The sequence below is a fragment of the Indicator indicator genome, chromosome 11, assembly GCF_027791375.1.
Source record: "Indicator indicator isolate 239-I01 chromosome 11, UM_Iind_1.1, whole genome shotgun sequence".
NCBI lineage: Eukaryota > Metazoa > Chordata > Aves > Piciformes > Indicatoridae > Indicator > Indicator indicator.
In genome coordinates, this window is record NC_072020.1 from 29,520,546 (window position 1) to 29,592,634 (window position 72,089).

A 72,089-nucleotide genomic window follows, 5' to 3' on the forward strand; every position below is an offset into this window, starting at 1 on the left:
TGTGTATATTGAGAGGAATTTAGCTGCAGGAAAGCTCTAAATAAAATGCATAACCTCACAGCAGGTTGCAAAGCACTCGGTATTTGGTATCCTAATACACTCTGACTGCTTTTGCAAACAGATGCTCCAAATACCATTCTTAATTAAATATCAAGGATTGGATTCAAACCTTAGTCCATGCCAGCAGCAGAGAGGATGCCAAGCCCCGAGCCAACAAAAGGGTGGTTGTGAATGCTTAAAACACTCACAGGCTCCCCTCTCTTTTGGGCAGACTTCACAGAATCACAGAATCAGCCAGGTTGGAAAAGACCTTCAGGATCATGAAGTCCAACCTATCACCCAACACCATCTAATCAACTAAACCATGGCACTGAGTGCCTCATCCAGTCTTTTTTAAACACTTTCAGGGATGGTGACTCCACCACTTCCCTGGCCAGACATCAGGATATAACACAAAGAGTCTGGTTGTTTCTCATGTGTCAGGGTGGTCGTGACAGCATGGCTTGTATACAGTTTGGGCATGCTGCTTTCCAGTCAGGATGGAGTGAGCTGCTTAGTCATCTTGTCAACAACTACCACCATGAACCCACTGAAACTTTTAATGAAGCTATAGGAGTTAAACTTGTTGAAGGAAGAATTATGAAGTGGAGCTTTCACTTAAACATCTCCCTTTTCCTCATCACATTACGGGATTTTTTTTTCTCTTTAATAATGGATGTGCAATAGTTTTTAAACAGTAATGGAGATGGTAAATGATTTATTTTGTGGATGGGGAGTGACTCTTAATAGTCAGATTTTTATTGTTTGGTCTTGACAAGCAGAGGAGCTAAGTCACTTGAAAAAGAGGCAAAGAATAGGAAAGTGCAGGTAGCAAAACTCCCTTCTATTTGAACTGGTGACTTCTAAAGCACAGCAATACTGTAAAGTGTGATCTCTTTTGAGAAGACCTCTCTTGAGGAACACCATGGCTGCACAGCCTTCCTGTTCAGGTACCAGAAATTTCAAAGATTTCCAAAGATTCAGCATTTCAGATTTTCAAAGATTTAGCACCTACCTGCAGTGTCAGGGCTGAAGAAAAGCAAGAACATAGCACGGTCAGACCAGCCATTGCATGATATACAGAATCATAGAATCGTCAGGGTTGGAAGGGATCTCAAGGATCATCCAGTTCCAACCCCCCTGCCATGGGCAGGGACACCTCACACTACATCAGGTTGCTCAGAGACACATCCAGCCTGGCTGCAAAAACCTCCAGGGGTGAGGCTTCTACCACCTCCCTGGGCAACCTGTTCCAGTGTCTCACCACCCTCATGGTGAAGAATTTCTTCCTAACATCCAATCTGTATCTCCCTATTTCTATTTTTGTTCCATTTCCCTTAGTCCTATCACTACCTGACACCCTAAAAAGTCCCTCCCCAGCTTTCTTGTAGGCCTCCCCCCACAAGATATTGGATATACTAATACAGCTGTGAAGGAAAAGTTGGGGTTTTTTGTTTGTCTGTTTTTCTGTGGGTTTTGTTTGTTGGGGATTGTTTTGTTTTGTTTTTATATAAGGTTGGGTTTTTTTCATATAACTTCTCATGAGTTCACAGCTCTGCTGGGGGAAAAAAAATTGGTCTTGGACAGCAAGGCTGCAGTCTTTAAGCCAGAGGCACATACAAAACGAGGAGAATGGAAAAGGAGCAGGAAAAAAAATGGAGGAAGAGGCAGAAACGTGATTTTGCCAGCTTGGTTACTTCTTAGTTTCCATCTCAAGCTCACTGGTCAAGTTATTTCTTTGACTAAACTGGATACCCTGGGTTCAAAGTCATGGGTAGCCTGAGGCTGAGGAGGTAATAGAGCTAGAAAGCTTTCCAGGCTGCCTCTTATCCCAGTCATTGGTCAGACTGTTAACCTCCAAAAGTTCTATTACTTCATTTCCAATATAAGAAGTATAGTCAACTGATTAATATCCAACTTTTCATTGTTTTGTTTTATTTTATTGTTTTCCCATTTAAAAACCATAGTGATAACACTGTCTTCTGTGTAGTATGAAGTAGGAGTTTATTTATTTTATACTTTGCTGTCTGTTATGCACAACTTTGTAAAGCAAACTCATTCAATGTTTTAGCTGCTTTATTTACTGTGCAGTATAGGGACTGTCTGTGACTTTTTTGGGGTTCTTTTTTTTGGTACAAACATGCCTCATTCGTACTTGGTCCACAGTCAACATTAGAATAACTTGTTAATGCTTAACACTGACACACAGAGTCAAACTAAACAGGACTGGCACTGTAGGACTTCATGATATTCCAAAGAAAAAGCACTTGTATGCTAACCCAAATGTTACTTTAGTAGCTCCTTAGTTGTAGGCACTGGGGGAAATCTTCAGTGGCTGTACCATACCAATTGTGGTGGGTTGAAATTGCCCCCAGAGGTAATACTGCCAGACTGGCTCAGTTGGAAAGCAAATGAAGCTCTATTTACAAGCAAAAGTAACATCTGGAAATATGAAATGCAATGAATATGTACAAAACATACAATATTTACATGTATTTACAATCTATAAACAACACAAGAAACCCCTGGACAAAGCCAGGGGCTTACCAATAGCTTCCTCCTCTCCACCCTCCCCGGACAAGGGAAAAAGAAAGAGGAGAAAAGCAGGGAGTAGCTTGTTAATACTTAGCCACAATGAGAACACAGACAAGGTCAGCAAGCCAGCAGAAGCCACCAGCTAGTATCTGCTAGAGCGAAGAAGCCCAAAAGAGAGTTAGTTTGCACAACTTTCTGTTAGTTATCAGCCCAATGGGATTATTTAGACCTTATCATTATTTTTCTTTTACATCCAATGGTAATTTATTTACATTCTACCACTTTCTGCTCAATCTGTGGAAAATTTTTCCTAGGCATCAGCCTAAAACTGCCACACCGATCTACTGTTTTCTTTCATGCCCAAGTGTAGTGAGATCTCAAGTGAGGGCTTATGACCTTCACAGAAAAAGATGCCCCTTTCTGGGCATCTTAAAACTCAGCACCTAGAGGTGCACACTGTTATTCGTGTCCTCTGGAACAGGAGTAGTCACAAAAGGTTTGCAGGCAGTTCCTGCTTGGAGAAGGCATCTCTGCCTTTTCCTCACCAGGTCAGTTGTATACAAATTCCTAAAGAAGTCTCAGCTCTAATTTCTCCCAGATCTCCACTGGCATTTTAAGCATTGTCACAGACTTTTTACCAAGGTCATCTGTTCTCCTCTATGCCATTTCTCTGCAATGTCAGAAAACTTGAGGGCTTCTACTGGAAGGCAAAGCAGAGTGCAATTATCCTCTTACAATACCCTCACAATATCATTCTCTGGGTGCAGTTTATTGCTTGGAGTTTCACCCTGGGTGTGTATTCAGCAGTCTCCAAGGCTAACACACTTCCATGCTGGAGTGAGTGCAGAGGAGGGCAATGAAGCTGGGGAAGGGCCTGGAGAATAAATCTTATGAAGGGCGACTGAAGGAGCTGGGGATGGACAGTTTGGAAAAGAGGAGACCTCATTGCTGTCTACAACTACCTGAAAGGATGTTGTAGAGAGGTTGGTGCTCGTCTCTTCTCCCAGGTAATTAGTGATAGAACAAGAGGGAATGGCTTCAAGCTGTGACTGGCTAAGTTTAGACTGAATAGCAAGAAAAAGTTTTTCATGGCAAGAGTGGTCAGGCATTGGAATGTGCTGCCCAGGGAGGTGATTGAGTCCCCAACCCTGGATGTGTTTAAAGGTGGTTTGGATGTGGTGCTTGGGGTTATGGTTTAGGGGTGAGCCTTGCAGAGTAGGGTTCTGGGTTGGACTTGGTGAGCCTGAAGGTCTCTTCTGAACTGAAAGTTTCTGTGATTCTGGGATTCTGTGATATGAATAACTCATGGACAGTTAAACCATAACCATGATTAAGGAATGGGGGTGATCCATGGCTGGAAGGATTTTGGCAGACAAGATGTAAGGCTGAGGCAGTGCTTGTCAGGGTGTGTGGCTGCTGCATATAGGCTTGGACTGCAAGTTTGAAAGGACCTCTGTGGTCTAGCAGACAGTGTTATGTATTTCCTCACCAGGTCATAAACACTGGGGAGAGCAATGTGAAGAGGAGAAAAAAAGCATGAGCATGACACAGATTTATGAAAACTCCAACATGTGATAATGCAAAATACAAGGTGTGGCTGGATGCAGGTGTTTTTGCATTAAGATGACTTTCACGTGATTATAAGCAACCAACCAGAGATAAATCTGTCATTGTGCTGTCAGTCTGTCCTATTTTTCCCTATTTTGGTTTTGTGTGTGTGTGTGTGTGTGTGTGTGCCTGTAAAAATGTTGAGGAAAAGGAACATGTAAAAGAAAATAATCTTTCAAAACTGAATGCATTCACTCTCTGCTGGAGAGCAGCCCTGTGAAGAGGGACCTGGGAGTCCTGGTGGATAACAAATTATCCATGGGTCAGCATTCCTGTGTGACCTGCACTAGATTCCCTGCTCTGGCAGGGGGGTTGGACTCGATCATGTCTGCAGGTCTCTTCCAACCCCTATCATCCTGTGATCCTGTGATTAAACCCAGTGACTCAAATTGAGTCTTCCTGCACATGAGAATTGTGTATTGAGAACAGGTATCCACTCTGCTCAGTATAATTCACTTTAGATTCAAATGCAATTTTTGCAAATATGTCTTAGGGGTTTTTTTGGATACCTAATATACTTTGTAAGTACTGCCCTATGAGGAGAGACTGAGAGCCCTGGGGCTTTTTTGTGTGGAGAAGAGAGGACTGAGAGGGGATTTAAGAAATGTTTCTAAAGATCTCAGGGCTGGAGGTCAAGAGGGAGGGGACAGGCTCTGCTCAGTTGCACCCTGGGATAGGACAAGGGGCAATGGATAGAAACTCCAGCACAGGAGGTTCCACCTCAACATGAGGAGGAACTTCTGTGAGGGTCACAGAGCCCTGGAAGAGGCTCCCCAGAGAGGCTGTGGAGTCTCCTTCTCTGGAGACTTTCAAGCCCCATCTGGATGTGTTCCTGTGCAACCTGTGCTGGATTCTCTGGTCCTGCTCTGGCAGGGGGGTTGCACTTGATGATCTCTGGAGGTCCCTTCCAACCCCTAACATCCTGTGAGCCTTGAGGTCCCTTCCAACCCTGACAATTCTATGATTCTATGACAGCATTGACACTGTGGTGATACAGCACTGTGACTGCAGTGTTACATGGTACTGTTTGCAGTTCTTGGGGAGAAGTCAAATATGATTCATTTAGTATGCCCTGTTCTCCACATGTGCACGCTGCCATTCAGTTGATTTTCACAGTGCAACATGCAGAAGACCAAACCCCAGTGAAGCAGCTTCTGGAATTTATTGCTGTGGCAACAGCTGCGGTATATCGTGGCAATTAGCAGTTTGTGGGAACAAAATCTTTCTCCTTCAGAGCACCATGGCCATGACAATGTATCAACTATACGAGGACATTACACACTTTTATGGGCACAATTAAAAGGATTGAATGAGTTTGCTGGATATATTCTCTGTCTGGGATAATGCTTAACTGCAATAATTGTAGACTGAGTGAAACAGGCACGTTATCTCGCGTGACCTGATTAGTCAGAAATAGTGTTTCCACTCTTTGGAATGAGATTGTTATCACCTGCAATAAAACAAGCAAGACTCTGCTTGATGAGAACTGTGTTCTGCTAGCATCATCAAGTCTTTAAACTGGAATATAAAACATTTGAGAGGCTAACTCTAAGAAACTGAAGTGGAGGCGCAGCAAAAAAGCTTCAGAACTTGATTATGACAGCAAGGAAAGTTTGAGATAATGAACTCAATTTGGGAGAGCTTGTCAAAGCAGCAAGAAGTGTCAATTTTATTAGTACCCTAAAATGGGTCAATTTTGGCCTGATTACTTTGTCTTCTGTCTAGACCAATTTCTGTAAGGTGTACTGCAACTTCTATCAGGAATTTGCTAGACTCAAATGTCCTTTATCATATGACTGTTTACCACACCAAGGTGCCCCCCTGCTCAGCCTCTGATCTCAGATGATGCTTTACTTCTACGTGTCTATACAGGGCAGCTGCCAGAAGCTGGAGCTTTCCTCCTGCTTGGGTTGAGGTAGGCTCCTGTGCTGGTTTAACACAGCCTTTTCCCTACAACACAGAAGTGAGGGAAAAGTAACATGCAAAATCCCCTCCAGGTTGAGATAAAGAGCTAAGAGTTTACAGAATAAAAGAGATGATAATAATACTACAATGCACAATTATTTTAGCCTCTTTGCAGAAAAAGCATAGCATAAAGCAGCAGCAAGTAGAAGCAAGCAAGCTAAAAACACAAGCCAGGGAGCTACTCTCCTATCCCTCCCTGTCCTGCTGCCACCTTAGTGGAAAAGAGCCAACACCCAAACCCCAGAACCCCAAAGCAGCAACCAGAACAGAAAACCTCTCATGTTACAATCTGGACTTCAAGCCCCATAATACTTTGCCCCAGCCAGCACTTTTCATTTTGAAGCTGGCATGAGGCAAGGTGGTTTTGAATAAGAGCAGCAAACATTCAGCTTAACCCATGACAGCTCCCTCTCCCAGCACTCCCTTTATCTGGAGGGAATGTTTTTTCCATCCTGCCTGTCCTGCCAACTCCAAACAGCTTTGGAATTGTTTCCTCCAGCTAGAGCAATCCAAACACAGGTGTGTAAGGAGAGGTGTTTAAGAAGAGATTGGATGAGGCACTTATTGCTGTGGTCTAGTTGATTAGATAGGGCTGGGTGATCAGTTGGACTTGATGATCCTGGAGGTCTCTTCCAACCTGGTTGATTCTGTATTCCTGAGAAAAATTCAGACAGAAACTTTAGAAACCTGTTTCTTGAACAAGCAAGGCTGTGGAGCTGAGCAGGTTCTGAGTGCAAAAGAGCACTTTGTTCACCCCTAATCAACTGAAGCCTGATAATGCTGAGACAATCCCTTTGCCCAGAGGATCAGACAAGACAGTTTATAAGAGCCTGACAGCTTTGCTGGGTTCATTAGCTCCTGGGGAGTCAGGAGTCTGCACTGATGGAAAGTGCCCCACAGCTGTTTCCAAAGCCACTGAAGTGCCACCACCTCAGACACTTTACCAGAGGGCTAGGCAGCATCATAGGCTGCAACTTTCCCTTTATATTCCAGTGAGCACCTAGGAGGGAAAAGCAAATCTGCTTCCTGCTGCAGAATGACTCATGCAGGTCGTTTGACTTCCTCCTGCTCCTTCAGTGACAGAACATTTGGCATTTGGCTGTGTCTTCCAACATACTTTTTGTATACAAAACACCTGATAGACAAATGTGGTTTGGCTTTACTCTCACACAGGTGTGTGTGAGAGCAGACACAGCCCAGGTGACTCATGGGCTGCTGGTAGAGGTAACTAAAAGAAGCAAGCTCAATGAGGATGTGTTCAGGTCCCAAGTTCATGTCTAGGTTTGTCTGAGGCACAGCAGTTCAGGAGGAAAGCTGGAAATCAGCATTCCCAAAGCCTGGAGCAGAGCGTTGGCATGTGCCTGAGCTGGAGCAGAGCTCCTGGCAGAGGGGACAGCAGCAGTGGTTGCTGGCCAGGGAGTCTGGGTGTCCCTCTCTCCCTGAGGTGAGAGCTTGGTGCACATCAGGCCCAAGAGCCCCACGGAACTGGGAAGGGAGTGAGCAAAAGGTCTGGGGCCAACCCACAAGTGGGAGAAAGGACTGCTGGTGCTGCTTTCTGGCTCTGCTCTCAGCTGGGGTTGCCTGAATGAAAGGAATTTTAAAGCATCTGGATCTGTTTGGTTGTCTGCATGAGGATGTAAGCACTTGGTGCTTTACCTGGTGGTAATAGAGACCATCCCTATCCCCCCCCGAGAGACAACTTTTTCTGAACAGACCTGCTTTAGCACTTCAGCTCAAGGCTGTTGTTTTATTTTTTTATTTCAGCAGCACCACAACTAGGCACCATCTTCCTAGCAACACTGCATCCCCAAAGAGGTGATGATCTTAGCATGTCTTGGAGGCTGAAAGGGGATGTGGGGTAGCAAAGGTGCAGCACATCAAGGATGTTGCTCACAGGCATCTATCAGATTAATGGCTGAGCAGAGACTGGAAGCCAGGTCTCCTGGCTCTGTGGCATGCACTCACGTTGCCAGTCACCTCAATCTTCACACCTGCACTTTTGGTGACTAACAGGGAATTTGTCCTGTCACCTAGGGCATGTAGGAAGGGCAGACCTTTGTGGCTGGGCAGGCTGTACTGATTTTTTTTACACACATCAAATCAGCCCTTCTCGCTGCCAGAACAGTATTGCAAGCGTTCATATAAGAGTTAGTCCAGAACAACTGCCAAAGAGAAGGAGCTACTTAAAGCCAGGTCTGAGTCCATAACCCTCCCTGCTAAACAAGCCCTGATTTATAACCACTCCAAATCCTGGGCTTGAGTGAATACAACTTAAGAGATGCCAGCCATATCTCCAGGAGAATTTGGGTTAACTCTGCAGTGGGAATTTCCTTCTACAAGTCCAGTGGGAGAAGAGGAAATGTGTGATGCAGGTAACTATCACTAGCAACAGCACTGGGTGCTGGAGTGAGTGCAGAGGAGGGCAACAAAGCTGGGGAAGGGCCTGGAAAATGTCTTATGAAGAGCAACTCAGGGAGCTGGGGCTGTTTAGTTTGGAAAAGAGGAGGCTGAGGGAAGACCTCATCACTCTGTACAACTACCTGAAAGGATGTTGTGGAGAGGCTGGTGCTGGCCACTTCTCACAGATAATTAGTGATAGAAAAAGAGGCCTAAAATTTTTTCACAGCAAGAGTGGTCAGGGATTGGAATGTGTTGCCCAGGGAGGTGGTGGAGTCACCAGCCCTGGATGTGTTTAAAGGTCGTTTAGTTGTGGTGCTTGGGGATATGGTTTAGGGGTGAACCTTGTAGAGTAGGGTTCTGGGTTGGACTTGGTGATCCTGAAGTTCTTTTCCAACCTGAATGTTTCTGTGACTCTGTGATCTCTTCTACCTCAAAAAGGGGGAAGGGCCAGACACCCAGAAAATACTCCTTATATTGTGATTTTAAAGGAAGTGATAAAAATACTGCAGTGACGGGTGGCATTAGGAGATACCCAAGGTTGCACTAGGAAATTAACTACTTTAAAATGAGGAATCACCATGTGAACTGGCAATCACATCTCATTCAGCATGCTGTTATTTATCTATCACCAGAAGCACACATGGTGTTTAGCAGACAATGGAAAAAAATATTCCTGCAGCATGAGTTCGTTAATCATAATTAGGCATAATCAGACTGGAAGCTACTTTATCAGTTATTTTTGTTGCATTGTGCTGGGTTATATTTGTTGGGAAATGCCCATTTATTAAAAGGGAAAGATTTTGCAGAAGAAGAGTTATGTAACTTTGGTGAAAGAAAATGTTCATGCAAGGAAATGCTTTAGATGTTTAGATAGCTAAATGAGAACTTTTGTGTGTGAAGTTAACCTTTTGCTCCTGCTGTATACTAACAATGCACTGTCAATTTTAACAGAGAGTCAGTGATCTTCAGAGTGATCAGGAGTAAGCTTTGTGATAATTTCTTTTACTGTAAAGATCTTTGGTTTTCACCCCACTTTGGTGTACAACACATTCTAAAAGCTGCCTATTGTTGGACACTTTTTGATAATCACAGGATCACAGGATGTTAGGGGTTGGAAGGGACCTCCAGAGATCATCAAGTGCAACCCCTCTGCCAGAGCAGGACCAGAGAATCTAGCACAGTTCCCACAGGAATGCATCCAGATGGGGCTTGAGAGTCTCCAGAGAAGGAGACTCCACAACCTCTCTGGGCAGCCTGTTCCAGTGCTCTGTGACCCTCAGAGTGAGGAAGTTCCTCCTGATGTTGAGGTGGAACCTCCTGTGCTGGAGTTTCTATCCATTGCCCCGTGTCCTATCCCAGGGTGCAACTGAGCAGAGCCTGTCCCCTCCCTCTTGACCTCCAGCCCTGAGATCTTTAGAAACATTTCTTAAATCCTCTCTCAGTCTTCTCTTCTCCACACTAAAAAGCCCTCCCCAGGTCTCTCAGCCTCCCCTCATGTGATGCAGTGAGATGTGAAACCATGTAAAGAACAGGAGTAAGGATAGCACTGGGCAGCAGAGGCTGGCTGAAAAAAAAATCATGCAGGCTTAGAACCACAGACAGGCTGTAGGCCATGGAGGCTGAGAGCAATCCAGGCAGAACAGAAATGTAAGTTTCTCCTGGAAAAAAAACCCCAAAGCAGCCTGAAGGCTAGGTGAAGTGACAAGGCTTAGGGGCAGCAGGGGAACACAGTACAACACTGAGTGTATTGCTAGGGAAATGGCTCAGCCATGAGATGATGTGCTATAAGGAAATGTCAGCATGAATATTTCATATGTTGACCCTTTTTGTAGTTTCAACATTGGAAAAGACAGTGACTGTAATTGATGTTAGATTCGGGGTAGAGAATGCAATTCCTGTCCCAGGAGACTGACATATATTAACCCCCCAAAATGCAGCTCTTGGCTATGTTCTGCAAGGTGACACACTGCATATATTCACTGAAGAAGCATCATCATTATCTGCCTGAACCTGTTTCGCATGGAATATCACTCCTGCACCTTTTTTCTTTCTAGCTAATGTTGCAGTTTTGTATGTAAGGGCGCTTCTGGAACAGAAAAGTGTAATAAGCAATAAGACTCAGGATGGAACCAGATGAGTTCACTCTACAAATTAGCTAAGGCATACTGCTCGGTGAAGGGAAGTAAACATTAACAAGGACTGTAGTGAATTTTCCACCACTGGAAAGCTTAGCATTATAACTGGTTGTTTTTCTAGCACCAAACACTGCTAATGAATTTTGCACAGGAATTAAGAGAGGGACATTCTTTGGTCTGTGTTACATGCAGGGCTAGACTAGTCTCTTCCGGTCTGAGTTGCTGATTACCCTAAAGCAAACTCTTCTGCCCTCAATAAGAAGAGATTTGTAATCTGAAAGCTAACTGCATATGCCTCAGGTTCTTTCAACCCCCTTTTATCTTTTTACTCTGAAAGCTATTTCCCTGGTTACAGTGTGTATGAAAGAGCATCCTAGGATGCTCCTAGGATGTGCACTGGAGCCCTTTAAATTATGTACCCTCTGGTTGTTGATGCAGCATCTAATGGACTCAGCTAGCATAGGAGTGAAAGCAATGCATGCTATGAAAAGGTTTATGCACAGACCCTTGTATAGGCAAGAATAACTTCTTTTCTATGTTTGGAGACCACACTCCTTGCTATCCTTACTCATGAAATCTCTCAAGCAGAGCTCCTGTCTGCCTGCACCCCAGACTCCATGGAGGTGGCAGGATCTTGCATTGTGGAGTGCAGGACTGGGGTTTTTGCTGCTCTCTGGGCTAACTGAGCTGTCTCACTGTTGGAGAAGCTTTCAGTGAGGAACTGTTGCCAAGACCGGCTCTCTGCTCCATACCAGCAGATCTTTACTACCAGCCATACTCCTTGTGCCACTCCTATAGCATGCAAAGAGCACATACAGGAGCTAGCTAGCAGATTGACCCCATGGTCACACATATATCATGTGAACCAAAGAGCCCACATCAATTTCTCTGCTTGTCCAAGAATCCAACGCACGAAGTTCATGTGCTCAGAGCCCTGTTGTGAGGGGCAGAGAGCATCTTCTATGAGACCTGGGGAGGGGGGGTGTGGCAGTTTTAGGCTGATGCCTAGGAAATTTTCCACAGATCTTGAGTAGAAAGTGGTAGAATGTAAATAAATTACCATTGGATGTAAAGGGAAAATAATGATAAGGTCTAAATAATCCCATTGGGCTGATAAGTAACAGAAAGTTAGTTGTGTAAACTATTTTCTCTTTTTTCTTGGCTCTTCCCTCTAGCTGGTACTAGCTGGTGGCTTTTGCTTGGTTGTTGCTGACCTTGGCTGTGTTTTTGTTGTGGCTAAGTAACTAACAAGTTACTCTCTGCTCTTCTCTTTTTTCTCTTTTCCCTTGTACAGGGGAGAAGGAAGTGGAGAGAGGGAAAGCTATTGGTAATCCCTCCTGGTTTTGCCAGGGGGGGTCCTTGTGTTGTTTATAAATTGTAAATATATGTAAATATTGTATATTTTGTACATAATCATTGCATTTCCTATTTCTAGATTGTAGTTTTGCTTGTAAATACAGCTTCATTTTCTTCCACCCCAACCTGGGCTGGCCAGGCAATCTCTGCTGTGAAGACATAGCCTGTTGACCATAAGGTTCTGTGCTCTTCTCACCTATCCAGACACCCTTGAAGCTGTAAGAATAGCACAAGCACAGAGCACAAAAAGACATGGAGACTACTCCTTGCTGAAAGGCACTTATTGAAGTGCTTCACTGGATCAAAGCCCTTGGACTAGAAACTTCTTAGCCAAATGGTGCAATGCCATTGTCTCATGTGGTGCTTTACACCAACCTGTACAGTCAGTTTCTCTCTAGGACCTATATGCATCAGGTAAAAGATGGAAGAACAAATCCCAAAATTTGCCTTTACCTCCCTTTGGTTTTGTCAAAACTTCCTTGTTGTCATCAAAAGGAAGCTGTTTGTTCCAAGCCAAATAAAATATTAATGTAGGATAAAATGCAGGATAAGCCAAAACAAAGGGAAACATTTTACTAACCTAGAAACTAGACAGAGCAAACTGCCAACTGGGAATAATGCTAAATGGGCACTTTAAGCTACCCTGTGGAATGTGAGGTTGATCAATTCAGTCCAAGCCACATTAGTCTCATAAAAACTTGAGAGTAACATTTTCTCCCAAGGGTTTCCTTGGAGGGATATTCCTCTCAGAGTGCAGTATCACAGAGATAATTAAAGAAGATAATGTTTTTTGCATATACTAAGCAACTGACGAGTCAACATTGATCAAGACATGCTTTCATCATTATGTTTTTTAAATGCACTTCCAAGTTCACAGTATAGTTGTCACAGAGCTGAGGAGAAGCAGTAATGACTGGGGAAAATTATGGTACCTTTACCCTGTGAACTATTTTTGACAAGCAAATACTTTCCAGGAAACTGCTGGGGGGGGGTGGGAAATAGTGTTCTCTTTAATAGCCAGTGCTCTTACTCAGGTGGAAGCCAAGGTGGGTATGCTGTGAGACTTTCTAGCACCATTAATGCATTCTTACTCTTCCCTTCCAGATTAATAGGCTTTAAAGTTCCCAGGTCACCAGGATGGTTGCAGGCTCATTACAGGTGCTGCTTTGCTAGTATGTCATTGCTGTCCTACAAGCATATAATTTATTGCTCAGGAAGGGTTTCTGGATATTTTCCCAGATGTAAAATCACAGAGGCTTATATTTAGTGCTGCAGCTGATGACAACCCTACCTGCATGCATTCTGTCTCTCTCTCTGTCTCACACACACACTTGGTTTTAAACTCTGACATTTATCTTCTGTCATAAATTCCTTCAATTAACCAACACAGTGCATTAATGTAATTGTTAATTCTGGCATGAATTCACTTTTGGAATAGCTAAACAGAATTGTAGCAATATTACTGTGCTTCATATCCTATATGCAGCCTGCTAATAGGCATTTAAGGTTATTGGTGAAGATCTTGCTATGGTAATGCCCTTGCTTCAAGGTTATTTATATAAAAAGGTGTCTGGTTTGTAAAGAAAAGCTATGCATGCCTCTGTTCTTTCTGCTCAACAACATGATGCACTACCTTTCCCTCTCAAGTTATCACCTTGGCTTCTCCACATAAGTATTCCACCCATTAGTACAATTCAGGCCTTAAAGAAAATAAAAAGATTAATTCAAAGGTGCCCTTGAAAGTGCAGGACCATAAAGTGGGAACAGAAAAAGTAGCATGATCAGAAGCTTTCAGTTCTGGACTCATTTGTGTCAGATTTTTTCATCCTTTAGACAGCAAACCGCAAACAGCAAACTGTGTGCAGCTCTGGGCCCCTCACTTCAGGAAGGATATTGAGGTGCTGGAGCAGGTCCAGAGGAGAGCAACCAGACTGGGGAGGGGACTGGAGGGAAAGTCTGATGAGGAAAGGCTGAGGGAGCTGGGGGTGTTCAGCCTGGAGAAGAGGACACTTAGAGGGGACCTTATCACTCTCTACAACTACCTAAAAGGAAGGTGTAGTCAGGTGGGGGTCAGGCTCTTCTCCCAGGCAAACAGTGATAGGACAAGAGGGCATGGCCTGAAGCTGTGCCAGGGGAGGGTTAGGTTGGATATTAGGAAGCACTTCCTGACAGAAAGGCTGATTAGGCAGTGGGATGGACTGCGTAGGGAGGTGGTGGGAGAGTCACCATCACTGGAGGTCTTTAAGAAAAGATTGGATGTGGCACTTGGTGGCATGGTTTAGCTGATGTGGTGGTGTTAGTTCATAGGCTGGATGTGATGGTCTCGGAGGTCTTTTCCAGCCTCAGTAATTCTGTGGTTCTGTGATTCTATGATTCAGTATTAACAATGTTTGGAAAACCTATGGCAACACCCAGGAACAAGCATTACAGAGGAGCCTGAAACCCTCATCATGTTCCTTAATAACCAGTTCAGCATTGGGGAGATTTTTTTTTTTCCCCATGGGAAGTACAAGGGAACACAGAAGGATCTGGGAATGCTACCAAGCATCATCATCACAAGGTGGCACCTCCATTGACAAAATTGCCTGTCAGTTGGTCCTAAACGGCTTGCTTGAAGTTACTATGCTACCTCCCAGGGTCTGAGTGCCCACACAGCTGCTGGGTGATGGTAGGGGCAGAGTGCATATCAATCTTGTCACTCTTCTTCTGACAAGAAATCAATAAATTATTTTTCACAGGTGATGGAGCAAGGTAGCAGAGGTCACATGTCACCTATCCTAATGCATTGCTAGGAGAGCCTAAGATCACAGGATGTTAGGTGTTGGAAGGGACCTCCGGAGATCATCAAGTCCAACCCCCCTGCCAGAGCAGGACCAGAGAATCTAGTGCAGGTCACACAGGAACAGATCCAGATGGCTCTTGAAAGTCTCCAGAGAAGGAGACTCCACGATCTCCCTGGACAGCCTGCAGGACTGTGTGTCTCCATACTGATCCCTGATGCAGCAAACAGAACTGAGAAATACGTTTCATTTAATCAGCACCCACAGATTCATAGAATGGTTTGGGTTGGAAGGGACCTCAAAGATCATTTAATTCCAACCTCCCTGTCATGGGCAGGGACACCTTCCACTAGCCCATGTTGCTCAAGGCCTCATCCAGCCTGGCCTTGAACACTTCCAGGAAGGGAACATCCACAACCTCCCTGGGCAACCTGTTCATGTGGGTCCACTCTCAAGCCTGCCCAGGTCCCTCTGGGTGGCATCTTGTCCCTCAGGCATGTCAACCCCACACTTAGCTTGGTGCCATCACCCAGCATGCCTGCTCCTGGCACTTCAAGTCAGGAACAATCACACAATGCTGCTACAGCTTCTCCTCCCTGCGTGTCCTCTGTGGTGCCCACCTAACTACTGACCGTGCCACTCAACCACTCCCCAAAGCCAGTGAGGAAAGCAGAAGTTATAGTCATGATTATATCATTTAATCAGTCCATCAGTCATTATTGCTGAATCATACCTGCTTGAGTGTGAAAATGATGTTTTGTCAGACGTTTTCAACCACCTTTTCTAGACAATCCAGCATTGTTTCCCGTGGAAAGTGCAAGGGACTCGCTTGGTTAAAGTGACTTACTCCAGGCGTGGAGTATTCACATCCAATGCAACAATTAACATACTCTCAAGAAGGCAGGGGGAGAATGGGGGCTGGGAGCCTCTGGGATAATAGCCTCAGTCACACTTTACAGTCCCGTGCCGTTTCCACACATTTACCCATAGCGAATCATTTGTTTCTAGGGTGATTCATAGCCACGGCTGCTTCCCGCGGGCTCCCTGCAGCGGGAAGCTTCTCAGAGGCTCAGCAAGACCTCGTCCTGAAGAGGGCTGTCACCAAGCAGCCAACTCGGGCTCCTTTGCTGGTGAGAGCGGGTGAGACGGGCGGCAGGCTGAACAATGGCTGCCCCTCCTCGAGCAGATTAGCCTGGCCCTGCAGAACATCGTGTATCGCTTAAGGGATGCTGCGGAGAAGAAAGCAGCGGGGCAGATCCTCAGCGAGAGCAAATGAACCCAGCCGCCTTCGGCTGCGCTGCGGCCGGGGGAGCAGCGCCAGCTGATAGGAGCTGAGTGCCTGATCCCATTTATCTAGGAAAAAAACTCTGTATCTGGGGCTTGAACAATGCTGCAGAGGGGATTACCGGAATCCGGAGCAGCCTAAGCTTTTTTGCTGGCTTTTCACCGCTTGTGCTGTTTCCCATACTCTGCTGGAGTGCTGATACCAGGCAGGTCTCACCTCTGAATGAGTTCTCGGCTCACATGAGGTTGAAAAATGAGTGCTGTAATGAGGCTTTCTCACTAGCACAGGATCACAGAACATTAGAGGTTGGAAGAGACCTCCAGAGACCACCGGGTCCAACTCCCCTGCCAAAGCAGGATCACCCAGGGTAGTCCACACAAGAATGCATCCAGATGCGTTTTGAATGTGTCCAGAGAAGGAGACTCCACAACCTCTCTGGGCAGCCTGTTCCAGTGCTCCATCACCCTCACTGGAAAGACCTTTCACCCCATGTTGAGCTGCAATCTTGTATGTTCAAGCTTGTACCTCTTGTTCCTTGGCTTATTACTGCACACCACCCGAAAGAGCCTGGCCCTCTCCACCTGACACCCAACCCTCAGCTATTGATAGACATTGATCAGATCCCCTCTCAGTCTTCTCTTCTCCAGACTAAACAGCCCCAGGGCTCTCAGTCTCTCTTCATAGGGGAGATGCTCAAGTCTCCTAATCATCCTTGTGGCTTTCAGTTGGATTCTCTCCAGCAGTTCCCTGTCTCTCTTGAGATTAGAAAAAGCTGAAAAGGGTTCTCAAGCACACTGCATTTCTATGACACAGAAGGCTGTATCCCATCCCTTCTCTCTTCAGCTGAAGGAGACCTGAATTTGCAGAATTTGCTACCCTGTACCATCCCAGACTGCTGGCAGGGATCCCCAAAGGATGCAATGTTGCTGAAGCATTTCGGGAGAGGGGGGAGGGGGGGGATATGAGAGAGGGAAGGGGACAGACCCTCCCACAAACATGATGTTCTCTGTGGGAATGTCAAGTGCATTTTGAAGACTGACAGAAATGTCATAGCACATCATAATTGCTTTCATCCCCTCACCAAAAATAAAACACATGTCAGGTCACAGAAGGCTGTTTTTCCTCTTACCAACAGTGCCGGCTGTTGTCTGGCTGTGCAGGACCTCCCAGCCCATCCAAAGGCATTTCTGATGCCAAGGAAATGGCATATTATCAAAATGTGTTCCTTTTTCTCACTCTCAGAAGGTTGGTGTTGTTTTGGTCACTCAAGTCTGAAATAAAAGGTCCAGATAGCTGGAGCCTGCTGCTTCAGGTACAGATTCATTTTCTGGGGTTTTGATATCACCCAAACCAGGATTTTCTAGCTTCCATGGATTGTGACTAAATGCTTTGCATGGTTTGTCCTTCAGAAATTCCCAGATGTCTCAGCTGACATTTCCCTGGCATATATTTCAGGGGCAGAAAGATGTAAAAAAAACCCCTGTCACTCAGCTGACTATTTGGTTTTTTTTTTTTCCCTTGCTATAGTGCTATAATAATGTTCATAAATATGGAGGGAAAATTGGCATCCACTCCACTTTTCTCCCTGATTGCCAGGACATGTTCAGTTTCAGTTTGCTGGGTGATCTGCAAGCTTCGTTGGCAGGTGGCCTGTATAGTTTTGTCCACAGTTTTGGCCTGCTCTTTGTCACACTCATTTTATCTCCAGCATTTAGAGTGTTTCCCAGAAGATATCTTTGATTCTCTAATGCTGGGCAGACAGCATACTACCAATCATGTTTAATGATAGGTTTCCAATTAAAGCTTCTCGTTCAGTGATCCAGTTGCCAAAGGCTGTTTGTTTTATTAATTCTGTGGAAAATCTGCCCTGATCATTTGCCTGGATCTATTCAGTACTTAAACTGTGAAATCAATTTAATTAGGCCTTAAGGGATGTGTATATACATAACCCATCCTATGTCCCCAAGAGTGTCTGATTCCCAAATGAGGTAAATCAGGCCCCTTAGTTCATGGCTAGTATTTTGCTTGACAAAGTAACACGGAATCAGAATCACAGAATGTTAGGGGTTGGAAGGGACCTCCAGAGGTTATTGAGTCCAGCCCCCCGCCAGGGGCAGGCTGCACAAGAATGCATCCAAGGGGGTTTTGAAAGTCTTCAGAGAAGAGACTCCACACCTACCCTGGGCAGCCTGTTCCAGTGCTACATCACCCTCACCATAAAGAAGTGCCTCCTCATGTTGAGGTGGAACCTTCTGTGTTCTAGTTTGTACCTATTGTCCTTTTGCCTATCACTGGGCACCAGCAAAAGGAGATTGGCACCTTCAACTTGACAGCCACCCTTCAGATATTTATAGACGTTGATCAGATCCCCTCTCAGCCCTCTCCTCTCAAGCCTAAACAGCCCCACGGCTCTCAGTCTCTCTTCATAGGAAAGATGTCCCAAAATCATCCTCATAGCTCTCTGTTGGACTGTTTCCAGCAGGTCCCTGTCTCTCTTGAATTGGGGAGCCCAAAACCAGACACAGCCTGATAGGTGTCAGCCAACCCCTCCCAAGTTTCGTATCATCAGCCACCTTGCTGAGGGTACACTCAATCCCTCCATCCAGCTCATAGATGAAGATATTGAACAAAATTTGACCCATTACTGATCCCTGGGGAACGCCACTGACCACAGGCTTCCAATTGGACTCTGCACCACTGATTACAACTCTCTGAACTCTGTTTTTGGGCCAATCATCTAAGCCACTATTCTAAGCCACCATGCAGATGGTCCAAAGATGGCCCAGGGAATGAGTACTTAATACCTCTGAGGTCACCGTAGACCCTGCAGGATTACTTACAGATGTAGAGGTTTGCCACATTGCATTTGGCCACACATTTTCCTGTTTGCTCTCATTAAATATCCAAAGATTTTGAGCTTTAGCTTCTGGGAGTAGTGGCCACCCTCTGCTTCACTTGCAGCGCTGTCCTGTGTGACTGGGTCTGGGAAATATTACATGCTGCTACTCAGACACTTCCTCAGATCCAATGATATTCCCAGAGAAAGGGCTGCATTTCCATACAGCCTGGCTGAGAAGCGGAAACTGCCCTTTAAGATAATTCGGGTGCCAAGAGGTGGTAGCAGAAGAAGACTACACTTATTACACAACACAATTGAGAGGGCTTAGTCAGAGGAAGGCACCTAGCTGCAATGTTAACTATTTTCCTGTCTTTGTGTTTGCAGGCTCTCCTGGCTTCCACACAGGTTCTGCAGTTCCTATATGTTTTCTTCTCACCCATGAGCAGCAGCAACACATCTTTTTTTTCTGTATACCTGATAATCTGGTTGCTGCAAGAAGGCAGGTTGATGCACGTGGGTTTTCTTTTATCAGTAGCTTTGGAAGCAATCAGTCACAGTTTTCTAAAGACTGCCTCAAATGACTGTCAGTCCCACTATGAATAATTTGATTTCAAGGTGAGCTCATGGGCATGGCAAGTCCCCAGCATGGTAATTACTTGGGGTGCTTGAGAGCAATGAGAGCTCCTGGAAATTTTGATAGAGTACTAATTATATCAGAAAGGTTTTCAGTGATTACTTTCTGTACAAAGATGGAAGAACAAAATAAGGTGCATATTCTGCATATATCCTAAGTGCTGGCAAATAAATTTCTCTTGCATGAGGGGTCTCATGGGTGCTCTAATAAGAAATACCTCAATCCTCACAGCAGCTATGACTTAGTCAAGGTCAGCAGGAGACTGCACCTGGTATGGTACTTCCAGATCATAGAATTGTCAGGGTTGGAAGGGACCTCAAAGATCATCCAGTTCCAACCCCTCTGCCGTGGGCAGGGACACCTCACACTACAGCAGGTTGCTCACAGCCATGTCCAGCCCGGTCTTAAAAACCTCCAGGGATGAGGCTTCCACCACCTCCCTGGGCAACCTGTTCCAGTGTCTCACCACCCTCATGGGGAAGAATTTCTTCCTAACATCCAATCTAAATCTACCCATTTCTAGTTTTGCTACATTTCCCCCCAGTCCTATCACTACCTGATATCCTAAAAAGTCCCTCCCCAGCTTTCTTGTAGCCCCCTTCAGATACCGGAAGGCTGCAAGAAGGTGTCCTTGGAGCCTTCTCTCCTCCAGACTGAACAGCCCCAACTCTCTCAGTCTGTCTCCATAGGAGAGGAGCTCCAGCCCTCTGATCATTTTTGTGGCCCTTCTCTGGATACATTTCCAGCACCTCCAGACCCTTCTCGTAATAGAGGCTCCAGACACAGTACTCCAGGTGGGGTCTCAGCAGAGTGCAGTAGAGGGGGAGAATCACCTCCCTTGCCCTGCTGGCCACACTTCTCTTGCTGCAGCCCAGGCTCTGGTTGGCTTTCTGGGCTGCAAGTGCACACTGCTGGCTCATGCTGAGCTTCTCATCCACCAGCAGCCCCAAGTCATTTTCTTCAGGGCTGCTCTCAAGCCATTCACTGCCCAGCCTATATCGGTGCTTGGGATTGCCCCAACCCAGATTCAGGACCTTGCACTCGGTCTTGTTGAACCTCACGGGATAATGGCATCACAGCTCAACAGCAAAAATAAAACAAATGCATGCTTTCAAACCTCACTGACTAAACAACCAGTGAAGTGAAACGATTTAGGCTTCCACAAAACATCATTAGCACACTATGAAGACAGTTTGAAACTGCAAGCAGCTTCTTATGCCTCTTGTACAAATACAGAATTTCTCCCAACTTACACACAGACATGGATGAATGGATGGATGGATGGATACATTTCACACATATAAGTGAGATGAGCACCACATCTGAAAAATGTAACTGGGGTTTGAACATAAACATTGCTTGATGGTCAAGGGTCATGAAATAAATCCATTTGTTATAGCAGTGTTTATGTGGCTGATCGTATGTGTTTTCTTGATGTTCATGTCTGCTGTTGGATATTTCAGGCATTCCTGTATCTAAGGACAAAGTACCCAGGGAAGGTGAAGGCACATGGTCAGAGGAGGAACACAAAGAATTTTAGACATTGGCACAGGAAACTCAGGGAAATCTACTGGATTGAGTATGTCTACTTCTCTGACCTGAAAAATAAATGCTGTACCAAGCCCCATGTACATTGCAAGGCTAAGTGCAGCAAGGCTAAGTCTGCCTAAGGGGACTCCCACACAGAGCTATGCTTCCCAGCAGGGATTCGTCTGGGCACATGGAGTAGGTGGCTTCCCTGAGTGCATAACAAAAGCATTAAAAAAAGCAGCCCGTTGCAGAGAAAATACAGTCCCATGAGCTCCCTCAGAGCAGACTTTAAACTTGCACTGTGGAAAGCTCTCACGTTTTGCAGGATGGTTGACACTATCTCCCTCCTCTGCTGATGAGCACTGGGAGCATCAGCTTGGAGATTCACAGGACCGTGTCAGGCTGGTGCTGGTGGAAACTGCCTGTCCCTGCAGGGCAGTAGGAAGAGGTAACCATCAGACACAGAAGAAGCCTTCTCCATTTGCAGCTGAATGAAACTATGTCAAGAAACTGTTTCTGGGGAGAATACACTCCTGCCCAGGCAATATTCAATTTGTGCTGGATTGCACACACAATTTACCAGCCACAGGCAAGTATCTTTACTCAGTCCTGCCATCACTGTCAGCACCTGCCTTGCCCCTAGTCAGAAAACTCTTAGTACTTGCACTCACTGTGGTGGGCTGAAGTTACCCCCAACATAAAATTGCCAGACCAGCTCAGTTGGAAAGCAAATGAAGTTCTATTTACAAGCAAAACTACAATCTAAAATATGAAATGCAATGAATATGTACAAAAGATACAATATTTACATAGATGTACAATTTATAAACAACACAAGAACCCCCCATAGACAAAACCAGGGAGCTACTAATAGCTTCTCCTTCCCTGCTCCCTTCCCTCCCCCTTATATACGAGACAAGAGAAGAAGGGAGGAAAAGCAGAGATTTGCTGTTAGCACTTAACCACAACAAGAACACATTCAAGGTCAGCAAAACCAGCAGAAGCCAGAGCTAGTATCTGCTAGAGCGAGGGAAGCTGAAGAGAGAAACTTAGTTGATACATACTAACTTTGTTAGCTATCTGTCCAATAGGATTATTTAGACCTTATCATTGTTTTCCTTTTTGCATCCAATGTAAAATAGTAAAAAACTGCCTCACTGGTGTGGTGCTGCTGCTGGCAGGTCCCCCTCCACATGACCAAGCTGAAGTTCAGATGACCTGGTCAGCAGTTACAGGATGGGCTTCAGTGGAAACAAGCTTCCTCCATTCCTCTCAGCTGCCCTTTGCCAGCCACCAGAGGGTTTGAGTTGTTCCTGTCTGTTGCACCAGAGCACAGATTATTAGCCGAGGTGTCAGCCTGTAATTTGTTTCACGATGTGAGCCTGTATGCCTGAGTGCTTCTGTTTGCCTTTCTTTCAACAAAACCAGTCTATCCTTTAATTCAATTACACCTCTGTTTAGTTGGCTGCTTCACAGATCCCCAGTAAATCATCCTTTTTTTGCTTTGGGGATGATAAGGATGCCAACACCCTGGATTCTTTAACTCCAGTTTTACACAAGACAAAGGGATCATATTTTTTCAGTGAGCACATCCTGACTCTGTGAGGTGCTGAGTTCTTGTTCTGCTCCAGAAATTCCCCATTGCTTTGGAGGAAAGAAATGCTACTCATCATGTGCTCAGCACCTTGCAGGATGCCACAATTAAGTCATTTCCTGAAGGCCACAGAGTGAATCAGAAACAGTGCCAAGAATTTAATACAGCTTCCTGAATCCATCCTCTGCTAACCACAAGCATAAAACTGTGTTCTGTGTTTACACAGAAATTAAATGACACTGAAGTATTCCTATTGCATGATTACACCCCATTTGTAATCATTTTTCCTATCAGCTCTCTGTTCCACACCCCCATCTGGAGCAACCATTTCCCTGTTGAAGCTGCATGTTTTCTAGAGGTCCCAACGGGAGAATTGCAGCCACTAGCTAGATCAGGGTCCTACAGGGCTACCTCTGAACAGCATCCCCCTCTCCTGCAAAGGAGACATCACCTCCTCCAGTCTCTTCAGTCTTTCTCCTGGACTTTGCACTAGGTTTGTCTGGGCTCCTACTCTAGGAGAGAAGAGGCTGAAAATGTAAGAGGACATCCTTCTCCTCATCTTTGTTTGCAATAACCATCTCCTAAACCCAAGTATCTCCTAAATCCACAACCAAGGCTGGGGGCTGCTCTTAGGTAATGTACTAGGGTGTTGAGGGAGTCTGTGGAAGTTCTCATCAAGCTAAACAAGGAGGTCCCAGTTGACTGAAGACTGGAAAATGTGATGTCCAGCTAGAAGAAAGATACTGAGGTGCTAAAGTGGGTCCAGAGAAAGACCATAAAGCTGGTGAAGGGTCTGGAGAACAAGTCTTATGAAGACTGACCAAGGGAACTGAAGTTGTTTAGTCTGCAGAAAAGGAGGCTGAGGGGAGACCACATCACTCTCTACACCTACCCAAAAGGAAGTTGGAGCAAGTGGATGCTCATCTCTTCTCCTTAGTAACAGCCAATAGGACAAAAAGAAAAGCCTTCAAGTTGCATCAGGGGAGGTTTGGATTGGATATTAGAAGAAACTTCTTCACTGAAAGTGTCATTAAACACTGGAATAGGCACCCTGGGGAGGTGATTGAATCAGCATTGAATCCCTGGAGGTGTTTAAAAGATGCATTGATGTGGTGTTAAGGGCTATGCTTTAGCACCAGACTTGGTAGGCTTAGATAATGCTTGGACTTGATGATCTTAAAGGTCTTTTCCTACCAAAACGATCCCATGATTCTATTCAGTGAAAGTCTTCTCTCCTCTGTCAAAAAAAGAGAAGAGAAACAGCCTCAAAGCAGAAGTTTCCCTTTGTAGGATCTGCTCCCTGGAGAAGGAGTAAGATTCAGGTTTGGGGAAAGATTCAGCATCCTGTAGTCCAGAAACTGGGCTGGAGTGAACTCGGGTACAATAATCTAGACCAAGCAACATAATAGAATACTGCTGAGCTGTTGTTTATGTCATTTCCACCTCCATCTCTCTAGCTTATAGCCCTTCTCTCTCCTATCTCTCCTCAGAACTGGTAACACTTTTCTTACCACTGTACAATTTGACTTTTCCCACCTTTAACTCCTTCTCCATTACTGAAAGGTTCCCTTTGTCACCCACGGCACTGCTGCCCCTCCTTGGGCTTGCTCTCTATTCCAAGGGAGCACAACCCATGGCAGCAGTGCTCCTCAGGTGCATGGTGTTGGCTGGAGGTAGGAGTTTGCAGTCTGTGCAGCTCACGTTCTGTATATACTGCCTGCTGGGGATTCACATCACTTTTTGCCTCAGAAGCGATGTCTCAGAGAACTACTTGCTCTCTGCAAACTTCACTGCAGAAGTGGGGGACTTTCAGACTACATTTCAATTATCTTGTCAAGAGTTTAGCCTTTACTGTGTTTTGCTCTCCTCTAGACTCAGCCTAGTCTCCTTTGTGAAATGTTCCCGAGATCATAACGCTGCTTCATTGAAGCAATCACATTTTCCCTCTATGCTTTTCACATCCCTTTGGTTTGCCACTTACAAACATGGCTCACATTTCGTGGGTTGCTGATACCACTGGAATGCCTGTAATACAGTTTCACATCTAGCTGCATCCTCTCAAATTAAATGAAAACTTTCACAATCATCAAATACCTCAGAAAACACAATGGTCAGAAATTAGGCTAGTTTGGCTTGGCTATCTTTATTTTGGCACCCGATGCTTGCAGTTACAGACTGAGTCACTGTTTAAACTCTCTCTGGGAGATCTTTGTATTTCCAGGGAATTTCAGCCATGGGAGACAGAAACCTTTCAGGAATATTCTCATTTTCTTTCAAAACAGGCTCACTGTATTGGTCAGCAATTACTCCGGATCCAGAATTCTGTGTGGGCTCCTGGACTGCATCTTTCCCAGACCCAGTTATTATCAGATGTGGCCTCAAGCCTGACCCAGTCTGAATCCCTTCACAGGATGGGAGCTGGCTCTAACTGGTTGTTGCATGGACCACTCAGGAGTGCAGTCCTCTCACAAAGGGCAGTGAAACTCCTTGAAAAGCAGAGATCAACACTGCTATCAGACTCAAGGAAGGAACACAAGACCATTCTTACAGATTGAATTCAGAACAGTGAGAAGAAATTAGTAGATGCTGTACAAATAGTGGTTTCCTGCTCTCCCTGGGGAGGAAAAAGTAATTTCCAAAGAGGATATGCCAACTTTCACAATATCATCTCTATTAAAAAAAAAATAATCTTCCTAGGAGTCAATAAATGCATTGGTAAGAGAAAATTCAAAGCCAGATGACAGCCCCAAATCCATAGATAGTTCTCCTCTCCTCCCTCAAGAAAATAAAAAATTGTACATGCTGTACATCAATCTGTTTCTTGGAAAACTGGCATATTGCAACACCCAGGTTTGGCTCAGATGCTTCCATAGCAGCCAGACTCTTGCAAGCTCAAGCACTGATTTCTGAGGATGGCATCAGGCTTTTCTCCATGGCAATGCAGACCACTTCTGTTCAGCCATCTGTCTTATCCATCACCTTTTAAATTTCACTGCTGTCCTTGTCCATGCAGTTCTGACATTTCATATGCAAGCCGGCTGCATACAAATCCCCTCTGCAAGATTCCTCTATAAAATTCCAGGTGCTGTGCAGAGATTTTATTTAAATGAAGGAATACATGTATTATCATCACAGTGAAGATTATTTTTTTTGCCCCCACTAAGCCAGTGCAATTTTATTTAAGATTTACTTAAGAGATAAAAAAATGACAGCTTTACTGAAATATATTCTAGTTTTCTTATAGGTACCATTCAGATTGTTCATTCTGCTCTTGGATTCTAAGAAGTTACATAATGATAATAATTACCTTGCATTTCTACACAGTATTTTCATGGCATGAATATGTTCTACAAGCTGAATGTGGAAATTAATGGAGACACTGCCATTTCGAGGGGGTTTATAGCCACTAAATCGATAATAGGGAATGATAACCTATATAAATTAAATACTTTGGGAAGGCTTGTTTAGAATACAGGCAGCTATATAATTGCAATTTTTGGATGAAGGTGCAGGGATTTACTTTAAACTCCCACTCTTGAAATCATGGGATTATGAATTTTTTACAGGAAGCATCTCTCTTCTGATCTGCAATTCAGAAAAGCTCGAACACAGGCAACACAGAAGCTTGAAAACAAATTCAAGCAACCCCTCCTAGCATGGCTTTAAGGCAGTGATCTGACTTGAGAAAGAAGGGGAGGTTGCACCTTCCATTTCAAATCCCCACCAGCAGCAGGTACAGTTCTTAACGTTATGCTGACTGCAGAGACAAAATGCAGCCTACACAAATTAATTAATAGAGGTCTGGCAATCTCTACTCACACAGCTTCTAGCAGCCTTTATTTTCACAGAACAGCTCCCAGTCTTTGCTCTCAGTAATGAATCACAGAACACCTGAAATCTGGGATTAGACAATACATGACTCCTCTTGTTACAGCCTGTGCTTATATTGTTATTAATTCTTTGCTTTACTGATTGTTCGCACTAAATTTCTGGTCTGTTAAATGTGTTGGAAAGGTTTTATGGGCCCTTAAAAAGCGCAAAATGTTCCCTAGATCTGCCACAGTCAGAGTTCATGGATGGCATGATATGTGGGAAAATCCATCCTGATGTATCAATGATGTCAAGCTGCAGAGGATTTGTTTAACCGTGTTAAATTCCCATGGGGATGCTCCCCTCCCTTGTGAAGGAAGACTGAGGGAGCTGAGGGCTCTTTGGCTTGGAGAAGAGGAGCCTGAGAGGTGACCTCATTCATGTTGATAAAGATGTGCAGGGTGAGTGCCAAGAGGCTGGAGTCAGGCTCTGCTGGGTGATGCCCAATGACAGCACAAGGGGCAGCGGTGGAAGCTGAGGCGTAGGAAGTTCCATGGGAACATGAGGAAAATTTTTTTTCACTGTGAGGGTAATGGAACTCTGGAACAGGCTGCCCAGGGAGGGGTGTGGATTTTCCCTCTCTGGGGGTATTCAAGACCTGCCTGGATGTTTTCCAGTGTGATCTGGTCTAGGTGATCCTGCTGTGATGGGGGGTTGGACTGTATGATCTTTTGAGGTCCCTTCCAGACCCTAACACTCTGTGATTCTGTGATTCCACAAGCTAGTTCAATTTGACCAAGCTGACTTTGTTTCTGAAGGAGTTACCTAAAATCACGGTGCTGCCACTTTAGTGGCTAAGACAGGAATCAGAGCAGGCTCAAATCAGCTTCTTTCCCTCTGTAAAGAATGGCCCTCAATGTGATGATCCACATGGAAATCCATGTTATTCCACAGCTCCTGCAATCTCTGGGCCTTTTTTATACCCTCCAAGTTGGAAAAAAATGCTAAGTAGACCAGGTAGTCACAAAAGAGACAGCACTTGAATACAGAAAATTAACATCTCACCTGCCTGCACATCACCAGCTGACACAGCAGCTGGAGAAAGAGACTCTCAATTCTCTTTATTTGCTTAAGACAGGAATGTGCTGCTTTTCATGCAAGAGCATTGGAATGCCCAGGCCTTCTGCAACCCATTTATGGGTGGGCAGAGTACAAATGCTGTCACATCATTTACAACTCTCCTGGAGGGGGTTTAATCCAGAGGCTGTCCTAGCTTTTTACATCTGAGATAAGTTTATTGGTATTGCTCCTGACAAAAACAGTCCCAAGTGAAAGGAGGTGCGGAGGTAGTCAGGAATTACAGAAATTCTGGCCTATTGTGCAGAACTTGCAAATGCTAGGTCAGGCTTTAGAAAAATGCCATAAATTATGGCTGATCTAGCAAAAAGAGAGAAAAAAGATGAAGAGAACAAGCAGTCCCTCTTGTCACCAAGCTCTGTGTTTCGTTTGCTCATATCAGGACCACAGAGTAAAATGAGTGGAGATTTTGTTTGTTTCTTTCTTTCTTTCTTTTTATCATGTAAAGAATGACTCAGCAGCAGGGTTCCATTTGAAGAATGAAATGCAAGTTAATAGAACCTAGAAGATTAATTCCATACAAGCAATGGCTGCTTAAACCCACAAGTTTAAAATTTCTGAGGTTGTCACTTCACAATTTATAATTATGTAACACTGCAATGCCTTTTCCTTTACTCTACTTGCTATCTGAATTAAACTGGAACCTGAAATGTCAAAGCTACACCATTTGAAAGGGGTTTTTAGGAGAGGGGAGAAGAATTGCATCTGAATTTGGTTTATTTGTAGTCCAGTCCATACCCACAAAGACTGCACTCTAAGATTCCCATTTAAAAGAGTCTGACTGCCTGAAAAAAAGCAAGACATGCTAAAGTGTTAATATTTTAAAATTTCAGCTTGAACCACAGCCTTCATTTGACCTTGACTCTAAACCTGGAAAGCTTCCCTGCCTCACACCATCTCCATGCACTGCATATTTAGCCAGTTTCTCTCCCACCACAATTCTGGTTTTGTGTCCCATTTATTTTGCTTTTCCTGCAGACTATTTTTCCCCCTTCCATATCTATAAGAAAGGTCAAAAAGGAGAATTACTGTGCATAGGAAATCAATGTTATTTCCTTCTGCACTTGAAGCCAGCTGCCAAGCTCAATAAACACATCCAGTTGCAGCTTCACTCCCTTCCCCTCCCAAACTTGGTCAGAGAAAGAAGACAAGGAGGGAGATAAAGAGAAATTATTCTGGAAATTGGGAAAGGATGCCTGGCTCTGAGTGTGCTGTTTCTGTGCTGAACAGCAGAGGGGAGCAGCAGAACGGAGTCTGTCCGGCAGCGCAAGGGCTGCACTCCCCAGCTGGTTCCCCTACACTGGCAACAGCCTGAATCCTCTCATGCACTAAAATTTAGCATTAAATACATTTCCTCAATGGCTGTGAGGAGAATGAACCACATCTTCAAGATAGTGCTATATGGATTGCTTGCTGTTACTCCTGTGTTACATACACCCTTAGTGTATAGTACAGATCTGCAGAGATGTCAAGTACCTGACTCCCCCTGCTTTGGAGTGGTCTCCACAGCCCTTCGAATGTGTATCAGCTGTTATTTCTCTAGGATTAAATCAAAGAATCATAGAAAAGTCCAGGCCAGAAGGGACCTCCAAAGCTCATCCAGTCCAACCTCCCCACAGTCAGCAGGGACATCCCCAACTAGATCAGACTGCCCAGGGCATCGTCCAGCCTCACCTTGAGTATTTCCAGGGAAGGAGCCTCAACCACCTCCCTGGGCAACCTGTTCCAGTGTTCCACCACACTCATAGTGATGAACTTCTTCCTGATATCCAATCTAAATCTGCCCTTCTCTAGTTTGATGCCACTGCCTCTCATCCTGTCACTGCAGGCCTTTGCAAACAGTCTCTCTCTATCCTTCCTGTAGCCCCCTTCAGGTACTGGCAGGCTGCTATTAGGTCTCCCCAGAGCCTCCTCTTCTCCAGACTGAACACCCCCAGCTCCCTCAGCCTGTCCTTGTAGCAGAGGTGCTCCAGCCCCTCCTCTGGACCTGCTCCATCAGGTCCATGTCTTTCCTATACTGAGGGCTCAATGTAAGAGCAATGTATGTATGAGCAAATGAGACAGCCAACTATATTCAGTCAGATCCAAGCCAGCATATAAGAGACCCTGGAAATAAGTTCAGATTGAGGAAAGTACACAGTATCATTACTTCAGCATTCACACTTTGCTGAGTCTGTAGCATCTCTATATTTCAGAGTGGATGCTAGGAGACATGTGGGAGCTAACCCACTAAAAGAGAGAAGAGACCATTGGAATTGACTCCTATTAGTGTTGTGAGCCACGCATGTGAAGTATTAGGAAGCACTTGTCCTGGAAAAAGCTTATGTGCGAGGCCTTAAGTTCATGAAACAAAGGATGGGGAGATCTTTTGAGAAAGCTGGAGAATTTAGAGATCAGCTGTCTCCCAGGTGATATGCAAACCTGTAAAAGAGGTTGCCTTGAAAGTCACCTGGTCTTCACATGGTCCAGCATATAGATCTCTTAGCTGCCTGATGAATAACCTTGGCACAATACCAAGCTATGTATGATTTGTAAGCAGATAGTCTGGAAAGTGTAATAACCTTGCAGGCTGTCCCGGTAAGGGGCTTGCTACAGCCAATGCAAGGTTAGTCACATAATCACATCCACTGCACAGTCTGGAAGTGGACACAATACTGAAAGGAAGTTACCTAGAGAAGGCACAGTGAACGGTACTGAAGCCTATTTATGAAGCTGAGTTGAAGGGGAACTGCACATGGGGGAAAAAAAAAATCTTTTAGTTCATGAGTGCTGCTGGTTGCTGGTCCCTACATCTTCTCAGCACCTGAGTAATTTGCTAGAGGGTTGCTAATGCAGACAAGGATGGCAGAGCACTATTTTTTAACAGAAATATTTCATGCACTAGGTGTTTTGTCATAGTTTGTAACAATCTCATATTAGCCATAAACAATAATTAACCATAAGCAATGGGTCCATGGAGGCCAGTGACAGGTGGAGTCCCTCAGGGATCAGTCCTGGGACCAGGCTTGTTCAACATCTTTGTTGGTGCCATGGACAGTGGCATTGAGTGCACCCTCAGCAAGTTTGCTGATGACACCAAGCTGTGTGGTGCAGCAGACAGCTGGAGGGAAGGGATCCATCCAGAGGGACCTGGACAGGCTGGAGAGATGGGCACAAGCCAACCTCATGAGGTTCAACAAGACCAAGTGCAGGGTCCTGCAGCTGGGTCGGGGCAATTCCAAGCACAAATCCAGGCTGGGCAGCCTGGCTTGAGAGCAGTCCTGAAGAAAAGGACCTGGGGCTGCTGGTGGATGAGAAGCTCTACAGTAGCCAGCAGTATGCACTTGCAGCCCAGAAAGCCAAGCAGAGCCTGGGCTGCTGAAGTGTGGCCAACAGGGCAAGGGAGGTGATTCTCCCCCTCAGCTCCACTCTGCTAAGACCCCACCTGGAGTACTGTGTCTGGAGCCTCTATTATGAGAAGGATCTGGAGGTGCTGGAAGGTGTCCAGAGAAGGGCCATTAGGATGATCAGAGGGTTGGAGCACCTCTGCTATGGAGACAGACTGAGAGAGTTGGGGCTGGAGAAGGCTCCAAGGAGACCTCATTGTGGCCTTCCAGTATCTGAAGGGGGCTACAAGAAATCTGGAGAGGGACTTTTGAGGGTGTCAGGGAGTGATAGGACTAGGGGGAATGGAGCAAAACTAGGATTGGGGAGATTCAGATTGACTGTTAGGAAGAAATTCTTCCCCATGAGGGTGGTGAGACACTGGAACAAGTTGCCCAGGGAGATGGTGGAAGCCTCATCCCTGGAGGTTTTTGCAGCCAGGCTGGATGTGGCTTTGAGCAACCTGCTGTAGTGTGAGGTGTCCCTGCCCATGGCAGGGGGGTTGGAACTGGATGATCCTTGAGGTCCCTTCCAACCCTAACAATTCTATGATTCTATGATTTACAACATGATCCCATAAAATAAATACTCACATTTGATGAGTATAGTGTGTCATGGTGAAGGATTTTTTACAGATCATAAGTAGACACAACCTCTGTTTTACAGCTTGGCTAAAAGATCCTTATGAAACCAAAGAGCACACAGTTAACTTTATAACAGTGCCTACCAATGCAGCTCAGGCTGCTCCCTGGCCACTCCCAGCAGAGTGCAAACTCTTTTAGTGAACAAAGCAGAAGTGCCTACTTTTTCCCCATCAGAAAATAAAATTAGCCTGAAAGAGATGGAAAGCTAAAAGAGAAAGGAAAATTGAAAGTTTTAAGGAGAGAAAACAGGCAAAAGGCAAGAGAGGGAAATGACCACTGAGCAATGTTTATCTTGCTTCCTACTATTTTTGTGTGTTAAGGCCTTATTTTGGTCTGCAATGTCACACAAGTTCATCATCCTTTTCCTAGCCATTTAACAGAAGAGGCTCCCACCTCTGTTTTGACTTTTGCTTTAGCAGCAGTACACAGTTGTTTTTTCACTCAGCAGATCTGCAGAATGGGTGCATGTTGGCTTAGCTGCTCCCAGCAAAAAGAACATCCAAACCCCATAACCACACAAAAAACATCAGGGTGAGGTTTAGCCAGCCACAGATTTGGAAACAAACACAGGCAGTAGGTTTTCCCTCACATATAACTTTTCTGTTTGTTTTCACACTTAGGGTTCTCAGAAATAGCTCGGCAGAGAGTCATAAAAAATAAAGCACAGTAAGCCTGCATGAAGCCCAGGGCATACAGTTAAAGGGGCTGAGATTTACTAGAATTTTTAATGTAAGAAAAACATTTCCATTACTCATATACAGGAAGTGGCTGCTTCTCTCAGATGGGGTGGATGGGGAAGCTTAGCTGGGCCCTGCGTTGGGTGTACAGATGGAGCATTTCCAGCAGCATCCCCACTCTGAGCATGAGTTTCTCAGGAAAGGAAAGCACTCTGTAGGATTTCAGCATAAGATGAAGAGTATGGCCCAATGCATATTCTCTCCATAGGCTAGCCCCACACAAAGGCCCTTTAGACAACAGCAATGCTTACTTGCAGTTACACAGCTCACCACCCTTCACCACCTGAAACACTTCACCTAGCAGTGGGTATTTTGAAGCAGATGTTATTGCTGGTAGCTTTTCCTCTACACCACTTTAAAATGCTTTCTGTACAGGTGGCAATGGAGCACAAACCAATAATTTCTGTATTTCTGCTCAAAAAGAAACCTAGTTATGGTCAAAAGAGCCTCCCAGGTAATCAGTCTTCTTTGGTAGCTGTCAGTGACATGACTCAGCAATCCCATGCCAGCCCTGTGTAAGCAATTATCTTCAGTATATTAAGTGCCATCCCACCAGAAAGTTACTGGCACCCTCCTGGATGCCTGTGGTGGGTTTAGGAATTGCCCTCACATGAGTTTGGAGAGAAGGGCAGCAAAGCTGATGAGGGGTCTGGAGCACAGCCCTGTGAGGAGAGGCTGAGGGAGCTGGGGGTGTTTAGCCTGGAGAAGAGGAGGCTCAGGGGAGGCCTCATTGCTGTCTACAACTACCTGAAGGGAGGTTGTAGCCAGGTGGGGGTTGGTCTCTTCTCCCAGGCAACCAGTGACAGAGAGGACACAGTCTCGAGCTGCACCAGGGGAGGTTTAGGCTGGATGTTAGGAAGAAATTCTTCCCAGAAAGAGAGATTGTCCATTGGAATGTGCTGCCCAGGGAGGTGGTGGAGTCACCATCCCTGGAAGTGTTTTTAAAAAGCCTGGATGAGGAACTTAGTGCCATGGTTAAGTTGATTAGAAGGTGTTGGGTGATAGGTTGGACTGGATGATCTCAAAGGTCTTTTCCAACCTGGTTGATTCTGTGGTTCTGTAATTACCCCAAAAATAAATCACCAGCCTAGCTCAGAAGGTTCTGGAAGCAAATGAAGCTCTATTTACAAGCAAACTAAAATCTAGAAATATGAAATGCAATGAATATGTACCCCAAAAAAATAAAGTTTATATTTACAATTTACAAACGACACAGAGACCTCTCTGGACAAAGCCAGGGGGGAACAAATATCTCCCCCTTTTGCTGTACAAGGAACAGAGAGAGAAAGCAGTTAGCTGTTAGTACTTAGCCACAAGAAGGAATGTAGCCAAGGTCAGCAAAGCCAAGCAGATGCACCAGCTAGTAACAGCTAGAGCCAGAGGTGAGAAAAGAGACAGCATAGTTTATGCAACTAGATTTTATCCCAGTTAGCAAGCCAATGGAATTATTTAGACCTTATCATTATTTTTCTTTTACAGCCAATGGTAATTTATTTCCTTTCTACCATTTTCTCTGGAATTTTCCTAGGCATCAGCCTATAACTATGACAATGCCTCAGAAGACTAAACCTCTGGAAATGAGATACAGTCACTAGAAATGTCAGACCAAGCTCAGGTATGCTATATGCAGGTAAAAATAGAGTTTCAGAGGGTGGTATCACTTATGCCAAGGCTAGCTTTTCCATGTGGCCTGAAAATGTACTGAATTAAGCATTAAATGAAGCAGTGTGCAATGGCAGATTGAAGAGATACTATGCATGTGCCAGGGCAAAATGGAGGTGATTTTAGCTTCTAGGTCTGCCTAGCCTTTTTCTGGGAGCTGAACTGATGTAAAGCTGAAAATTGAAACTGATCCAAAAAATAAAAGTAAAATTAAAAAAAAAAAAAAGTTAGATCCTGTCATTAGAGGATTTCTGGAAAGTCATTTCAGTCAGTATTGCTTTCCATTCAAATAAGACTTGTTAGTAGGATGGATGCTACCAGAGCACTGCCAAAAAGGTCAGAAATGTCTGCCTTTTCTGGTCCCTTCCCTCAGGAGTGTGATACTGAAGGGATACTGCAAGAGAAATGTGGCATCCAGTTTGCTCTTGGGAGACAACTTTGAATGCCACAGAGGACAAAGCAGAGTTTGAGTAACTGCGTGTCAGGCAACAATTAGCTGTGCCATTCAGATTGGATGTCAGGAAGAAATTCTCCAACATGAGCCTGGTGAGACACTGGCACAGGTTGCCCAGGGAGGTGGTGGAAGCCTCATCCCTGGAGGTTTTTGCAGCCAGGCTGGATGTGGCTGTGAGCAACCTGCTGTAGTGTGAGGTGTCCCTGCCCATGGCAGAGGGGTTGGAACTGGATGACCCTTGAGGTCCCTTCCAACCCTAACAATTCTATGATTCCATGACATCACAATGAAGAAATTTCCTCATGGTGCAAATATATTTGGTGAAAGAACCTTTTTTTTTTTTTTTTAAATTTTTTTTTTTAAATCTGTCTCCCATTCCAGTACTGTTTGGGGATTTCTAGTATCACGAAAAACAATGTAAGCCTCTATCAGCCTTAAGGAGAAATGGAGCCATCTAGTATTCTAGTGAAAGGCTTTTGAATAGTTAGTTTACTATGTATTACCATGGGTACAAAAGCAACACAGGAATGGATGTGTCTTGTGAATGCACAGGCAGCCACAGACAAATTCCACGCGGAAGCATGGTTTAGACGTATACCGAGACAGATGTATTTGTCTGTTGAGGCCTGGGAATTTTTCAAGGCACATTCCAACAAGTCCTTTTGAAAACCAGCTCAGAATTTGAAAATATTTCTCTTCTTTTCATTGGCTTCCAAGCAAAAACCATCATGTCTTCCCCACACTGCAAGTGTTTAGGAAATCTACTCCACATCTGGACAATTAAACTGCCTGGAGACGCTCCAGCTCTGGGCTTTGAAGAAAACATTTTAAATGTTGAAAGAAAACACTGATAAGCCAAAAAGAGGGAGATGGGTGGATTCTATCAACTTTCATAAATCCAAGATCATGTACAGATGCCTTTAATTGCAGAAGCCATTTCTGTTCTGCTTTGAATTGCATTAATCTGAAACGTTTTTATTGCTCCTCGCATTTGCACTTGGAGATTCTGCCCTGATGTGCCTTTTTTTTTTTAATTAACAGGATTTCAAACTGCTGAGATAGCTTTCAAGCAAGAGAACTGTTGGCCTGTGCCACTACATACCACAGTCTACCAGTTTATCTCTGAAAGGCTTTAATAAACAGCATCCCACTTCTGAGCTTTTCTCCTCATGGGAAATGACTATGCCCCACATTCCCTTCCTGTCCCCTTTCAAAATTGCTCTTCTGGCTTCTCAGTTGTGCCGGAGGGTTTGTAGCCTAGTTGTGACTGCTTGCTGTGGTGAGAATGTTTTTCCACTTTCTTTAGTGTGAAATTCCAGGTACAGTATTATGTCACATCAGATCTCTATGAAAAAAATGTATCTTGGCTCCAAAAGGAAAGATTAATGGAAAAATCATTCCCAACCTGCCAGGAAAATATTTTTTCCCCTTCAGCATGAAAACAAAGTGTAGAGTCAGCTGAGGGATCTAAGGATTAAAGGAAAAGTAATGTTCTGAACGTTTCTTAACCTCCCTCCTCAAATTATCTAACGGCTCTTGGAGGATGGGGAACAAAATAAAGAAACCCAACTTTATTTATTCCTGTATGATGAAGTCACTTATTATTCGCAGTTTATATTAGTGTAAACATTCAGGTTGGTTTCACCAGCAATGCTATTTTTGGCAATTATGTCTAGCAAAAAAAAGCTTGAAAAATAACTGGGTAATACAAAGTGATGCCTTTGGCTCCGGAGTCACTCTCTCCTTTATCTGTTTAGCAGCCACAGGAAGTTCCTAGTACTAAGCAAAAGCAATGAATTATAACATAGGCAAGCCTAGATCTTCACTGTCATATTTTATTAAACTGGCTAAAGTGCATTAAGCTTCAGAAAAGATAAATAAATATGAAAGAGGAAGAAGGAAAAAAGGACTGACACAGCAAACTTTACATTCTTGCACAAGAATAAAAAAGCACTTGGCCAGAAGGGCTGAGGAACACATGGAGCAAATCTGAGTAAATGCTTCCCATCAAAATCCTGATGGCCCTGAGGAGATGCATGTTGTGCCCAAAGGTGAGTGCTACCCTGCAAAGCAATGAATGGTGTTTCAGTGCCCTGATTTGGCAGAGGTGCCACATCCTCATCTCATTCTCAAGCTCTGATCCACTTAGTGGAGAGCAAAGTGTTCAGCTACCCCAGGCTGTAGAGAATACTTCATTAGCTTTGCCTGCTAATCTTACTCACTGGGATTGTAAATCAACTGATCCTTCTTCTGGCCTTCCTGTGGCAACTGTTGAGCTGCTCCATCCTATTAGAACCTCCTGGTGCCTCCAGCAATTTCTCCCCAGTTCTCTCAGTGGCCTTTGAGCACTTTGGTCCCATCTCTACTATATAGCCAGAGAGGCAGGGGATCAAATCCCCCCATCACTGATATTTTTGAAACCTTTTAGTGCCAATGGGGCACTCACAGCCTGTCATGGGGAGAAAAGGGTACAGGAGACACCGAGAGAGGGGCAGGAATCCTTCAAAAGCTTTCAGAGATGGAAAAGTGCAAAGACCCAGACTAACCTGCCAACATAAAACAAAGGGGGTAGTACAGCACAAAGATCTGCTCCAGTGCTTACTGAAATCAACAGGAACATTAAGAGAGGTTTGAAGGGGAATTTGATAAATGCCCAACATGAGGCTGACCCAGGAGAAATGAAGTGTGGCAGCCAATTGTTTTTTTTTTTTTCAGAGAAAACAAATGCTTCAAAGTGTGATGCAGAAGCAGAAGACATTAAGAACTCAGAAAGTTGAACACACCACCAGACTGAGAAAGCAGCCCTGAGCCCTGCTGTCCTGTTTTAAAAATGTCCTTACACCAAGAGGCAGCAAACCAGGGGAGCAAGTAGGGGTCAGAAATGAGAAATATTATCCAAATCTAGCAGAGATTCCCATCTTATACTCTTGATCAATCCAACACACACACACACAAATCTTGGCAAAAGACTGAGCAATTCAATTGGATAAATTACTTCCACATTTAATCAGCCAAGACTGAGCTCTATTTACTTGTGAGCACAAAACTTCTGGCAATTTAAAGCAGCCCCTTATGTCATTGTCTTCTCTAATGTTCTTAAAACACTTCCATGTTAGCTCCATGGAGCCTGACAAAATGTTTCTTGTGTGGAATGTGACTCAAAAGTCGTTATTTTTAACCAAATTTGGATGTGAGGAGAATATTTTTCACAACTGAATTAGAATGTTTTCCGTGATCTGTGGGAACAGTTCCACAGCTCAGCTCTTACTGAAGTTTCTTCTCACTGTTTTACTTGTCAGCCTCCCAGAGAAGAGCTGCACAAAAAACACACACTTGGGTCTCATGAGCGAACCCTCAAAATGAAAGTGTTGTTCTAGAGTAACCTGAAATGAATCACAGAATCAGAGAATTGTCAGGGTTGGAAGGGACCTCAAGGATCAGCCAGTTCCAAGCCCCTGCCATGGGCAGGGACACCTCACACTACATCAGGCTGCTCACAGCCACATCCAGCCTGGCTGCAAAAACCTCCAGGGATGAGGCTTCCACCACCTCCCTGGGCAGTTCCAGTGTCTCAGAACCCTCATGGGGAAGAATTTCTTCCTAACATCCAATCTGAATCTACCCATTTCTAGTTTTGCTCCATTCTCCCCAGTCCTATCACTACCTGACACCCTAAAAAGTCCCTCTCCAGATTTCTTGGAGCCCCCTTCAGATACTGGAAGGCCACAAGAAGGTCTCCTTGGAGCCTTCTCTTCTCCAGACTGAACAGCCCCAACTCTCTCAGTTTATCTCCATAGCAGAGGTGCTCCAGCCCTCTGATCATCCTCATGACCCTTCTCTGGACATATTCCAGCACCTCCAGATGCTTCCTGTAATAGAGGCTCCAGAACTGGACACTCCAGGTGGGGTCTTAGCAGAGTGGAGCAGAGGAGGAGAATCACCTCCCTTGCCCTGCTGGCCACACTTCTCTTGCTGCAGCCCAGGCTCTGGTTGGCTTTCTGAGCTGCAAGTGCTCACTGCTGGCTACTGTTCAGCTTCCCATTCAGCAGCATACCCAAGACCTTTTCTTCAGGACTGCTCTCAAGCCACTCACTGCCCAGCCTGTGCTTGGGATTGTCCTGACCCAGATGCAGAACCTTGCATTTGGTCTTGGGCCCAGCTCTCCAGCCTGTCAAGGTCCCTCTTGAAACACAGAAGACATAGAAGTTAATAGCCATACTGGGTTTTTTGTTTGTTTATATAGATGGCTTTGGTCAACCTGACATGAAATCTTTCATTTTGGGAGTGCAGGAGGCCATAGGCTCTTAAAAATATTCTTCAGGTGTAAAAACTAAATTTTGTTGAAAAATAACAAATGGATTTTAGGACAAAATACTGACACTAAGCATCTAAATTTATTTTTCAGACAGCTTAAAGAGCTGGTTTTGTAAAATGACAAATTCAAAGATATTTTTTTTTCCTCGAATCTGCATTTTAAATCACAGAATCACAGAATGTTAGGGGCTGGAAGGGACCTCAAAAGCTCATCCAGACCCTGCCAGAGCAGGATCACCTAGACCAGATCACACAGGAATACATCCAGGCAGGTTTTCAATATCTCCAGAGAGGGAGACTCCCCAACCCCTGCCCTGGGCAGCCTGTGCCAGTCACCCTCACAGGGAAAAAATCCTTCCTCATGTTCCCATGGAACTTCCTATGCCTTGTGCTGTCATTGGGCATCACCCAGCAGAGCCTGGCTCCAGCCTCTCAGCACTCACCCTGCACATCTTTATCAACATGAATGAGGTCACCTCTCAGGCTCCTCCTCTCCAAGCTAAAGAGCCTCAGCTCCCTCAGTCTCTCCTCCTAAGGAAGATGTTCCACTCTCCTAATCATTTTTGTGGCTCTGTGCTGGACTCTTTCAAGCTGTTCCCTGCTCTTCCTGAACTGAGGGGACCAGAACTGCACACAATATTCCAGATGCAGCCTCACCAGGGCAGACCAAAAACCCACAAAAACGTTACGAATATCCTAAAATAGGATTTAAGTGAAAGGGATCCATCTTCAATGATGGGAGAATAAACCTAGATTTTCTCAGTCCACTCATTTGCTTCCATTTTATTTGAACTAGTAAGAGAGTACTTTAACAAATTTTCAAGCTAAATTAAGCCTCAGTAATTCAGAAGTTCAATGTGGTGAAGCAATACTGTAATTGACAGATCAGTCTCCATTTAAATTAGGTCTTGGGAGGATTAGCTGTGTGGAGATTAAATCCTTTCATATCTGACCCAAATCCTCACAAAATTAATATTAGCTCCCTCAGTCAGCTGATATAAAATGCACTTTGATCACCTGGGAAACTTGTCTCTATGAATCACAGTATCACAGTATCACAGTCTCACAGTATATCAGAGGTTGGAAGGGACCTCCAGAGATCATCAGGTCCAACCCCCCTGCCAGAGCAGGATCACCCAGGGTATTCTACACAGGAATGCATCCAGGGGGGTTTGGAAAGTCTCCAGAGAAGGAGACTCCACAACCCCCATGGGGAACCTGTTCCAGTGCTCTGTCACTCTCACTGTAAAGAAGTTTCTCCTCATGTTGAGGTGAAATCTTCTATGTTCTAGTTTGAACACATTGTTCCTTGTCCTATCACTTGTCCTAACACCACCAAAAAGAGCCTGGCCCCCTCCTCCTGACAGCCACCCCTCAGATATTTATAGATATTGATCTATCAGTCTTCTCCAGACTAAACAACCCCAGGGCTCTCAGTCTCTCTTCACAGGGAAGATGCTCAAGTCCCCTAAGCATCCTCATGGCTCTCCGTTGGACTCTCTCCAGCAGGTCTCTGTCTCTCTTGAACTGGGGAGCCCAAAACTGGACACAGTATTGCAGGTGTGGTCTCGCCAGGGCAGAGTAGAGAGGCAGAAGAACTTCCCTAGCCCTGCTGGACACACCTTTTCATTGATAGGATTGCTGAGTTAAACTCATTGCTCCTCTCTTTGACCTGACCCTGAGAACACAACATGAGCCTTGTAACTCCACACAAAGTAAGAGACTCAGGTTGTAAAATCCATGCAGGTACATTCTATATCATCTGCAATTTAATTACTATAGCTCTTTTCTTCTTGATATATTTGGAAGTCAAAATACAGAATTCATGGGGGGGAAAAAAAAGGAAGAAAAAGGCAGAAAATTCCAAGGTGGCCTTAATTTTCTCATCTTAAATTTATATATTTCTGTGCCAGGGATAGAACATATGGCAGAGTGGAATGTCAGACAGGCAGGGTATGAGGAACAGGCAGAGTAGCACATGGCAAGCAACCTTCATGTAACTAATTTACTACATGTTAAACTGGATCAAATGCCTCCAAACGCGACGTTAAACACTCACGTATGGCAGTATATTTTTATGGAACAGGATTAAGCCATGAGGTAAGTTTCCAAGCATTAAATTCTGGCTAATCAAAATATTTTGGCAAGTTAGCCATTTTAATTTTGAATGAACACTCCGTATTTGTCCCCAGAGAAGAGACATGCCTTCATGTCCTTTGAAAGTGGAATGGATAACTCATTTTAAAGAATTTCTCTGCACCACCACCACCCCTGTTTATTACCATAGATTTCATTATATACAAATCAAGTTGTTTGGTTGTTTGGTTTTTTTTTTGTTTATTTTTCAGTAGGAACAGATCTTGTATGTGAAACTAACCAGGTTTCCTTGTATGTGAAATTACAAGCACTTAACCAGGTTTCCTTGTATGTGAAATTACAAGCACTCAACCAGGTTTCCTTAACTTCTGAGCTATTATGTAAGTCTGCAGTAGAGGAACATTTCTGTTGAAAGAAGAATATGTGCAGCTCTGAGGTGGGAAGAGGCATAGCATGGCAGCGTATCACAGAATCACAGAAACATTCAGGTCCCTCAGGATCACCAAGTCCAACCCAGAAACCTACTCTACAAGGTTCACCCCTAAACCATAGCCCCAAGCACCACATCCAAACCACCTTTAAACACATCCAGGCTTGGTGACTCAACCATCTCTCTGGGCAGCACACTCCAATGGCTGACCACCTCTTGCTCTATCTGGAGTAGTTGGAGTTTGAGCCAGCCAAGCAAATTCTCAAGGAATTTTCAGGAATGCCTGGGAATATTATCTGTGTTGAGGAAGAAATTCCTCCAAGGTGGAAAACACACTGCCTTCTGGTACACAAAGGAGACACGGTTGTCACTACTGTCTGAGCAACGTGATGTGTGAAGGAATTTCACATATGAGACAAGTACAAGACCTGCCCCACAGCAGGCACAGGCAGGTCCACGTTCGGTCCCAACAATGGCTGATATCATAAGAAATAACAACTGTTAAATGGGAAAGATTTGTACCAAGGGAAGAGTGAAAATCAAGGAAACCAATTTTGGACTTGAGAAAAACATCTCAGCTGACACATCGATCAAGATAAAAACAATTCAGTATCACACAGTAGCACAGTACATAGGGGTTGGAAGGGACCTCCAGAGATCATCAAGTCCAACCCCCCTGTCAAAGCAGGGTCTCCCAGAGCAATCTGCATCCAGGTGAGTTTTGAAAGTCTCCAGACAAGAAGACTCCACAACCTCTCTGGGCAGTCTGTTCCAGGGCTCTGTCACCCTCACTGGAAAGAAGTTTCTCCTCATGTTGAGCTGAAATCTTCTATGTTCAAGCTTGTACCTCTTGTTCCTTGGCTTATCACTGTGTACCACTGAAAAGAGCTTGGCCCCCTCCTCCACTTGACACCCACCCCTCAGGTATTTATGACGTTGATCAGATCCCCTCTCAGTCTTCTCTTCTCCAGACTAAGCAGCCCCAGGGCTCTCAGTCTCTCTTCATAGGGGAGGTGCTAAAGTCTCCTAATCATCCTTGTGGCTCTCTGTTGCACACTTTTCCATCAGGTCTCTCTCTCTTGAACTGGGAAGCACAAAACTGGACACAGTATTGCAGGTGTGGTCTCAGCAGGGCAGAGTAGAGGGGGAGAAGAACCTCCCCAGCCCTGCTGGCCACACTTTTCTTGCTGCACCCCAGGATCCCATTGGCTCTTTTGGCCACAAGGGCACATTGCTGTCCCATGCAGAACTTGCTGTCCACCAGCACTCCAAGGGCTCTCTCTGTGGAGCTGCTTTCCATCAGGGCAGCCCCGAACCTGTACTGGTGCCTGGTTTTATTCCTCCCCAGGTGCAGGACCTTGTGCTTAAATATGTAAAAGTCTCTTGCATTAAGTAAAACTGCTCAGTGCCTGGTAAGGAACAGAGGCAAACAATATCTTTCTAATGAGTACCACTGTTCAGAATACAACAAAAGATAACAAGTAACAAAAAATAGAAGATCAAGAGCTGTTATCCATGCCATACACAGGGAATGAAGAGAAATCATCAACCTCATCCCATCAGGAGTATATAAAAAAAAAAAAAGAATCCTCTCGAATGAATAGTGCTGCTGAGAATATAGAGTGCTCTGTTCAGGTAGCAGCTTAGAGCAGTTTCTGAGGTTATAGATGGAGACTACATCATCATCCAAATCTCTCCTAATATTTCAAGATGGAGAAAACAACATGGTATGGCATAGCCATACATGGCTCTGCTGCTTCCCCCTGTCTTCTCATGATTCAAGAGGAGGCTCAGGGGAGACCTTGTTGCTGTCTGCAGCTACCTGAAGGGAGGTTGTAGACAGGTGGGAATTGGTCTCTTCTCCCAGGCAACCAGCAACAGAACAAGAGGACACAGTCTCAAGCTGTGCAGGGGGAAGTTTAGGCTTGATCTTAGAAAGAAGTTCTTCACAGAAAGAGAGATTGGCCATTGGAATGTGCTGCCCAGGGAGGTGGTGGGGTCAACATCCCTGGAGGTGTTTAAGAAAAGCCTGGATGAGGCACTTAGTGTCATGGTCTGGTTGATTAGATAGGGCTGGGTGATTGGTTGGACTTGATCATCTTGGAGGTCTCTTCCAACCTGGGTGATTCTGTGTGATTCTGTGTAACCCTCAGCTGCAACACTGTGATGGTGACTGATCCCAAACCACTCCTTTCCAAACAAACCTAACAGAGAAAAAACATTAGCTGGGGAGACACTGGGCCTGCCTGAGAAACACTGCATTTCTGTGTTAACATCTCCTGCAGTACTTTGGCCCTAAGGAAAGCAAATTATGGCAACTCTTTGTGTAGCTGGCAAAAAAATCCTCAGAATCCCTGTGAAATACAGCTGACATGTCAGGGTGGGCTAAAGAAGCAACTTAGAACTGGCAACTTCAGACTTGTAGCATGATGGAAATGAGGTCACTGGCTCCTTGAGGTGCTCTGGCCTGCTGTCACACATCTTAGGGGCTCTGCAAAGCCTGCTGGCAGCAGCAAGCTCAAAGAAAAAGTGCAAATGATGCTCATTACACTGGAAATAATTTAGATTTTGAAGTCTCACCTAGCTAGTCCATCTCTTGAGCTTGAAATGCAGGAATGTTTCTAAATATCTGAGGGCTGGGGTTCAAGAGGGAGGGGACAGGCTCTGCTCAGTTGCACCCTGAGATAGGACAAGGGGCAATGGATAGAAACTACAGCCCAGGAGGTTCCACCTCAGCATGAGGAGGAACTTCTTCACGGTGAGGGTCACAGAGCACTGGAACAGGCTGCCCAGAGAGGTTGTGGAGTCTCCTACTCTGAAGACTTCCAAGTCCCATCTGGATGCATTCCTGTGAGACCTCTGATAGATTCTCTGGTCCTGCTCTGGAAGGGGAGTTGGACTCAATGATTTTTGTAGGTCCCTTCCAATCTTAACATCCTGTGATCCTGTGAAGAGAGGAGCAGTGCGTCTTTCTGGAAGTAGGCAGCACTCCAGGACCAAAACAAAGAATGTTTCTTTGTTTTGAAGGAAGAGGAGGAGGATTGGCGGAAAGAAGGTGGTTTTAAGGAGAACCATATGAGTGGGGAGGAATAATTTAGTTTTATTTACTGTCTGATTAAAAAAGAATGTTACAGATCATTTAAACTGTGAAAAGGGCTGTGTCTCTGGGGCAGCCTATTTTGACTTACAGGATGCTCTTGAGCATAAAGAATGTACTGCAGGGAAAAGACTCAGTGGCTTAGAGGCTCACCAGCTACTTGACATTCATCAAAACATCTGGGCATGTGGGACATGCAGATGCTTTGTCAGTAAAGCCATACTGATGGGCAGAGAGCACCTGGGAGGGAGCTGCACTGACAGCTTGCTCATATAAGCCCTGCAATAAGGAAAAGGGAGGTGAGTGGATAGGCTGAGAAAAGCTTCTGTTGTGCAGCAGATGTTTCCAGCCTGCTTGGATGATGGCTTCTTCCAGCTTACAATCAGGGAGGCCAAGCTGAAGGGACACAGATCAGTTCAGGAGTTCATGGTCCTGTTGATTAATTTTTCTACTGGAGAAATATCAGGGCACATTTGTCTGCACTGTGGGATGTTTTAATTCTCTCCTCCTTTGATGATTCCTCTTCTGATATGTTTTCACTGTCACTGCTTAATTAATTCACTTTAGCCTGGCAACTTATCTGCTACTGCAGCTTTAGCAGCAGATAGTTGACATTTATCAGACTGGAGTTAAGAGTAATTGCCATTATATTTGAGTGTTGAATCCAAGGTAACAAGAGCATAGTTCTTAAGTAAGAGCAGATGTAAAATTTAAAAATATGGGGTTTTTTTCTGTTTCTTTCCCTATGACTTTTCTATTTCATTGTTTTTCTCCTAAACTCTGACTCTTCTCATCTTCTCCCTGCTACAGAGAATGACACCTGCAGGCCAAGCTCACAGGCAGAACAGCCTTCAGCGGTCTTGCTGCTGCTGAACACAACGAAGCTCTCATCTGTGCTTGAAATCCCAGGAGTCGCTGTAATGATGATATTATGTGCAACCAAATCAGTGCCAGGAGGAGCAGGCTGCAGGAACAGAATGTCCCTAAGCAGTCAGTGGCCAGAAAGCTGGGAGCACATACCACGAGGAATGCTGCCTTATGCCTCCCAGTATCTTTTGCTTTGCTTGCAACAGAAGGACTTTTGTGGGACCTACCATGGCAGTTGCTATGGCTTCTTTTATATTTTTATGTTGGGTTTTTTGGGGGTTGTTTTTTTTTTAACTGCCTATTCACACAGCATTACTAACTGCCAAGGGGGAAAGCCCCAGAGATTTATCTTAGCTGGACTAGATTAAAAATTCTTCCAAGCACAGTGCTGCCCAAGTTCTCGTGTCTGTGCTGCAAGAGGAATGTAGCAGAGCAAAACAACTAAAAATGGTCCCAAACAGCTCCCACCCAAGTTCCCCAGACTAGGAGCCTCAGTTACCTGGTGTGGGTGCTTCATGAGCAGCTCCAAGGGTTGAGTGAGGAGTCCTTATGCACAGCAGGAATGAATAAGGTCCATCCTGCTCTCAGGAGACCTCTCTCTCAAAAAGGCCACCAGGTTTGATTTTGATGCTGCACTCTGATTTTTGCCGAGTAACAACATCAGAGAGGCTGGACTCTACAACTGATTGTCTGACCACCATCACTTTCTTTTTCATGCTGCCTCTACTAGGAAGGATTGAAAAGGTTTGAGGGGCAACCTATGAATGGGCTTTATTAATCTCCCTGTATGGATATTTGAAAGGCTACTGAGGTACGAGCATTTTGGCGAGCTTATACTGGGCTTATGTCTTGTCCTAACAGCATCCTGGGAGCATGCCTTCCATTTTGACAGCACAAGACTAGGATCCCACAGAGGAAGGACATAAATCAACATTAGTTACCTTGGAGACTGCAAATGAACTGTAAAATACACAGTGTACTTGGCTACCAACGTCAGAGCACCAACAGTTCAGGGAACTGCTTGAAAGACTCCAGGACAACGCCACAAAGATGATTAAGGGAGTGGAACATCTCCCTTATGAGGCAAGGTTGAGGGAGCTGGGGCTCTTAAGCTTAGAGAACAGAAAAGTGAGGGGTGGCCTCATTAATGTTCATAAATATGTAAAGGGTGAGTGCCAAGAAGATGGAGCCAGGCTCCTCTCAGTGACCTCCAATGATAGGACAAGGGGCAATGAGTGCAAGCTGGAGCATAGGAGGTTCCACATAAACATAAGGAAAAGTTTTTTCACTGTGGGTGTGACAAAACACTGGAACAGACTGTCCAGAGAGGTTGTGGCGTTTCCTTCTCTGGAGACATTCAAAACCCACCTGGATGCATTCCTGTGTGAGCTTCTCTAGGTGATCCTGCTCTGGCAAGCAGTTTGGACGAGATGATCTCTGAAGGTCCCTTCCAACCTCTAACATTATGTAATTCTGTGAACGTGGCACCATGCATGCTACAAATTCTGGGCAGTTGAACACTGTGGTTACTAGCAGCTGTGGAGGCAGAGAGCTATGCAGGCCAGCTTAACTCTGGCAACTAAAAGCTGAGCGAGTGCCTGGGGACAACAAACAGCAGCAGTGGTGATGAATCTCCGTAACGACCATGTGAAGTGGTGTCCAGGAGGGGGCAGGGACCTCTTCAGCCTGCTCCCCCAGTGATACCCCTTGTGGTAGTTTTAGGCTGTGCCTTGAAAATTCTCCACAGATCCTGAACAGAAAGTGATAGAATGTAAAAAAATCACCATTATATGCAAAAAGGAAGACAATGGTAAGTTCTAAATAATATCATTGGACAGATATCTCCCATAAAAATTACATCTGTGAACTAACTTTCTCTCTTTTTGCTTCCTTCACTCTAGCAGATACCAGCTCTGGCTTCTGCTGGCTTTGCTGACCTTGGCTGCACTGCTCTGTTGTGGCTAAATACTAACAAACAGCTCTCTGCTCTTCTCTCTCCTCTATCATATATACAGGGGGGAGGGAGCAGGGAGGGGGAAACTGTTGGTAGCCCCCTGGTTTGACCAGGGTGGTTCAGGTGCTGTTTATAAATTTTAAGTACCTGCAAATACATATAAACATTGTCTACTTTGTACGTATTCATTGCATTTCATATTTAGATTGTAGTTTTGCTTGTGAACACAGCTTCATTTGCTTCCACTGAGCTAGTCTGGCAATTATATGTTGGGGAGGTAATTTCAACCCACCACACCCTTCAACTCACATAGCTGTTCCAGCCCACCACGTCCCCTCCAGAACATGCAGAGGTGCCCTGGCTCAGTGCTGACACCGAGCAGTCAGGCAAACAAGCAAAACACACCCTTGTAGGCCAGCCTTCCTCTCTGTTATTTGCAAGAAAATATCACAGGAGCAACATCTGAGATGTCTCTAAGTTGCCATGGAGAGGATGTGCCCTGGGACACCCCAGGGCAAACCCTCCATGCTCATGGCTGTGTTGTGGTCCCTGTCACTCTCCTTGTGGAGCAAGGCTCCTGTGAGTAACCAAACATTTATGACCTGCTTCATGGCTCAGTTCCTGCTCTGACACACTAGTTAGTTGTTTATGGAGTATAGGATTTCATTCTAAGAAATTGCATCAATACGAAAGAAGGATGGAAGTGCCAGAATTTATATGCTGTCATTCAGCTTTTTGGAGGTTTCCTCCACAATTAAAACCATTGCAACTCATTCCTCTTGATTTCATACCCCTGCTTCACTGCTTTTCATAGAATCATAGAATTGTTAGGGTTGGAAGGGACCTCAAGGATCACCTAGTTTCAACTCCCCTGCCATGGGCAGGGACACCTCACACTACATCAGGTTGCCCTCTTAGGAACCAAGAACAGGGCAACCCTAGGACAAAACCAGGGCAGCCCTGAGGACTGGCTCACTGTAAAGGACACCGTGGGGCAGGAGACTGAGTCACCCTGGGAACTTGTACAGTCTGCTCAGTTGCACCCTGGGATAGGGCAAGGGGCAATGGATAGAAACTCCAGCACAGGAGGCTCCACCTCAACATGAGGAGGAACTTCTACACTGGGAGGGTCACGGAGCACTGGAACAGGCTGCCCAGAGAGGTTGTGGAGTCTCCTTCTCTGGAGACTTTCAAGCCCCATCTGGATGCATTCCTGTGTGACCTGTGCTAGATTCTCTGCTCCTGCTCTGGCAGGGGGGTTGGACTCGATGACTTTTGGAGGTCCCTTCCAAACCCTAACATCCTGTGATCCTGTGATCTGAGGTTACCTTTCCATCAGGGGTTAACCCCAGCGTTTGTCTTTTTCCCTGCCCTTTTCTCCCCCTCTACCCACTGGCAGGAGAGTAAAAAAGGGAAGCTTTAGTTGAGTTACACAAAATGATTTACTACTCTACTGTGGAGATATCAGATTACACCAAAAGAGACAGGGAAAAAGAAAAACAAAAAGGAAAATACCCAACCAAAATTCCTACAGGACAATGGCACTGCACAAAAATGAAACTGGAATGAGAGCAAGCTCAGCCCCCAGCCCCTCTGACTACAACATCATCTCGTGAGTGCTACAGACTTCAGACAGTGTGGCTCAGAATAATGTAGGAATATATATGATGTGGCTCAAACCATTGCACTTTCCCAACACCAGGCACAACTTCTGATGAGAACCTTGTAAACTTGGCTAGGACATTGAGGCCCAAGCTGAGCACCCCCTGTCATGTGGTCCCAGCAATTTACAGTCTGACTACTCCACAGGAAAGGCTGGAAATGACCTTCAAGGTCACAAAGTCCAACCATTAAAATCATTCCCTCCTCTCAGTAGTATGTAGGGGCAGAAGAGGATGATTTCTTGCTACTGGGACCATCAACTAGTTAATACATCTTCCCAGCTCAAAATGACAAAAGCATGGAAAGTAGCTACCAGAAGACTCCTTAGACCTATTGCTGTAGATGCTTGCTCATCATGGGGTACGAATGAGTGTCAGATCCCCACTCATCCCCAAAATTCAGGATGAGAGATAAGTGGGAGCCAGTAGGGCCCCAGTGGTAATATGAAAGGACACAGCTGGTAAGGTGGTGGAGCTGTTAGCATCAGAGGTGCCTTGGTCCTGGCTAGGACTAAAGCTGCATCTGTCTCAGCAAGGATAGGGTAATTCCGGCCTTCAGGAACTAAGGACCATTCCATTTGGTCCCAAGATGTCCTCCACCCTTTAGCCTCATCCCCAGCTCTCTGTACTTGGTTAGGTTTCTGCAGTCCAGAAGAGTGTCTTGGTTTGCTCTTTGACTCTGTCCTGCAACCTTGACAGCCAAGAAAGGCACGTCCAGGTATCCCAGCTGGCTGGCCCAAAGTGTGCCTGCTGCCATTAAGGGGGAGGATTGAAGGGGCTCCATGATTTCCAGAGAGTTTCAGCAAGTAACTGAAGGAATACTTCCCTCATTTTCTAGAACATGTGTCTGAAAAAAAGCTTACTGGATATTAAAATAACAAACATTTGCTAGATAATAAATTCCAGGCTATGCTTGCTTGATAAACTAGATGATTTTGTAAGGACTGTTCAGTGACTGAAGGCAGATTCTTTCACAGTGTTGTCATTTGTTTTGAGCTTTGCTCTTTGTTACCTGGTTCTGCCTAGATCTATTTCTGTAAGAAAAAAAAAAAAGTTCAAACCTCCAATTGCCTTTTGTAATCCTAAGGAAGAAATTTAAGTAACTGGTAAAGTAATAAATCCTTACTACAGCTCATCACTCACTTTTCTTATGAATATATTTAAGACTTTTACCACTAGCTGGAGGGGAAGAAAGCAAAGCTTCGTGCAATTTTTCTGCTTTGTCACCACAACAGACTGAAAATAATAATAATAATAATAAAAACATCCCTCCCTCTATCCAACTATTGCACCAGTCCAAGCCTATGCAGTGGGACCATAAGTCATGTCACCAACAGCTCTGCAAGCACAGAGCTATTTCTACATCCTAACAAAAGTCATTCTGTCGCTCAGGATAACAAATTAATGAAACATCTGTGAAAGTTCATGAAGCAACATGCCACTTTGGGACAAACAGACTTTCTTCAGAGGTCCCACATTTCAGTAAAAATGACTACTTGTCACATGCTGCCAAAAGTGATATTGAAAATATCATGCCATTAAAAAATAGAAAAAAGGTAGGGGGAAAAGAAGTTCATATAGTGTAATGCTGTTTTGTTTAGGGTTTTTAATGACCTCAGGTGGGCAGCTGTAATATTTTTAAAAAGCAGCCAGCCAACAGCCATGCAGCCAAGCCAGATCTCTTTTTTTTGCCCATCTCTGCTGTCTCTTTCCATTTCTCTACAACCTGTTGCAACCCAGGGCACAGAGGCTGAATAGTTTCTCTATCTTGCCCCTTTCCCTTCTAGAGACTCTTCCCAACAAACCAAGTTTGCTACAAGGGTGTCTGCAAAGAAAACAAATTAACTAGTGGTAGGAGTGAGGTGAGAGGTGAGGAGAGTCCCTTAGGGCAGGACTTAAACAAGTTAGCTCAGGCATCTGTGTGCCCACTCAAAAGGGAACTCTTTGGGGAGAAGAAAAAGAGATTCTGTGCCTGGGCTGAGTCAGCTTGGGAGAAAGGTCTGCAGATCACTCACCATGTAGCAGTTTCCAAGCAGAAATCCCCTCCTGCAGGTTTTAACATGGGAGGGGACAATCTGGCCCAGGTTAAAAAAAAAAAAAAATCCTTTTAAATCCCTTGGAATGTAGATTTCCTTTCTGTTTTGTCACTTACAGCTATAATTATAGGTGTTGCTACTGCTCCATGCATTGTTACACCAGGGTAATACTTTCCATCATACCCACCCTTTCCAGTTGCTTGTAACTTTGTCAGACCTTTAACATTTAATGTCTCAATGCTGAGGTCAAATACAAAATATCCCCCCAAAAATCAGATGCCTTCCAGAACAAAAAACCTAGCCACACAAAAGGCAGGTTTCTCTTCTCACTTGTAAAGATCACTGTGAAGGATACTGGGCAGGAAGTTGAAATCTGGCAGAGAGATAACAGTGAAGTTCAAAACTTGTGTCACACAGGGACACAGGATGTCAGGGGTTGGAAGGGACCCAAGGAGATCATAGAGTCCAACCCCTCTGCCAGAGCAGGACCATACAACCTAGCTCAGGTCACACCATCTCATTGATTGTTCCTTTCATTTAGCTGATGAGGAATTTATGTGCAAGGTACCTGCCCCTGCTTCATGAAGGGTTGTGCTCCCAGTTCCTCTGTCTCTGAAGCACACTGTAGCTGGTGGAAGCTCCAACTCCTGTCACACACATCACAGGTGCTGGTGAGCCTGGTGCTGTTCAGCAGGGACTGTGCTACATGGGAGAGAGAAACTGTGGCCGAATGACCTGTGCCAAAATCTCTTTTAGGCTCCTGCTCTGATCAGTGCTGTTGAGCATCTCTGCATTCTGAAGTCAGCAGGCAGACATGTCTAAACCATCTCAGCTGTGCTCTTGTCATAGCCCTGCCTGTGAAACGGGGCAGGATACATACCACAATCATTTTATCAACCAGCACTGCGGTCACAGCATGCTGGTGTTTTAAATTGCATTGATCTGTTAGAGGGTAGGAGGGCTCTGCAGAGGGACCCTGCCAGGCTGGAGAGATGGGCAGAGTCCAAGGGCATGAGATTTAACAAGTCTAAGCGCCAGGTTCTACACATTGGCCACACCAACCCCATGCAGTGCTACAGGCTGGGGACAGAGTGGCTGGAGAGCAGCCAGGCAGAAAGGGACCTGGGGGTGCTGGTTGACAGCAGCTGAACATGAGCCAGCAGTGTGCCCAGGTGGCCAAGAAGGCCAATGGCATCCTGGCCTGCATCAGGAATAGTGTGGCCAGCAGGAGCAGGGAAGTCATTCTGCCCTGGACTCAGCACTGGTTAGACCACACCTTGAGTCCTGTGTCCAGTTCTGGGCCCCTCAATTCAAGCAAGACGTTGAGATGCTGGAATGTGTCCAGAGAAGGGCAACAAAGCTGGGGAGGGGTCTGGAGCACAGCCCTGTGAGGAGAGGCTGAGGGAGCTGGGGGTGTTTAGCCTGGAGAAAAAGAGACCTGGGGGAGACTTTATTGCTCTCTACAACTACCTGAAGGGAGCTTGTAGCCAGGTGGGAGTTGGTCTCTTCTCCCAAGCAAGCAGTGACAGAACCAGAGGACATGGTCTCAAGCTGTGCCAGGGGAGGTTTAGGCTGGAGGTGAGGAGAAATTCTTCCCAGAAAGAGAGACTGGCCATTGGAATGGGCTGCCCAGGGAGGTGGTGGAGTAAGCATCCCTGGGGGTGTTTAAAAAAAGCCTGGATGAGGCACTTAGTGCCATGGTCTGGTTGATTGGACAGGGCTGGGTAATAGGTTGGACTGGATGATCTTGGAGGTCTCTTCCAACCTGGTTAATTCTATGATTCTATGGTTTAGTTGATTAGAAGCTGTTGGGTGATAGGCTGGACTTGATCTCAAAGGTCTTTGTCAACGTGGTTAATTCTGTGATACCAACTCTATCCTAGTCTTCCCTGGTGCAGTGAGATCTCAGGCCTTTTGCAGAATGGGAATAATTGTGACTTAGCTCCTTCAGAGGACTGGCCTTCTGTGTGACCTTCTGGGGATGGATCCTCTCCACAGAAAGCATATTGCCACTGACTGCATGCACTTTGCAGAGCAAGCCATGCAGCAGCAGACGTTCCTGAGCAGTGTTGAAATGCTGCCATTTCCCAAATGAACCTGGTAATTAGCAGATGATCTGTTAAGGAACTTAGCATCTATATTTTCTAAACCTTATTGCTGACATTTCTCATAGAAGCCAAGGATGGGTTATGCCCTTCATACTTATTCAGTGTAAGCAAATGTAAATAAGCAGGACACAGTACAGTTTGGAAAAGGAACAGAAAACACCAGGCAGCTCCTCTCCATGGAGCACTCAGCAAAGCCATCAAAGAGCAGAAACAGAGTTCTGGCTCACAGTCCTTCCGTAATTCCTGAATTGCTCTGACCTAACAAAGGACAAAGTGTGCCAGCAAAGGTGTCACCATCATGCAGCTGCAGCATTTCCTTCAATTCCAGGAGATCTGTAGCTCTTGATACCTGATCTGACTGCAGCCTAAAGTATGAACCCAAGAGATGGACCTCCCTCTACAAGTCACGTTGCATTGTGCCACTGATATATTGAGAAGGCAGCAAGGCAGAACAAAAATTAAATATTCAGACAAAAGACATTCTTAAGGTTGCTTCTTCATGTGTGTACACTTTGATAAATCATTCAGTTAAAAATAGCATTTAAAGAAGCAGAAATAAAAAATCCCTCTGCAAATGTGAATGCTCCAAACATTTAGGACTGTATGCTCCTTTAACTTGCAAGTTCTGGGCTCCCCAGTTCAAGAGACACAGGACAGAATCCAACAGAGAGCCACAAGGATGATTAGGAGACTTGAGCACCTCCCCTATGAAGAGAGACTGAGAGCCCTGGGGCTGTTTAGTCTGGAGAAGAGAAGGCTGAGAGGGGATCTGATCAATGTCCATCAATACCTGAGGGGTGGGTGTCAAGTGGAGGGGGCCAAGCACTTTTTGGTCGTGTGCAGTAATAAGAAAAGAAACACAGGTACAAGCTTGAACACAGAAGATTTCACCTCAACATAAGGAGAAACTTCTTTCCAGTGAGGGTGACGGAGCCCTGGAGCAGACTGCCCAGAGAGGTTGTGGAGTCTCCTTCTCTGGAGACATTCAAAACCTGCCTGGATGCTTTCCTGGGTGGGCTACCCTGGGTGATCATGCTTTGGCAGGGGAGCTGGACTCAATGATCTCTGGAGGTCCCTTCCAACCTCTGATATTCTGTGATTCTGTGAAATAAAGGCTCACGAGTGCCAATATTATTGTTGAAAACAAGAACTAAGTTGTTTAGATCTTTGACAGTCTCACATGCACTGTTGAATTACATGCTTGAATCATGAAGGCATGTAGAAAAATAACACTATACATGTGTATGCATATCTGCTTAGTATTTCATTTTTAAGGTGGCTTTTGCATGCCAACTGCTTCCTCTACTCCTGCCTACAACTAAGCCAAGATAGTCAATAACAAATATAGGCCCAAACTTCTTTTTTTAAGCTCTAAGCTTTATCCATGATTTTCTCTCAAAAATGTCTACATTTCAGTCTCCGGTTTGCGTACTGCAAAGGACTGAGCAAGTTGCTAAAGTTTTTGCTCAAGCTAATAAACTAGTTGGCTGGCACAATTTAAGAACAAAGTCCTGCATTCTTTAAAGCTGTAACTCACTTGCAAGAACAAGAGCAGTCACGAAGCAGTATCTTAGCTCAAAATAGGTATGCAAATGTGGGCTGTACTGGATCACTCAGCCACCTGCTAGAGAGTCATTTGCATCTACTTAAGCAGAACAGGGTTTACTGGAATATAGACTACTTTCTTAAATATCTTTCTTAAAGATCTGTTAGGATCCAGTTCTGGAGCAAGTGCAGAGGAGGGCAACAAAGCTGGGGAAGGGCCTGGAGAATAAATCTGATGAAAAGCGACTCAAGAAGCTGGGGGTGGCTAGTTTGAAAAAGAGGAGGCTGAGGGGAGACTTCATTGCTCTCTACAACTACCTGAAAGGAGGTTGTGGAGAGGTTGGTGCTGGTCTCTCCTCACAGGTAATTAGTGACAGAACAAGAGGGAATGGTCTCAAGCTGTGATTGGGTAGGTTTAGACTGGACATTAAGAAACACTTTTTCATGGCAAGAGTGGTCAGGGATTGGAATGTGCTGCCCAGGGAGGTGGTGGAGTCCCCAACCCTGGATGTGTTTAAAGGTGGTTTGGATGTGGTGCTTGGGGCTATGGTTTAGGGGTGAACCTTGTAGAGTAGGGTTCTGAGTTGGACTTGGTAATGCTGAGGGTCTTTTCCAACCTGAATATTTCTGTGATTCTGTGATCTAGGCAGGACAAAAATTACTTAACAAGGCAGGTCAAATTCTGCAATCCAATTAAGAGCACCTGTGTTCACATAGCCAAATGAGTCTCCAAAAGTAAAGTCAAGATCACTGTGGAGGCAGACAAGTTATCTAATGTGCTTGTGTGTGAGAATGCAGCTCTCCCTGCACTGACTAGTTTAACACCAGAGCATTGAGCAGCCATTCCAGGTGAACAAGCTTTCTACAGAATTTTAATCAGACAGCTTTATCAAAGCAAAGATGTTTTTTCTTTTCTTCCTGCAAAGACAATAGACACCACCCTTAAGTGCCAAGCATGGCAGTTTCTGTAATGTAATACATCTGCCTGCCTCTGATCAGCTCTCCAAGATTTGAAGTCTGTGTACTGCCAACAAACAGCTGTACCACAGAAATTGTCTGATCAAACTGAAGTATTTTCACCACATAGGATTGTGTCTTTCCCTGAATATTTTCCAGTGCTGGCTTATACCAGTGTTGCAGTAAATCCATTAAAAACACTAACAGCAGCATAAGCCTAACAGTCTCCCTACCTCCAGTGGGCTCATCTGTTAAAATAGAGGTCACCTCCCTTTACCAGTCACTACTGGGACCAGTGCAAATCTGTACCTGCTACTGAAATGGAGCAAATGCCTGGCTGAGTCTTTAATCAGAAAATTACAGGCGTGGCTAGACAGCTACAGCAGAGACAGATCAGTCATCAACATGACTCCAAATTGGCAAAGTATGGGGTCAATGGATGGACCAATCAGTGGGTAAAAAAAATGGCTTGACAGCTGCACCTGAAGAGTGGCTGCCAATGGGTCCATGTCCAAGTGGAGGCCAGTGACAGGTGGAGTCCCTCAGGGATCAGTCCTGGGACCAGGCTTGTTCAACATCTTTGTTGGTGCCATGGACAGTGGCACTGAGTGCACCCTCAGCAAGTTTGCTGATGACACCAAGCTGTGTGGTGCAGCAGACAGGCTGGAGGGAAGGGATCCATCCAGAGGGACCTTGACAGGATGGAGAGGTGAGCACAAGCCAACCTCAGGAGGTTCAACAAGACCAAGGGCAAGGTCCTGCAGCTGGGTCAAGGCAATCCCAAGCACCAATATAGGCTGGGCAGGGACTGGCTGGAGAGCAGCCCTGAAGAAAAGGTCTTGGGGATGCTGGTGGATGAGAAGCTCAACACGAGCCAGCAGTGAGCACTTGCAGCCCAGAAAGCCAACCAGAGCCTGGGCTGCAGCAAGAGAAGTGTGGCCAACAGGGCAAGGGAGGTGATTCTCCCCCTCTGCTCCACTCTGCTGAGACCCCACATGAAGTACTGTGTCTGGAGCCTCTATTATGAGAAGGATCTGGAGGTGCTGGAAGGTGTCCAGAGAAGGGCCACGAGGATGATCAGAGGGCTGGAGCTCTCTCCTATGGAGACAGACTGAGAGAGCTGGGGCTGTTCAGTCTGGAGAAGAGAAGGCTCCAAGGAGACCTTCTTGTGGCCTTCCAGTATCTGAAGGGGGCTACAAGAAAGCTGGGGAGGGACTTTTGAGGGTGTCAGGGAGTGATAGGACTGGGGGGAATGGAACAAAACTAGAAATGGGTAGATTCAGATTGGATGTTAGGAAGGAATTCTTCCCCATGAGGGTGGTGAGACACTGGAACAGGTTGCCCAGGGAGGTGGTGGAAGCCTCATCCCTGGAGGTTTTTGCAGCCAGGCTGGATGTGGCTGTGAGCAACCTGCTGTAGTGTGAGGTGTCCCTGCCCATGACAGGGGGTTGGAATTGGATGATCCTTGAGGTCCCTTCCAACCCTAAAAATTCTATGATCTTTGGAGAGTGTTCCCATTTACATACAAGAATTCCATAAATCTGTCTTTCCTAAACTTCCCTTGTGGATCTCATGATGTGCCATTCTGTGTAGATACCTCAAGAGGGCCTGATTCTAAGATGTCTGATGAGGTGGAAGGGCTGTCTGAGAGACCCTGGACACAATCAAAGCAATCTGAAACTTTGCTTTTCACTGTCAACTGGAAACTGACAATGAGAACAATGCTACAGATTTTAGCATCAGTGCACTCAAAGTAATACCTGACTAACCCAAGTGCTAAGAGAGTAAACCCCAAATTCCAGTGTATGTTGATCTTAAATAGACATTTTAAAGAACACTCATTAGGTGATTTAAGCACTTACACAGCCTGTTTACAGATCAGCATGTTTTTGTTTCTCTAACAGCCCTTTTCCTGCAGCATAGATGTGTCTGTAAAAAATCTATTCAGGACATAAAACCTGAAGGTGGAACCTACATCTGATAAACAGCCTGTTCCAAGCTTATTGCCCTTCAATTTACAGCCTGTTTTATGTTCTTTTAAAACTGTTTTGGTAAAACTGGTGTTAATTTAATACAAATTTCAGTAAAATTAGTTGCAGCAGACACCAAATCACCAAGCTGCTTATAGCACTTGTAGCAGCTCAAAACAAAGCATGTCAAAGCAAGAATTCCAAACATTTATTTCCTGGCCCCAGTCATCCTGTCTCAGACCCATGTTAGAGTGAGAAGGCTTTTATACAATTCAGCCTTTCCTTGGACAATATGCTCGGTACAGAATTAAATCATTTCCATGCAGCCACTGTGCTCAAACAAAATTTTCAGCCCAACTCATTCTGTAAATACACCATAGCTGTTCAAAGGCTCTCTGAGCTCATGTGATTGAATTGATGACCCTCCATGGTCAAAAGAAGGCAAATTTATCTGCTGGGATTCTTTTTCCATATGGTTTGCATTGCATTTCAAACCCTACAGATCAAAGCAGAAAGGATTTTCTCTTTCACAGCATTATCTAACATGAGCCAAACTATTTCTGTGTCAGTTCAGTGGAATAGCAAGAAAGCACCACTTTATGGAAACTGCCCCTACTTTTATTAGTTTCAAGTCACTTTTAAAAGACACAATGTATAGTAACAGACATCAGCACCAGCCGTGTGAGTGCTGGCATAGGGAGGTGAACAATGGAATCTTTGGGTAGTTTTCATCTGGTCCTTAAGAAAAGTTGTGATACCCATTCCTGTAAAGCTAATCAGATACCTGCAAGTTTAGATGCAAACAAAAGCGAATCTTTTTGCCTCTGCAAATCAGTAACAGAGCTACCAAATTCTTTTAGAAGTTGTAAGGCTATCCAGCCTTTAGGGCTCGGACCAAAATGCAGCAGTCTTAAAGAACCAATTTAGTTAGTCATACAGAACTTTGACCTGGAGCCCTCGAAGGTAGACAAGTTCTGCTTTCCTTCCCTTTTAGGCACTGTCTTCTAATGTTTCTTAGTTACACCAACAACCCCCTCTAAGTCCTAAATTAGAATCATACAATGCTCCAGGCTGGAAGGGACCTCCAAAGGTCATCTCCCTGCGGTCAGTAGGGACATCCCCAACTACATCAGGCTGCCCAGGGCCTCAGCAAGACCAGGGAAGGGGTCTCAACCACCTGGAACAGGGAAACCTGTTCCAGTGGTCCACCATCCTCAAAGTAAAGAACTTCTTCCTGATATCCAATCTAAATCTGCCCTTCTCTAGTGTGAAGCCATTGCCCCTTGTCCTGTCGCTGCAGGCCTTTGCAAACAGTCTCTCTCCATCCTTCCTGCAGGTCCCCTTCAGGATGCTACTAGGTCTCCCCCAGAGTCTCCTCTTCTCCAGGCTGAACACCCCCAGCTCCCTCAGCCTGTCCTTGTAGCAGAGGTGCTCCAACCCCCTGATCATTCTTGTGCCCCTCCTCTGGACCCTCTCCATCAGGTCCATGTCCTTCCTATATATTGAGAGTTCCAGACTTGCACACAGTACTCCAGGTGTGGTCTCACTGGAGCAGAGCAAAGTGGCACACAGTCATGTTGCTTAGTTAGAGTTGGAGTAGAGACAGAAAAAAGCCTTTTAAATAAATAAATCAAAGTCAAAATCCCAACAATGTGCAAGGAACACGGACTCTTTTGCATCCTGAACTTTCCAGGGTGGTGAGACACTGGAACAGGTTGCCCAGGGAGGTGGTAGAAGCCTCATCCTTGGAAGTTTTTAAGGCTAGGCTGGACGTGGCTGTGAGCAACCTGATGTAGTGTGAAGTGTCCCTGCCCACGGCAAGGGGGTTGGAACTGGATGATCCTTGAGGTCTCTTCCAACCCTAACAATTCTGTGACTCTGTTACAAATAATGAAACTTCAAACAGGACATATTCTTTTCATGACAATGTTCAGACTTCCAAAAACAACCCAAAAATCCCCAAACCAAGGCAGCCCACAACCAACCAATGAACAACAACAACAAAAGCATAAATTAGCCATAATCTGTACTTTTTCTTTCTTCTAGGGATCAGAAAAATGTTTAGTAGGTGTAACTCCACAGGGAATAGAAGGATGTCAGGTGTGCCACCAAACACTCTGTTCTGGACTGCTTATGGAGTGTTTCAGTCACGTTTTTGTTTTGATGGAGATCGGAAATCAAAACCTTTTAAAAGTTCCTTCATTTAAACATGGAAAAAACAAAGATTGGTTAGATGTATAGAATATACCCATCAGATCCCATCAAGCCTGCAGAAGAGGAGACTTAGAGGGGACCTTATCACTCTCTACAGCTACCTAAAAGGAAGTTGTAGTCAGGTGAGGGTCAGGCTCTTCTCCCAGGCAACCAGTGACAGGACAAGAGGTATGAAGGTGCACCGGGGAGGTTTAGGTTGGATATTAGGAAGCACTTCCTCACAGACAGGCTGATTAGGCACTAGAATGGGCTGCCCAGGGAGGTGGTGGAGTTGCCATCACTAGAGGTCTTTAAGAAAAGATTGGATGTGGCACTTGGTTTAGCTTGGTGGTGGTGTTAGGTCATAGGTTGGATGTGATGATCTCAGAGGACTTTTCCAGCCTCAATAATTCTGTGAATCTGTGATTCTGTTATCAAATCTTTGTGGGAAGATCTTCAGATGGCAAGTATCACAGGCAACTCAGTGCAATTATTCTACCAAGTCTGTGAACAGTCTGATCTTGCAGAAAAGTAAGGAGCACACATGGGAGCAAATGCAGATATATACTGTCCAGCTGTTGGAAAAAACTCTGACTGTAAGAAAATCAGATATTTTTACACCAGTCTGTGAAAAGGCAAAGAATATAGCCAAGACCAGTTCAAAGCACACATATTATGAATAACAGAAATTTAAGCTATGGAAAGGAAAAAAAATACCAGAATTCAAGAGCTAAGTACAAAAATCCCAGTGAAGGGACAGAGTGAGCCAAAGGAAGAGGGGGGAAAAAATCTAAGAAAAGAAGTGAATGTAGGTGGAACCAAGAAAATCTAGCATACTTTCAGCATTGCTCCTCAGCTGAGTGCTGAGGCTGGATAAATGGGCAGAATCCAGCATGATGGCATTCAACAAGTCCAAGTGCCAGGTTCTGCATATTGGCCACAACAACCCCATGCAGCATTACAGGCTGGGGTCGGAGTGGCTGGAGAGCAGCCAGGCAGAAAGGGACCTGGGGGTACTGACTGACAGCAGCTGAACATGAGCCAGCAGTGTGCCCAGGTGGCCAAGAAGGCCAATGGCATCCTGGCCTGCAGAAAGGCAATGACACTGGTGAGAGGTCTGGAGCACAGCAGCCCTGTGAGGAGAGGCTGAGGGAGCTGGGGGTGTTTAGCCTGGAGAAGAGGAGGCTCAGGGGAGACCTCATTGCTGTCTACAACTACCTGAAGGGAGGTTGTAGCCAGGTGGGGGTTGGTCTCTTCTGCCAGGCAACCAGCAACAGAACAAGAGGACACAGTCTCAAGCTGTGCCAGGGGAAGTTTAGGCTCGAGGTGAGGAGAAAGTTCTTCTCAGAAAGAGTAATTGGCCACTGGAATGTGCTGCCCAGGGAGGTGGTGGAGTCAACATCCCTGGAGGTGTTCAAAAATAGATTGGATGTGGCACTGGAGCCATAGTTTAGTTGTCAGGAGGTGTTAGGTATTAGGTAATAGGTTGGACTTGATGATCTCTGAGGTCTTTTCCAACCTGGTTGGTTCTGTTCTGTGATTCTGTAATCACCATCACCTTGTAATGTTTCATTCAGGTCTAGAAATAGGGTATTGGAAGTAAAGGAAAATGGAGTTCTTCACAAACTCCAAGAGCAGAGGATTTAGCGTAATTCACGATGCATTTAATCGTAGCTCCTCTGCTGCTTATGAAACTGGTAGAAATAGATTCAAGTTCAAAGTATTCATTTGCATACAACTAAAACAACAACAAAACATCTTCAAGCTGATTGTGAATTGTTTACAGAGATTAGTAATTATCTGACATATCCATCTGAGACAGGCCAGCAACAACACAGTCTGTCTCCTGGCAAGATACGTAAGAATTTACAGTTGGAAGGGATGGCTTGATCCTCTTTGGAGGAGTTTGATCCTCTTTGAGACAGTTTGGCAGAGCATGGGGAAGCAGAACATTAAAAAGCATTTGACATTATAGATGTCTAAACTTTCCTTGTGAGGGCAGTTTGCATTGCCCCACATGTCCTTTTCTAACATACTACTTTTATGGGACAGAAGCCAAATCCTTTCATCACATTAGAGCCATAAAAACAATTAAGGGAGTGGAACATCTCCCTTATGAGGACAGACTGAGGGAGCTGAGGGCTCTGTAGCTTGGAGAGGAGGAGACTGAGAGGTGACCTCATTCATATTTATAAAGCTGTGCAGAGTGAGTGCCAAGAGGCTGGAGCCAGGCTCTGCTGGGTGATGCCCAATGACAGCACAAGGGGCACTGGTGGAAGCTGAGGCATAGGAAGTTCCATGTGAACATGAGGAAGAATTTTTTCCCTATGAGGGTGACAGAACACTAGAACAGGTTGCCCAGGGGGGGTTGTGGAGTCTCCCTCTCTGGAGATATCAAGACCTGCCTGGATGTGTTCCTGTGTGATCTGGTCTAGGTGATCCTGCTCTGGCAGGGTCTGGATGATCTTTTGAGGTCCCTTCCAGCCCCTAACATTGATTCTGTGATTCAGAGACAAGCTTTCATGTCAGCATATACTCAGACACAAAGGATGAGAAGCAGTTCTTGAAGTCTGTACCTTGGATGATATGAAGAGAAATTAAAAAAAAAAAAAAAAAATCTTGTTCCATGAAATAAATATCACTGCCAGCTTACTGCAAATACTTGTGGACAAGATGCTCAACAGATGCACAAGGGTATAGTGTTACTGACTTAAAAAGCACAAAACCAACTTATTCTGGGTAGAGTAAAGCCTTAAGCATTCATAGTCCACAAATTCTAATTTTGTAGAGGTTTGGATGGATAAAGCTCAGACTGTTGAGCCATTTCCAGAAAGCAAAACACAAGACTAAACAATTTTCCATTTTTTAAAATGGATGAACAATTGCCCTCCAAAACCAGAAGCCTTGCACTGAATGCAAGTTTGCCTCATTTGAGCTAACAAGAACACCTCACAACTCCAGAACTCCGCAAGGCTCACACAAGGCTGACAAAATAAATATTCCTGTGCACCTGGATAGAAAGTTCACCTGCTGTGATAACTTTATGTTTTCTGCTGCCGAGGATTTGCGTTGTGTCATGTGTAGTGATTGCAACCACATATGGCATCCTTGCTCCATAGGAAGGGCTTTTTACAGAGTTAAAGTCCATCCTCAGATGGCCCCAAACCTGCAATAATGTGGGCAAGGTGCCCAGCAGTGACTGCCACGTTATGAGGCAGATGGGCTCTGGGCAACCATGTGGACTCACTGCAGGTGAGCAAACCAAGGAGCAGCTCAGCCTGTGGGGCACTCTTAGAGGAGTGCTGAGGGGGTCCCTTTCCTCTACCAGCTATGGAACCTGGCAGCACAACCCAGCACCAACTGCCTGGGATTTTATGATCTGTAAGTGCTGAAGTTCACTGAAGCAATTTCAACCATTCTGGGCAAGAGACAAAAGTAACTTTTGTGAATTGTTAAAAGCCTTGTATGGGTCAAAGCCTGTAATTTTTGACTGCACCTGGGTGCTCAACACAGTGAAGTGACACATTTCCTCACTAGGTCAGACACAGTCCCACAAACCATAGAGCAGTCCTGGCACCAGCACTGTTTCATGTCTACCTCTGCAGCCAGATGTTTGTGTTTTACAGCCTACAAGAACAAAGACATGAGGCCCACTGACTGCAAGCAACAATACTCCAGCATTCTCAGAACAGATTTGGGGTCTGTCTTCAGGACATTCAAGGTGCTTGTAACAGTTTTCTGATGGCTCTTGAAGACAGAAGCTTTTTCCCCAAAGAACGAGCAGGTCAAGCTGAAATACCTCTTTTGGACTTCATCCTTAAGATGACCTTCACAGCTTGCTGAAGCAAAAGGGATTTTTTTTTTTCCCTTTGGAAAAATTCAAGAGAGACAGCTAACCTCAGCCACATGTATCTACATTACTAATATATTTTTACTACATTATTGAAACCTAGTGGATTAGAAAGCCTGCTGCATAAATTACACTTTGCAATCCTTTGCCAGAAGCTCATGGGGAGACTAATTTTAACTAATCATCATCCCATGTCCTCCTTATGGGTTGTGTTATCTTTCAATGAACAATTTCACCACAGCACTCAGGGTTCTGTTCTCTAGGCTTTAAAAACAAACCAAACACCAAAACAAACCCAACCCAACCAAACACCAAAACAAACCCAACCCAACCAAACACCAAACAACCCAACCAACCAACACCAAACACCAACCCAACCAAACACCAAAACAAACCCAACCCAACCAAACACCAAAACAAACCCAACCCAACCAAACACCAAAACAAACCCAACCCAACCAAACACCAAAACAAACCCAACCCAACCAAACACCAAAACAAACCCAACCCAACCAAACACCAAAACAAACCCAACCCAACCAAACACCAAAACAAACCCAACCCAACCAAACACCAAAACAAACCCAACCAACCAAACACCAAACAAACCAACCCAACCAAACACCAAAACAAACCAAGCAAAAAAACACCAAACCAAAACAAAATTCAAGAAAGCCAAACAAAACAAACCAAAACACCAAGCCAAAATAAAACCAAACAAACAACAAAAGCCCACATCCCCAAAAAAACCTCCCACAAACACCAAAACCCCACCACCACCACAAAAAAATCCACCACAAAGCTAACTCAACAGAATTTTAATGATTGCATAATGCAGCAACACTTTCATTGCTATTATGAAAAAGTACATTAAAACCTCAAGTTTAATGTGCCCAGGGTTCCCGCTTTGGGAAAAAGCTTGGTCCAGAGGAAAACAATAAAAGAAAAGCTCCTTTGGGCTTTAGAGCCCAGCTCAAAAGCCATCAGATAATGCTCCCAACGCCAACTGGCACCTGCTACACCTTCCCTTTACACTGTAGATGCAGACAAGACTGGCAGCAGATTCAGGATCACTTCAGTGAGCAGAGCTAGCCAGGGAAACCACAGCAAGGAAAGAGCCTGTCAAAAACTCTGGGGTTAATGAGCCATGTGACGGCACCTTGAGACTCTCATCTCATTCCAACGCGTGGTTGTAAATGGAAATGAAAACCACCAGCAAAGTTAAAACCATGAAAGGAGGAAGAGATTTACACTCACCTGCATGGAGAGTTTTGAATCCCTCATTCCCTCAAGACAGACTCTTAACTCACCCAGCAGGAGCTGTGGTTTGTCAGGATGCTTTGGCCATACAGATTTCCCACATGCACACCCAGCAGGTATAATTTGTACTCCATGATCTGTATGTGTTACCAGGATGGGATCTGCAGACAAAAACAACAGAAGAAAAGAAGCAAACTCATATTAACCAGTTTTTACTGACTTCTGTTTTCAACATGACCTTGGAGAGTACACATAGCTCTTTTCCTATATTATACACACTCACCTGTGGGGTCAGGTCTGAGGGTTATTTTGTTGTTCAGTTGTTGGTTGTTTTGTTGGTTTGCTTCTGTTTTTTGGTTGGTTGGTTGGTTTGATTCTTTGGGTTTGGTTTGGTTTTTGATTTTGATTGGTTGGTTTTGGTTTTTATTTCTTGTTGTTGAGGGGTTTTTTGGTTGGTTGGTTGGTTGATTTTTTGTCATTTCTGTTTCTTTTAAGAGCTGTTTTCTTATTTTCCTTTTGATGTCCACAAGAAAGATTTCAGCAAAGTGTTACTTTTTGAAGTTCTTCCCCAACTCACGATAAAACAAAGTCAGCTGCAGTGATCTCTGATCTCTTTTGGCATCCTGTTCTGCCACAAGCAGCCATTTTCAGATCCTCCATAACAAGCAAGAAGCTACCAAGGCTCCAGACCATCCAAAAAAGAGTATCTGTGAATTGGCAGAAAGTCTGAAATGCAAATCAAAGGCATTTTAGGCACAAGGTGTTTGATGAGTGGTTGTATAGCTGGGAAAATACTATTTCCCCAATAGCTTTTCAGATAAAATAATTTGCACCATATGAAAGTTATCTGCCTTTTTTTTTTCCTTTGTGAATGAAATAGATAGATAGATAGATAGATAGATAGATAGATAGATAGATAGATAGATAGATAGATCAGGTAGGCTGACCTAAGTCATACATCTCTGAGGGTTCTTTTAAACTGCTTGGTCTTTCTGTTTTTCTTCAGGCTTGGGAAGCTGCAGTTTGAGCATTAGTTCCCATTTTGCTCCAGTGCATTTTGCCAACAACTGTGGTCAGATTGGTGCTGCATTTCATGGGAATTTTGATCATAGGTTAGCACAAGAAGTGCAGGTCTGTCAGGAAGCAATGCTGCACAGAATATAAGCATGAGACTGTCAGTGTAAATTTCATGAGGCACTACAACAACAGAGGTGACCACAGGCTTGCTTTGACCTGAGCTAGAACACAGTATTCCTACTTTGTACAACATCCTATTCCAAAATATTGTGATCTGCATCATAAAGATCAGCCTGAAATCAAGACAGGTGGTTCCCCCACTGCCACTTGTAGTGGTGTTGCCTGCCCCTGCCTGGGCAGCTGTTTTTAGAGTGGGACAGTGTCTATATTGGCAACGATGGTAGGAAGCAGCAAGGAATTTGCAAGCCAGAACAAAGATAAGAGCCAAGTGGAAACATACTCTACAAAAGCTTTCTCCTTTGAGCTGCCTCCCTCCTAAAGAGAAATGTTTTACCCTGAAAAATGCTAAAAATTAAAAGCTCTGAAGTGTTGCTAAACTTTCCTGTGTTAGAAAAACAGTTAATTTTTTTCTCCTAGTTTCAGCTTACCTAACCAAAAAAATATTTAAACATAGAGAAAAGGGAGAAAGAGTAAGAAGGAGCTTTAAACTCTAGGAACATTTTTTTTTCCTGCAGTAAACTCCGAGTGACTGAGGTCCGTAACAAAAGTTGAGCATGCAATATTTTCCATTGCTTACAGTTCCCTTCTGAACTTCCATTTTGTGGGAATACACTTGGATCACTGCTGACCTGTCTCTGGAAAAGGCTCACTGCGTATTTTGGCTTGGCTTCCTTCCATTTCTACTCCTCTAAACCATCCCCCATTTCAACATTTCTTATTGCCACATTTCCAAGCATGTTACACAACCCTAAAGAAGCAATTTATAGGGATATTAGCAGTTCGGCTGTGACCAGACAAGCACTTTCCCCTTTTAACAGATCATCCTTTCCTGGGAACCACAGCTGTGTGCCTGTTTACTCACTTGTATACAGCATTGCACTAGGTGCAATATTTAAACAGGCTAAAGGACTCGGAGCAGCACAAACTTGTGAAAGCCAGGGCTCTGCTCAGCTTTCAAAGCAAAATCTGTCTGGAAACACTCTGTGAAGACTTTTCCAACAGAGCCTGGAATAGTCTCATACATGAGTGTGTAACCTTCCTATTGCAAACCAAATCGTGCCAAGTGCATGCAGAAATACAGAATCATTGAATCGCAGAAACATAGAATGGTCCAGGCTAGGAGGGACCTCCAAAGCTCATCCAGTCTGACCTCCCCACAATCAGCAGGGACATCCCCAACTAGATCAGGCTGCCCAGGGACTCATCCAGCCTCACCTTGAATATCTCCAGGGAAGGAGCCTCAACCACCTCCCTGGGAAACCTCTTCCAGTATTCCACCATCCTCATACCGAAGAACTTCTTCCTGATTTCCAATCCAAATCTGCCCTTCTCTAGTGTGAAGCCATTGCCCCTTGTCCTGTCCCTGCAGGCCTTTGTAAACAGTCTCTCTCCTTGTAGCTCCCTACTTGTAGCTCCCTTCAGGTACTGCCAGGCTGCTCTTAGGTCTCCCCGGAGCCTCCTCTTCTCCAGGCTGAACACCCCCAGCTCCCTCAGCCTGGCCTCACAGCAGAGCTGTTCCAACCCCCTGATCATTCTCATGGCCCTCCTCTGGACTCTCTCCATCAGATCCATGTCCTTCCTATATTGAGAGTTCCAGACTTGCACAGAATACTCCAGGTGAGGTCTCACCAGAGCAGAGCAAAGTATCAGAATCACCTCTCTGGCTCTGCTGGCAACACATCTTTTGATGCAACCCAGGATGCAATTTGCCTTCTGTGCTGCAAGCTCACACTGCCTGCTCCTGTCCAGCTTCTCATCCATCAGCAGCCCCAAGTCCTTTTCCTCAGGGCTGCCTTTTAACACCTCAACCCACCTGTTCTGGCCCAGGTGCAGGACCCTGCACTTGCTCTTGTTGAACCTCATGAGGTTCACCTGGGCCACCTCTCCAGCTTGTGCAGGTCCCTCTGGATGTCATCCTGTCTCTCTGGTGTATCAACAACACCGCTCAGCTTGGTGTCATCTGCAAGCTTGCTGCTGGTGCACTCAATCCCACTGTCTTTCTCATTAATAAAATGAGAAAGGTGCCAGTTCAGATCCCTGAGGGACACCACTTGTCACTGCTTTCCCTCTGGACTTTGAGCCATGTACAGAGAGGTCCTGGCTTGATATCTATAGCCTGAGGCAGATCAACAATCCAGTCAATGTTCAGAGCACTCCAGGAATGTAACCCAGCAGCAAGTACAGGGCACTCTTAGTATGCAGATACAAGGATATGAGGCTGCATAACTTATGCCAGAGCTGTAGTTACTCATAAACATTAAGTAGCTTAAAGGCAGTCCCACCAAACATACTGAAATCCACAACAGTTGCCTGGTGGTGCAAGCCCTATTTGCTTGAAAACTATCTCCCACAGGAGACTCCTACAAGCTCTAAGTTTGCCATCTCAAAAACCTTAATTTCCATGATTTTATCAGAAAACACCATCCATTTCAACTTCTCTGGAGAAAGAGGAGTCCCTTTAAGAAAGCCTGAAACTTGAGCCACAGTCAAGACCTTTTAATCCACCTCTCTGCAGAATAAAATCTTCTGACTCATAAGATGAAGTCAGTACTTTTTACCGTGCTCCAAAACTTGCCACCTCTGCAAAACAGCTTACCAGGTGGAATACCTATCTACTGCAGTTTACAGCCTGACACTAGCTTGAAATAAAATGAATGATTTCAAATTTCTGTATGCATTAGAAGTTGCAGCTCATGGTCACATTTGTTTCTGTATGCATTAGAAGTTGCAGCTCATGGTCACATTTATTTCTGCTTGCCTGTGCCTCCAGCATTGATAAAGGCCTTTGAAAAAATGTTTGCTGCATGAATTAAGGATAATAATTGCTCAAGACATCTCCATGAATTCCACCTTCAAGTCAACCTAGAAGTCCTGTAGCTGTACTGTTCTCTATCATGAACCTATTCATCCTCTGTCATGCAGTCAGTATAACCTCACACCAAAGTAGAGAAGTGTGATCAAGAGCTACTCAGCCTCTCACAGAAATGAGAAAGAAGTCTAGAGAAACCCTCTCCATCCAAGTCAGATAGCATAGCCAAAGGCAGAGCAGTGAGCTGCTGAGGCAGCAGTCAGAGCTGATGGCTGCCTGACATCCACCTGGAGGTAAAGCAGGTCTACTAAAAGCAACACACCCAGCCTTGTCTGTGAGTCCATGGGGAGATGGCCTCACAGATATTAAATGACATTTTTCTAGTTAAGGTTACCCAGGCAATTCAACACAGTCTGTACTAGCTTCAGTTGCAAGCAGATTTTGTGGCTTTCCCTTCCCAAAGTGGTGAGCTCTGCAGTCTGCCAAACACCACCACCATATATCATCACATCCCACCACACAGAGGTCTTCATCAGAAAGACTAACTGTGACCATTTAGCCTGGGAATCTCCAAAAACGAAGCCACAGAGTCGAGACCTCCAGTGTCCAGAGTGCCCAGCCCAGTGGGTGAGCACAGGCAATAGTGTACTGCTACTCATAAATCCTGCACCCTTATCAATCTGGCTGCTCTCTCTTTCTTCCCTCTCTGCTCCCATGGGAGAGAGACTCTTTTGTGTCTGGTAATGATGGGGAAGTATCCCAGGCCTCTTTGGCCTGAGTAACGCTTTTCCTGCACAATCTTGGCCTGTACAGGCCTAATGCCAGGGTAAAAGGTGGGGCAGTTCAGGTCTAGCCAGCCTGAGACCAGCCTAGCAATGGGGGAGGAAGAAAGAGCCATGGGGTTTTGGTGAACCCCGGGTGGGGAGAAGAAAAGTGTTGGGTTTTGGTCTGGTGTAAAGGAACTTGCGTGTTGCTGAGATTAGACTGGGGATTTCTTTGAACTTTATATGCTTAGCTATGCTCACCACTATGCTTTGTAGTTTTGTAGTATATGAATTGCTTTTCCATTTAAACTTTCCATGAATATCCAATCCATTTGTGTGAGTGTTATTCTTTTGCCCCTTTTGGAGCAATAGAGCAATCTGTCCCGCTCTAAACTGGGACACTTACTCAGATGTAGGCAAAAATAAGCATCTCCATCACTGGTGCCATACAATCAGCAATAATATCCTCAGCCTGAGGACATGGGTACAGAAAAGCACCCCCATGCCTGAAGTGACAGCTATCATTCTCACCGTAGCCTGTTTCCTTTCTGCACCCTATTTATATCACTGATGTGTTTCCTGGCTTCAACTAGTGCCTACCTATAACTCCATCAACATCACAGCATGGGCAATGGAACATCTAGCTACTGGGTGCCCTGCAGTCAGAAAGCAGCAACTGCCCCACCAGCCTCCCTCTCTGTCCCACCTTCTCATTTGATAGTTGGTTGTCTTGTGTTATGCACAGCTGCTGCACATGTTTCAGTCAGGGATGACCAGGCATGTGTGTATGGACAGGGCTGGGCAAGACCTTCAATAGTGTGAGGGAGCCAATTCAGCCCAGAGCAGACAAAGCAGTTTGATATCTTGCATTGCACCACTGGATCTACACTCCTGAGCTTATTTGGCCTGACAGATACAAGCAAGTCTCTACCTACCATCTCTTTCAGAAGTATCACAAAATCATAGAATTAACCAGGTTGGAAAAGACCTTGAAGATCATCAAGTCCAATCTACCACCCAACACCATCTAATCAACTAAACCATGACACCAAGTGCCTCATCCAGTCTTATTTTAAACACTTCCAGGGACAGTGACTCCACCACCTCCCTGGGCAGCACATTCCAATGGCCAATCTCTCTTTCTGGGAAGAATTTCTTCCTAACATCCAGCCTAAACCTCCCCTGGTGCAGCTTGAAACTGTGTCCTCTCATTCTGTCACTGGTTGCCTGGGAGAAGAGACCAACCCCCACCTGGCTACAGCCTCTCTTCAGGTAGTTGTAGACAGCAATAGAGTAAATAAGTAAAGCATCAAGAGATGGGTTTGGTGGTTTCTTTTAATTGTTTTGGGTTGGTTTTGATGTGGATTTTTTTTTTGTGTTTGGTTTGGTGGGGGGTTGGTTGGTTGTTTTTTTGTTTTGTTGGTTTTGTTTGTTTGGTGTTTTTTGTTTGGTTGTTTGTTTTTTTTGTAATAATTTTACCAAGTAAAAATGAAAATCACTGAAGCAGCACAAGGCACAGAAAAGAACAAGGGGCAGGGGGAAGCAGAAATGTCACAAGCTGCTCCCCACAAAGGCACTGAGTCATGCAACACACCCCCAGCTTCTACATATCAAGACTAACGAGTGAGTTTTCTCCTACCTCTGTGAGCTTTCCGTTGCTTTCCAGGGTAAAATGGAAGACTATGTGGGTAGTAACAAGGCAGTGTGTAGGCAAACCAAGTGACAGATTCTAGTCAAAAACTTTGGGCAGAAAATTCCTCTATTCTCTTCAAGGACTTTCAGTTGCTATAGAATCATGAAAACAGCATTGGGCTTTAAATAAAGGCACTGTAAGCCAGTAATTTTCTTTCACTGCCCAAACCAGTGGAGAGGTAAACAGCATAAAAATACAAGACTAAGACCAGAGCCATAATGTGTTGGGAGCCTTTGAGACAGAGGAAAATATGTTTGAGCCCTCCTGTATGAACTTTCTGGGAAATAATAAACTTAATGAAAAACTGCCATACCCAGACTCAATACAGAGATTTCCTGATGGCTGTGCCAGCACACTGTGATCTGTCAGTCTGCTGGCTTCCCTCAGCAACAAGGACTTGGACTTCTTTTATCAAGGACATTTTATCCAGGCTGAGATACAGTACATTCTAATATACCAGAACCTTACTAGATCCACCATGGAAATAGCAAGGATTAATTTAGGGATTTGTTACCTACATTTCCTCTTGTGGGCGTTTTAACTTGTCAGTACTAGAGCAAAGCTCAGAGAAGACACATCACCCACTGTTTCTAAAGCACTCTGAAGAGAAAAGAGCCTGGAACACTGTCTTAACTAAGACCACCAGACTGACTTGTGTTCAGCCAAGGAGAGGCCAGAGCATCACAGGTCTGAATGTCCTGAGCCAGAGGAACAAACCTGTGCTGTGACACATGCTGCAGAAGTGGCCTAAGGTGTGTTGTCTCCACCACAACTGCAAGA